Below are 70095 nucleotides of genomic sequence, written 5' to 3'. Positions count from 1 at the left end.
CCGGCTCTTGAGTTGGAATTTCGGTCGAAGTGCTCGGATAACGGGGCTGCTCAATTTGCCACTCTAGATAGTTCCCCACTGAAGGAAGAGTCGAGCAGGAGGAAGTCTGTCAAAGCTTCAGGATTCGGCACATGATGCATAGTAGAAAAGGATGGGCTCTCTCAACCATTGATGATTCTCGAATAGGGATTCGATCGCTTTTCGGTGACGAAAAAGGAGAACTTGGAACAGCTTCGGGACGCATTCCCCCCCTGGGTGAAGGATGAACGAGTTGCTCAGCTTCTGATCCTGTGCACGCTGGCCTCCGGAACTTTGATGCTATAGCCCCGATCCAATCTTCTCATGCGGGTCAGCTCCGTGAGATCATCCTCTTTTTCCCCAATCGGAGCTGAGAAGGCTGGAATCATGACAATGGAAGGTGGCACGATGGAACTCCTCCGGGAATAATCCCCTGTAGGCATCAAGGGCTAGGAGCCATACCGAAAGACTCAGGAGATCGATTGGCGATTGCGAGCAAGTCCAGAGTCTTCTCACTGTGCCCTTCGAATTTCATGAGCTTGCGTCAAAAGCGGTCTATTTTGCTAGTATATTGGAAGCTTTAAAGGAGCCCTCTCGAGGGTAGAGGTAGCGAAAGCCAGGGAAGGGCGGGACCATAGCATTCCCATGTCTGCGCTACAGCCTGCGTCTACGGAAGTCATCGCGAAAAAAGTTGATGCCAACGGAGGTCGTTGGAGATCCGACACGAGCAGGGCTGATGCATGAATGGGTTCCTATCCACCTCCCTAACAGTACGCACCAGCAGTATTAAGGATTCCTCCTGTAACATTCCGATTTTCAATCGACAAGGACCCAGATGGATCCGAACGTCCGATCATTCCCGCCGAGATGAGGTCTCTGACTCGGAGGTTCCAACGACGATCCGTCGCGTCGATGCTGAAGTCTATCGATATTTAGGAAAGCTGGACGAGGAAGTCGAGGTTGAGCAAGTGCTTCCGAGCCAAAGCTCGAGTTCCGCTGAACTGGCCACGCAATCTTTCTAATTGTCCATGTCGGCCTAGCTCATAGGTTTGTTGCGAATCGCGTTCTTTTGATTACGAAATCTAGTCTCTCCTCCTCTTCTAAGTCCGTTCACTTCCTGTGCTCAGAATTGGCGGCTCGTTAGTTAGTGACTCGAGTCTCCGCTGCCCCAAGAGCATCGAACGCTCCTTCGAACCGGAAGTCGATTCGCGCACCTCTCGGCTGCGGGGAAAAGAGCGTCTTGTGCGAACAAGTCTCAGACAAAGACTCCCTGGCTAGGATCCTGCCCAGCCTCTACCTTCGATCTTTAACACATTCGGAAATACCATCCGCGGAAATCTCGGTGTTCTGAGGCCGTTTCCGGCTGCCGACGACGTTGCGTTGGAGAGTGTGTGTGTCTGTGTACCAATCCGGCCAGTAGTGGGTGGCGATGTTTGATGGCGTCAGTTATAAAACTGTTATAAGAAGAAAGCGATCCTAAGGCTAGCCGGGCTAGCTGTAATTTATGGCCGCTTCTCGATTAAAACCACATTATAGGCATGAAATGTCCGTTCAGCTACTGTTGTAAAACGTCGTAATGCCTCACCGAATCGGCAGGCATCGGACTGGAGAAATTTGCGCTAACATCATCTCCATTATACGTAGAATGATTGTTAACAGCTCCGTCCTGATGCACGTTTCGGAGTTCTCCTAATTGCCTTCGGCTACCTTAAACGTTCGAGTTGTAAAACTTATTCGGGGGCCGTTATTAGCGCATAATCGTTGTATTTATGGGTCGAGCGAACGTTTTCGGGATTAGCAAAGCACTCAGTCAACCCCCAGAAGACACTTGCTCTTCGGACTCGGAGGGACCTGTCTTTGGTCTTCGTTTTATGCCTCTCCGAAGCTCGACCCCGACCTGGGAGCCCAGATTTCATTTTCTGAATTTTCGTGCTGACCGCGAGAACAAGAGACTTTCGGGTCGTTTTGGCTCCGAGTCACGGGACGATCATAATGATGATTGAAGAAGCTTCCGACAGCATTTAGCAAGAGTCGATATCGACTAAGACTCCGTGAACACTCGCACTGGATATTCGCGATACATAAGGGTCTTCGGGTGCCTCCCCAGGACGCTCGCCCAGGTTTTCTGCTGCGTAATCGATCGCATCATGCGCGGTATAGGACTCGAAACTCCAAGAGAGTCTGAGCTTTCGATCTGAAGACTGAGATCCTCTGAGACCCGCACGAGATGTCTCGAACAGAGAAATGGCGATCACGCGGCACTCACGGGAAGGTCAATTCATCGCTGGAAGTGCAAAGCAGGTGAGGGACTTTCTAAGTCAATCTGTGGTGGATCGAATGGTTCCGAAACGCAGAACTCACTGGTCATCTAGAGTAGCCACTTCACTTACTGCGGTTAGTAAATGTTGTAGTTATGAGAACAAGGAATGCTTGATGGAGGTCTTCGTTGAACGGCCAGTCCGCTTCGAGAAATTAGGGCTAACACCAAGGATCCAACCGAATCCCAAAAGACTCTCTGTCAGTCGAAGCTTCGCAGCTTCTCACGCTCAGTTTCTTGAACAGAAGACTTTCCATTCGGGCGATTCATGGTATGAAGCGTCGAGCGTCCGATAGGAATGGGAGCGGCTAGAATTGGTCGTGGAAAAAACTCCCTCTGTCCCTGTCTGTCCTGCTACGACGCCTCGACATGCGAGTAGAATCCGCAGATCACAGCGCCGAACACCGGAGCTGATTCGTCTTCGTCGATCGCTCTCCGACGCTTGCTTTGTTTTCTGCAGAGGAACCCTAATTAGGTCACGATCCCGAAACACTGGATCCGGAGCGGGCTCCGATCCGTGGGTGCGATACCTTTTCGAGAATCGAGTGGCTAACTTTCGTTATGGACTCCATTTGGGACATCCAAACCAGACTTGCTGATCCAACATTAGCCCGATCTCAAAATCAATGATCAAGATACAAACCCGGTTCTCAAGAGAAGCTCAACCCCTCTGTCTCACGAGACGGATTGCCCGCGAGGGCAGACGACTTGGATGTATTGAATCAATGTGCTTGCTGTCTGATTGTGAGCCCAGCGGCGTTGTCCACGAGACTTCCCCCGGAAGCTGCGGAATCGAGACTCCGAGACAAGTTGCCATCGATGCTTAGTAAGAAGGAATGCAGCAGAATTCGGGTCCAGAACTTCAGAGCCTCCGAAGCAATTTAGAGGAGAGATTCTTGAACGCACCCCCGGGATTCAATGCTTTCGACCTCTAAGTAACAGGCTCCTATATTCGGCGACGAAGCCTCCTGTATTCTCGATTCAACGTTCTCCACCCCGTGCCCCCACGACAAGAGCCGATCTTCGCAATCTTGAATTTAGGACATGCGTAGATTAGGTTCCAGATGGAAGACACTCATGGGGTACGCTTCCGACGAGTATCATAGATTCGATCGACTCCTCACTGTCTCCTCGCGACGAGAACCTCCACTCGATGCCCCACATCCGAATCACGCGAGGGATGCTCTTGGACCGCACTGAAAGAATGTCTCATTAGGAACCGACGAGTTCGAGTACGTAGCCTCGGCATACAAGCAGCTCATTGCTGGAGAGAAGCACCAGTGCACAGCTTTCAGCGAACCATTTCCCAGCGGAAATAGTTTTTCGGAGATATTGGTCTCAGGCCTGTAATCTAGCTCGAGAGAGAATTGGAGTTTCGGATCGTCACCGTGACGAATATGACGTGGCCGTTAACTCCGAAGTGTTCGTGTGCTCCCTGAAGGATTGAGTTCTTCAAAACCGAAACAAATCAGTACGGTCATCTAATGAGCCTCCTTCGAGGACCTTGCTTCGTTCCCTGGTCCAGACGGAGTTCTGCAAAGTTTATAAGAACTCAATTCCGCGGGGGTTGCTAATTCAGCTTCGAATAGAATAACAAACACTCACGGCCTGCGTTCTCCCGGTGAGATCCGGGGTCCGCGATTATGAGGATCACCTGTTCATAAAGCCGCGGATCTCTGCACTGCGCCGGGATGATCACCGAGCAGTCCGGGACGGGTGCGGCGAGAAATAATTATTCATTCGCCAAATAGCTCAAAGTACAGACTATGCCACCCTCTTCTGTGAGCCCTCGGGGAGTCGATGTTGGAACATTTTCTCAAACTAGATCAATCATCAGATTCCGCAATGATTGTGGAGTGTGAATCAGTTTTCGTTGAGAGAACGTTGAACAGGGCGCTAGAAAGCCCTCCTCGCTAACCCTCTATTGTATTGAAAAGACCGCAACCTCATGACCTCAGCAGAATAACATCGTGATGACGCCAGAATCGTCTGCGATTCTTGAAGCCAGATATCAATTAGTACAGCCAAAATGAATCTTTCAATGATCTCCGTCTCAAGCTCTAGCCCCTCGAGATGGTGCATTGCGAAATCCCAGGAGTCGAGAAAGAAATCGTAGTAGGATCCAGACGAGGGTCTCGCCCAGCTTAGTATCCGCTGTGAATTAAGGACGACTTCGCTCGGGGCCGGAAAATGATCAAGAGCACTCACTCGCGCACCAGCACAGTGTCTTAGGAGATCCTTGGAAATCGGAGCGAGTCCCGTCTTCTGGCGTCGGGAGCGAAATAGACGACCCGGTGGTTTGCGTCGCGTCGCTGAGCTCGAATCACAAGATTCCGAGCCTATATTCAAACTCGAATCTTAAAATTCAAATTCATGATGACTTCCGTGTACGGAGTTCTGCAAATATTGCTAATATCCTCCAGGTGAAGGTCTGGAATACAATCTCTCGCGGCTTGGAGAGGCTCCTGCTTATTATCAGACATGCGGCCGAAGGTTGAGACATCATTAGCTATTGTGGGACATAACCTCCCCTTCTAGGTACACTCTGGAAGCTCTCGGATTTTCAGCTCCTCTACATTTCGAGGTCATAGTCCAGGCTGTCACGCGGGAGGATATCGTTTTTCAAAGGAACACACACCTTGTCGTATTTCTCCCACCAATCCGAAATATCGTTCAACATCCAGAGCTTGCGTTCCCCATTTTTGAGCTTTCCCGTTCAGCGAGTTCACGCGGAAGGAATCTGAATGCGCTGACGCCCAATGAATTCTCTGCTCCAGGGATGTCTGTTGCTATCGGGGATTCCGAATATCCGCGAACTTCGCCGATATTCCCGATGTCGTCTCGATACTGGAGACATATTCAAGGACGGACTGTATTAGAGGATAATCGCAGACCAACCGCAATATCCTCGCGAGGTGGCTCCGTGACCACAGTTGAACGATTCCCCATCGATTTGTGATCCTAATTGAAGTTCCGTCTGCAGATGCCGCCTCAGACCTCTTATCGAAGCCCTGCCCCTCTCTCCCTGCGAGTGTCGCCTAGCCGAGCTCGAGTACGGCACGGGCATTGAGAGAACGAGCTGCTTTAGGAAGCCTCATGCCTTTGAAGTGCAGCCGAATCTAGAACACCGCTCATACTAATGAGAGATGCCCTGATGCGGCTTTCAGCTGGAGCTGAGCACTGCCTCTGGAGCCGTCCAAGTTTTCTGCCATCCCACTTTTATACCTCGGGCGTAGTAGCGACGACTGAGACCGTTTACTCAGAATACCTAACGAGCGAGCGAGCGCATCATCTCTGAGCGCTACGAGATGTGGGCGTATTCTTCTCTCTGCCCAGTTTAGAGTTCAACTCTTTGAAGTACCGCTTTGGTAACCGTCTCAAGTCAACGGTTTATATCCATCGAATGAGCCGATTCATGACTTTGCGTTCATCGTACAAGTCTCCAACGCGTCGGGTGCCTGACTCGTGAGCGTATGCATTCCGCAGCAAATGCTCATCTTTCTGATCGTCAAAGTTCAGGATTTCGGTATCCACCATTCCAGGACGCAAATGGTATCGCTTACACACGTCCGTAATAGTACGGACGTTTTCTATTTGATATTGCTACGAAGGATCAACGATCTACCACCTCGACGCGTTGCGTAGGTCGCCGACCAGGTACACGGAATGCGGCTCGAGAATTCTCTAGCGTTCAGGTGTTGTCCGACACCGAGGCGCGAGATCCCGCTAATTTCTCCTTAGAAAACGTCAGAACTACGTCTGTTAACGGTATGCGGTAGTTTTGGACCCCGACATCAATATCGATGGTCCGGGCGACTTCGCGGCAGAATCTCGAATGTTATCAAAATATTTGAAATCTGCTCTTCAACATAATAATAGCCGGCAATTTAGGACCGGACCACCCTGTCGGAGGCGCATAGTGTGGACGCAAGGGTGAGTGGGTGACGCGGGAAGACGACATGATTGCTATGTGATTGCTCTGGGTGACTTGTTGGCTGGTGGCCCTGTCGAGCGACGGCTGCTGGACCGGGGTGGTCCCAGCTGGGAGCTACGGGTGGCCTTCTCACGCTTGATATTCGAATAATGAGAGGAATGACCAAGAATCTCGTTCTGTCGTCGTCCTATGCCACCGATATTGCGTTTTGATTGATATATTGAATCTTGAGAAAGAGGGAAGCCTCGTAGACCTGGGAAGAACTTCGGCTGAGAAGGTGATCGTCCTGAATGTCTCTGGAGTAGGTTTTTGATGACGAGTTGAACGAGACCAATCAATTTGATCAGTTCCGACGCGAGGCTGATCGGGAGCCTAGTCTTCCGTTCCGCCAGTTCCTTCCGGACTCCTGCGCCCTCGAACGCCTTCTGCAGAGGAGAAGAACCTTCGTAGACCCGGAACGATGTTCCGGTCCTGATATCTATCCATTCTCAACAAGTCTACTCATCGACCGACTCGGAATGTGTCTCCCCTAACGCGAAGCTCGTTGACATCTGCGAAAAAACCGCTCTCGTCATGTGTCAACGCCAGGAGGAAGCGAAGTCATATTGGTTCCGTTAGCAGACACCCCACTCGTCACGCATTTCAGTCCGATCAACCCTTTAGTCTTGGAATTCCTCCGCTTGTCACAATATTTTGGTGTCCCTGATAAGCGTCAAATATCACCTATAATCGTGGAAGATCGGAAAGGATTCGTACGACGACGTCTCATGGAGATCCCCCGGGGACTAAATCCGAGAAATCCGAGTGCCAGTTGCAGCCGATGTCTATATATTTATGATGCAATTTGAGGTTCGAGAGCCTTCTGGTGGCGAAGCAGCCGCGGCGACAACGATCAGCGAATGACGATCCTCGCTCCCGACTGCGCTCTCCCTTCGATGCTGTAGGTCGTCGGGACCTATAATGTGTATGTGTGCGCTTCAAAGTGCCTGACATGTTGGAAGTCCTCGGGGGTGACGGGGAAGGCGGTTGCACGGTCGGACCCAGCGCTCGACCGCCGACGACGGACCAAGTAAACGACATATCGACGAGCTACGAAGCGGGCTACAAATTCAAAAGCCTCAAAGCACATCGGGCATTCTTGCATTGTGCAAGTGTAGCTGTACTCACGATGCCGATCTCTCCGGGCTCGCAGTGACCCTTGTTGCTGTGGGAGAGCCAGGGAGGAGGGAGGGAGAGAAGCAAGAAGAAAACACCAGGGAGTAAGAGAGCATCCTGCTCTTTTGTGGGCCAACTTGTTGATCTTGTTTTCTAAAGCTGAGCACCCACTGACCAGAATGAAAGCTGCCAAGATTCCTATCTCGAGTTCCAATTACTGCCGCCGGTCGAATTTTCGGACTCGGAGCCACAACAACGCCGAAAATCGCTTGCGGCTGCTGCTGCAACAAATAAAGCCAATAGATGCTGAAGATGCACTGGCTGAGAGTTTGCCACGGGGAGATTATCAGCCCACGGTCATCCCTTTGACGCGCAAATTTCGCTTCGGTTGTATGAATGTCGCTGGCTGGATCGGTGACCGATTGTCTGACTGCGCCATATGTCACTCGATCAATTGAAAACCATTCACCGCGTGTCTATGCGTACCGCTATCAGCTGCTAAGCGGTGATTATGATCTGGTACTCGAGCTCGGTTCAGCTATTGACCAACCGCAGAAAATCTCGGACTCCGAGTCACCGAGTAAGAACACCCAAAATATTCGATCGGACCCCAAGTCTGAAGCAGATAAGTCCCAGGGAATATCGATTGCTCTAGAGCCCGGAAAATCGATAGTATCCCGCGTATATCTGTTCCTTTCCGGTAGACCGACGTCGGTTTCATATCATTCGGAAGATCCTCTGCGGGTCCGGGTCGGCAGCTTGTCGTTCGTCTGTCCATCTGTCCCACTGTCCGCATGCAGGATACGACGAGATGATCCATCTCCATTGGAGACAGACGAACGATTCGATGCACTTCTCATCATGGGACATCGGACGCGAGAGACACGAGAGGAGGCGTTTATACGATCGAACGACCAAGAGAAATCGGTTCCTCTCTGAAACTGGACATCGCTCAAATGACTGTCCGTGGCTAATTCGACCCGTGGACGAAAACAATTCCTCGAGGATTTGCTCCACGCTCCCATCTCCCAAGACACGCGGAGATGTGTTTTATCAAAGCATTCCGAGATGGAGATCGCCAGAGATAAGATTTTGGAAGATCTCAGGCACCCAGAGATCCCATCGCTCTCCACGAGCTCATTCCAGGGTGGCGTGCTGTCTCAGTGGAGAGTACTTTAATTAATCGTTTCTCTGTAGGATATAGACACCGAGTCAGGCACAGATCGTGTCGGGTTTCGGATCACTCTTCTAGACCTTGTGCCGATCAGTCGAAAACTGCGTCCCATACGCGGCTAGCCCACAATGGAAGTCGAAATCGATTCGGAGTAAGAGTAGACACCAATAAGAATGTTCATGCTCTGGTTTGGAGCGGACAATAGCCGAAAAAATGCGCAGTGTGTACGAAATGTCCGCTGTTTCGATTTCTCTCGCTGAACGATTCGAATGAAAGTGTGTGCAGAACGTGTGAAAATAAAACCAGCACCCTGACCACCCAGCCCGAGCGAACGGATCCGAGCGCCAGTCTGACCAAACTCCTGCAATCTTCGGCGGTCTCACCCAGCAGGAACTTTCGAAAGTAATTGAAGTTCCAATAGGAGTCGTTTGCTCCGTTGTTCGATCGCCGTGGGTGGTGCAGAAGCCGCTGATCGCAGGTCGGGCGAGCGGGCCGAAGGGCTTGAGAGCTGACTCGAGGCTAAGTCTCTCGTGGACTGCTTTCTGCATACACAGTGGGCTGAAACCTCGGGCTCTGGGTGCGCCCGGCTCTCGGGTGGTCTTCGTCAGTGTTCGACAACAGCGAGCTGACTAGCCGGACAGTCGGCGTTCTCTCCGACTCTCATAAGTAGTTAAATTGATTCAACTGAGCGCCTGTTGGCCGCCCACTTGGCGAACAAACGAACGAAGAATCGATCGATCGATTGATCGCGAATAGGCAGAGGGGCTTATGGGCGGTCGCTATAAGTGTGTAACCACACAAATGTCGGGACAACGGTGGCCATAGCGTATACGATTTGAATTAGATGTATTCTGCTGTTGAGGCTATAACTCAATCTCTTATACGGAGACATCTTTATTCGTGATTCTGACCGGAGGTGGTGCAATCGAGCACCAAGGGATTACGTTGAAATCTGGCCTGATCCTTATTCTTTCCCGTCATTTACGCAAGTTTCTGAGGCCTATTTCATACGAATCACGGATTTGCTCGCAGAAAGCCACAAAAAACCGTTGTTCTGAAGTCGTAACCCGCCGACTGACGAATTCTCAGCCGAATCGGCTGGTGCTCGCCTGCACGGTTCCCTGTGAGTCACACAAATCTTCTCCGAGCGGTGATCGCTCTACTAACATTCGTTGGATCACCGATGAACCCCAGGAAGGTCGAGAAGACTCCGCAGGTTGCAGGTTGTGTCATCCGGAGATATAAATTCAGGGAGAACATGAAGATTTCGGAGCAATGGGATTTTCCGTCAACAATACTTGGCCGTAGGAGCTTCGATCGAATACAGGTTAAATCATTTGATATCGAGCAGCCGAGGGTTAGAGCCTCGCGATGTGACCACACCAGAGCTCTCGTGCACGTAAGAGGAGAGTTTTAGAGCTTCCCCGAACAAATCAGTTCAATTGCTCCGGAATGGGAGAGTAGTGACGATGAAAAACCTCAGAGGGAAGAAGAGTTGCCTTCCGATGGCCGATCCATACAGGTCAGTCGGCGTGGGTAGTTAGCTAAATTGGATAAATCTTGCAGCGAAGCAGGCCACAAACAGGAGGAAACCCTTCAGAAGACGACACCGTCAGACGTCAGAGGTTATAAAACCATGATTTGGAAGCGTCGTAAACTATTCGTCTCAGAGCTTGAATTCGTCAAAACGCCCGGACACGAGAGGGTGCATGCCTTGGAGAACAAAAGATTTTCAGCAACAGTCACAAAAGACGGACACCAGAGAGACAAAAGGCTTCAGGAATCCGATCAGAATACTGCCTGCGACTGTCCTGGAACTGTCTCAGGTTGTTTCCCCTGCCGCCAAAAAAAGCAATCGACCAAATGAGCAATAGCTCGGTCCAATTACGGGTTGGAGACAGTAACCCTTGAATGGATTGCTTTCGAGAAAGGTCGGCTCTTGTCGTCCTCAAACGAACGCTAACGAAAGGGGGAATTCCTCTAGATAGGGACATCTCCAGGGGCGAAATTTACTTCTGATGGCAACCCAATATGCGGCTCACATACGTCGTCGCGTCTGACAGTGGAGTCGCTCCCATCGCAACGTTGGAGGGCGGGAGATACTTATTTCCAGGGTATTATCCGATTCGAAGGATTCCAGCTACTTCGAACCCATTATGCCCCGAGATACATGGACACGGAAAGTTTAAGAAGATGATGAGTCCAACAATCCATTCCGAGACCTATGCACTTTCGGGGCACGTGAGTTTTCCGATCCTGCGAGGGAATAGTTGAAGAGCGCGAATGAAGGGGGACTCCCTCCACCCGGAAATGTCCAATGTCAACAGGGATCCTGAGGGACTCCGTAGGCTCGCCATCGAGCAAGTCCAGCGATGATTCTGCGCCACCATTGCGATGCGAGCTCATATTCATTTGTTAACTCCAGTTGTTCAATGGCATGGGCCTCGGAGCTTTCAAGACCCTGTGCACTGTTGATTCCGTTAATCGTCTGGTTTCTATCAGTCCGAGGGTCCCGCACAGGAGAGTGCAGATTTTACCCGTCCCTGAAGGGAATTGCGAGCATGTTCGCCCGGGGACTGGCCCGCCGTTCCACCTGTGGCGGTGCCCCACAATACAGCTGTACGCATTTCCGTAGAGGCGACATGAAAGTAAAACTGGAATCGGAGGAATCAATTGGTTCGGGCATCGATGCAGGAGAGACCACGCGTCAGCCATAACGTACAGCTAGGGCTGGGCATTCGGCGTGGTCTAGCCGGGAGCCGTGAATTCTTACAGCATGTTCAGGCGATCCTCTGAAGACAGTTTTTTTGGGCCGAGGAATGCCGTGAAATATTCCGGGACTTGCCTATGGTCGTGATGTTGATCGCAGGAGGGAGTATCTCTTCGATCTATTCACAATGATATTAATCGCAGCTCGGAGCTTGACTTCGAAGTCTCCGATCAGTAAAGTCGATTCCGTGCCGGATCCGTGGTCATGAGTACTTCATAGGCTCCTCGATTTTCACGTTCTTCATAACTGTAGGCTCCCAGCTCAAGTTTTCGCTCTGTGCTCCCCCGAAGAGTGCATGAGAGTTCATTAATAAGATGGCTTTTGAGCAAAGTTCGTCGGAGACATACAAAAAGAAAACAGATTACGAGGTGGTGGCGGTGGTCGTCGTCGACTCCGGCAGCCGCTGGTACGTTGAGCGAGTCGGTATTAGAGCAAAGAGATTGAGGTCGCCTCCACGACCAGAGCGAGCTGCAAGTCTACGTTTTTCGCCCTAAACCCTAAGACTCAGTCACCGCGGAAGCGTCGCCGGCGCTGCCTTTGAAAACGTCTCTGCTCTCACCAGCAGAGAGGGAACGAGAAAAAGAAACAAAGAATAGCCTCATTAGGACGAAAACCGAGGACTAATTTTACTACCGAGAAGATAGAACATGTTGCTGTTGTCGGCTCTGGCTCTGTCGCTCTGGTGCTTAAGGGTGTTGGGTGTGCTCACAGGCTTGTTCATCCAACCCTCCCCTCCCCCGCTTTAGCCAACTCCTCCCCTCTGTCGCTTCTCGAGTTCAAAAGGCTCCAAGCGCTTTAATGAGGAACAATGGCAGATGAACTCAGAGTTTGTTGAGCGACGAAGTAAACCGCACAAATGGAAACGCTCATCGATTCCCTCACATCACAGCCGAAAAACGAGCAGGGTCCCTCAGGGAACGCCATCATTGTCCCGAGGCCCAATGCACAGCCGGAATGACCTCTGAGTGGGGAAATTGCGTGCCTCGGAAGATTCTCGCATCGGACCGATCAAACCGAAATCGTAGATACTGTATTCGCGTTTTCTTTGTCGACAGTTTCGGGAGCGAGATCGAAGTTCCTTTTCTTCGTCGGGTCGAGTCACTTCTGAAGTTCCCAGGTATGCCCTGCTGTACTCATTCCAAAGGATGCGTTCCGATAGAATTGAAAAATCAAGAGTTGTCCTTGAAGCGAACGAATCAATTAGATCAAGTTCTGGGTGAGCTGAAAGCCCTCACGTCATGCTCTTTCTTTCGCATGAAGTTGGGAACGGATACAGCTTGAATCATTAGTGATTTTCTAGGCGGAACATCAGACGGCGGCGGAACCGATAGAAAGTGAAACGCCTCGGCCATCGAGGATCGCCGAGGGAGATCGTCGGCGATTTTCTTTCGGGTGCAGAGGGCGTTTCACACTTTGTCCTGTGAGTCTGACTTCGTCTGACTGTTTCGACCGCCGATGTCGAACGGAGAGCACGGGAGGTGCAGACCCGGTTGAATCTCCACTGAGGAACATCGAGACTCGCATCCAAGACATCGACAGCACCAAGCCGGGCTCATAATGAGTGGCTTTGGCTCTGAGGTCGATACTTCGCGGTAGATATCAGCGCTTCTACAAATCAGCCACGTTCAAAGGAACCCTTGCGCCCTCGCATCGCTCGCACAATGCTCGCAATGGCAGAAGCATTTCTTCCTTGACGTGGCTTCGTCAAAATTCGCCATGCAGCTCAACGTGTCAAGAGCCCTGTCGCGACAACCGTTTGAGACCGGACTACTTTGTAGAGGATTCGCGGACACTAGCAGCACGGGACGCGATTCTTTCTGGGGTTGTGACTCCGAGCAGAGAGACACTCGTGATTATATTCGCATGATTTTGCCGGGTCTGCGTAGAGTGTTCTTAACGAACGAGGAGGATAAAACTCGAATCGTCTGTCGTCGCGGTCGTGTCGTCGGCAGTGGAGTCTTTTGTGTTAAGTGCCGCACCATCTGTGTGAGGAGCTGCTTTTAAGTGAAGCAATATCATCAGCTGTACGAGCTGCGTAACTGTCTTCCTCAACTTCAACGAAGCGGGGCAAGCGTGGAATGTGGACTCAAACGACCGCCCGTCCGTTCGCTGACTCGCTTGCCCTTTCGCCCCGTTGCCCGACCAAGCGAACGTACCGTAGCGAGCGGGCGAAGTAAACGGCGCATTCGGAAACATCGGATTCGAGAATTACCTCGACAGCGGATTATTACCATCTTCCGGAATTGAGTAGACGCCGCGCATCGATCCTATTCCTGATCTTCCCTCCTCATGGTCCAGAGGCCGGAATAATCCTGTATCCTGTATCCTGTATGATCCATTCGCAGATTTACATGCACAGCCCCGTCGCCAAAAATCGATTGGACGGTTGCATGGTGTGGACGTGGGGATTCTGATTCGGAATCTTGGTCTGGGATCCAGGTTCCAGATCGATTGCATCGCGTCACAAACTTCCGTGGAAGTCCCCCACGACAATGTCGGCCGGAATGAGGGAATGCAGCCCACCGATATGTTTATGTTGACGTTTCTTACGACGGGCTGTTATCGACTTAGGGCCGGAAGCCTATGTGCTAGAAGTGGGGGAACCACTCCGGGACCGACCGCAATGATTTCTCGATTTCTCGAAATTGTGTAATGTTTAGAAAATGCTCGCATTCGAACAACTCTGCTATTCACGCTCGTGCGTAATTCGGCTGGAAGTTGCGGTGGCGAGCGGAAGCCGACGAAAGCCGAGCTCATTTGAGTAACGATAGGCACCGCCAACTTCTGGCCTGTTGCCTAAGAGCGGGCGTACGGTCGGGACTAGATGTGAGCCGGGCCTGTGCTTCATTAGACTCTCTATCCAAAGCTCCGATTGAAACCTGCCGCCAACTCTGTTATTAGACCCGATAGACACAAGGCATCCATCCCCATACAGCATCGCCTTTCGATCTTAAGTAAGCCTGGCCTCCATAAAGATGAAGCGTCGTGATGGAAGGCTGGCTTCGCGGCATCTTGGCTCAAATAAAAAACACGCTGCCGTTTCGTTTGCTAGTCGCTCAGAATCCTCGGACCTCTGAAAGCGGGCAACGACTCGTACGAAACTCAATCGCTCCGTCTGCTCGTTATTCGGCATCGTCGTTCGTCTGTCTGTCGGTGTCCCTGACGGCGACCGTTGAGAGAACCACAAATTAGGTTACGTATCGTCGGCCGCAGCAGTGCATTCGAGATCTCGTGGAAGTAGTAAAATGATTCAATTTTATGTCACTTTATCACCGGCGTCTTGGAGGACGACGACGCAACGAACGACGACGACGCTTTCCTGAGAAATCGCCCAAAGCCAGTTAGAGGCTTAGTCTCGTGAAGCGACTTTAGGCTCATCGTAAGCTGTTCGTCTTGTTCTACGAAGTGTTGACTCTGTCGTAAACTTATGTCACCTTTGCGGTTTTATTGGGCCTTATTCAACCTTACGCCTACTTCCCGTGCTCGAACGCGTGGCCAGCGACTGGACACTGGTTCCAATTAGACGATCAAATCTTGTAAGTGCGGAAGTTGACTTTTCCGCGTATCCGGGACAGAAAGATCGAGCGCGTCGGAATTGGTTGCCAAGGAATGCATCCGATATTGCGCCTCTATTCGCGTTGCATCGAGTTGCTGAGAAGAAAATTTTGACACTGCTCTCAAAGAGAAATTCGAAGTCACGAGTGAATCATCTGATCGGATCTGATTTGGATGCCTATCCGCAGAATCGGTGATCAAAGTTGACCAAGCGGCCACGTTGGGAGGCATTGCGATGGGCAAGAGAAGCATAGACCTGAGGGGGGATGGTGGGCCCATGGTCGGAGAGGGCGGTCCGCACTAGTCCATACGGGATCACGGAGCCTCAACGTATCAACTTCGCCGGCTCCAGCGTCATATCATCTTGCACCCGAAGCATAGTCCGGGCTGACCACCCCCCATCTGAGTCGAGTCAGCAATTTAAGCGCATTTGCATGGCCGATATCTTCATGTTATGGGAGCCTTTGTTCCTTCCCGGCGATCTGGTACGGAACGGATAGGTATGAAAATCCTTGATTGTGAAGTCCTTGGAGCGAGGACGTCGAGGCGTGCTTGCGAGACGCGTGGGTCAAATCTCGCTTGCCGCCGGTGAACTCCCCCACCGAGAGAGATTCACTCAAATCGTGCGTAATAAGGTGCGTTCAGACATCGTGAATTTTATCGAATACCACCCATCTCGTCCGTATCTCCTCATTCTTGTTCTGTTTTGCGGAGATCACTCCGTGGAACGATCCTCTATAGGAAAATAAACACTCCAGTGTTTCATCGATACTTCCTTCCCGGGATCCTGCGACCTCTTTTCGAACATCCCTCTTACAGGAGCACTGAATTCAAGGATGGAACTTTCCCGCTTTGAAGAGCATTTTCTCTAGGTTCGTGCTCTGTACGATCTTCTGGGGCGGACAAGAAACTACAGACCTCCTCCCTCAGCTCCTGTCGAAGGGCATTAGGAACTTCGGTTTGCCATTCTCGCGATTGCTTGTGCAGACGAGCTGATAAGTCTCGGATCCCCTCTCGTGCACAAGCGAGGGCTCCGATTTTGGACCTTTCGGAAAAGAATTGCAGAACTGCAAATCAAATACCCCGGAGTCGTATTGCTGGATGAGAAGTGGGAGCGTCAAGAGCCGCTCCAACCCGGCCGGGAGTTTGTATGCTCAGACTCTGTCGTCCGACGATATTGTCACGCCGGGAGGTGCCTCTCTGACTTCATTGAATGGAAGGTGTCTTCCGTTCAACACCCGCGGACCGTCCAGGACCCAGTTTTGCGCTTCAAAATGTCACGGAAATCGATGGATGAGCAGCATTATATGCATATAAGCTTTGAGCATAGACAATTGCTTGCCTTTGATTATGTAGTTTCTAGAGTTTCGCATCGTGTTTGTCGACAATCCATGAGATTCTTATAATACTACCACAGCGAACCAGGAGGCTAGACTCCTAGCAGTGTCAGATACACTCATGACAGGCAGAGTTCTTGCATCCGCGAGGTGACCCGACGAGACCCGATCGCGCGAACCTATCGCTCGAGCTCTTGGAGCTTGTTACAATGAGTACTCACGCGGCATATGTACAAATACGATAGATACGATGTGCATGTGAGGAGAACGCCCTCCATTATGCACTTCATATCGCTCTGAGCAGTTCCTGCAAACAAGATGTCCCCGAGCTGATTGATGCAAGAGAGCCGCTCCCGCCTCTTATGAATATCGCTCGCTTATGGGGCTAGCAGTGTACTTCAGTAAACTTCTCGACAAATTCCCTTTAAACTCATAAGACGTGGGCAACAGTGATGCCCGCAGCTTGATCGCTGAATGAAGTACATATTTAATGAAGTACTTTACTATACCGGACTGAAACCACAATCGCAAACTTGATGGCGGGAGTCATCGAAATCGAGACTCTCTCGCTGACAATGAATCCCTAATAACAATTATTACCATTATTTAGTCGTTTCTCGACACATTCTTGCGAAAGTTATCTCGCTGAGTGCACCACGCGTAGAAGGTAATCTGAATCGCTAGATCTTCGCTCCTGGGAGTTGGGAGAGCCTTAACCCCTGGGAGGAACTTCGATTGTGATATGGAAAGCTCCGGAAGGAAAATCTCAATCGGATTTCGAGAATAGATTCGTACGATGAGAAATCGGGATGAGATCAATTTCAGGCTCGCATCATACGAAGTATTTCTCAACCATTCACGCAATCTGTGCCTTTTTCATTCGAATGGTGCAATATCCCGCAGAGGTCTCCGCATTCAGAGTCTCCGATCGAAGCTATGAAACGAAATAAAGTGAGCCCAGCCAGAGCTCGACGGCTTGCACGACGATCAAGAACTAAAGTTCAGCTGCCGACGAAGACAGCTGGAATCCGACTTTGGAATCCGCTGTTGCTTCTGTCGCTTGAACTTTCCCTCTGCAAATCTTCGCGAACTCCGTCCACCCTGTACCTTTTCACCCCCTATCTCCGATCCGTGAGATCCAATTAATCTGAACAAGGAGGGAGGAGAGATTCGGGTGACAGGTTATTTTTATTATTCGTCACCAACCATAGTCTAATGGCGGTCGCCGAGTCCGCTACTCTTCCCAGATATCGTAAAGCGACCACTTCTGATTTGCGGTTTTATTAGTGTTCGATTGTCGGACGCCGGCCATTGTCGTCATTCCTGGCCGTGTTACGACACCACGCATTGGCACACGAGTTGCGCTCTCAACGTATTCTTATCTAACGAGTACCCGGAAGGCGGAGTCCAACAACTCCGAGTCGGGTGTCGACCAGGTCGCGAAACTGTACGCTGGGAGTATTCGGAAGTCCACCTTGCCGAAGAGAGTGACACCATAAATTCCGCGTCGTACAGCCACGATTGTTCGACGACGATACGGTGGTACGATCTCCTGCCACGTAGCATGCGTTGGAGCTATAAAACAATAGCCGGTCTCTAAATTCGGAATATAGGCGGCAGGAACTTCTGCCGTACCATCGTAGAGCGCCATGAGAATATAGAGAAAGATATTCGAGCCATATTTCACTCGACTAATTAACTTAAAAACCTTGTGAACAGGTGCCTCCTCGCCGGGAGCTTAGAGCCGAATTCGTTTCGAGCAATTCAAAGCTTGCATCGTCTAGTCATCGGATCATCCGAACAGCCCAACGACAAAGCGAGCAGATATCACTTAGTTTGTATGGCTCGCATGGTATGCGAGCACAGACCCCAGTTCCCTCCCCCCTGTAACAGATAGGGGGTGAAAGGCAAGGCTGTCGAGGGAGACATCGTGGGGATATTGGCTGCCTCCTAGAGAAACGATAGAGGATCAGAGGGCGGGGGGCGCAAGACAGGAATCATCCGTGTAATGGCTGCACGTGTTTCGCTGTAATAAAGAATTGAAATTTCGATTCGCTTCGCCGGCTCAGGGTTCAACAGGAGAACGACTCCTCCGGAGCATTTCAGGACATTCTATGAGCAGCCTCGTAGACTGTTCGTTCTTCCTCTGTTTGGCGTGTCACACTCGAAGAGTTTAGCTGCTTCGACTTTTTCGCGAGGGCCGCCTCAACAATTAAAGGAGTCGGATCCCGTGCTCGCGAAGCTAGATGTCGTCAGAAATTAGATGTTTTGAATTCGGTAGAATGAATCATGCGATCCCTCAATCGGGAAACCTCCGATCTCTGTATCAGACTTCGGACCACCAGATACGTTGCGTATTGGCGTCTCTCCGGATTTCGGCGATATGAAAGAGCTCGAGAACGCAAAACCATTGGAGGAAAGAGCAGGCGGTAGTGTACTGCCAGCGCCCGTGAAGCCATCGAGGCTAACGATCCTCATCCATTATGGCATCGTTCGCTCTTGTCCTGTTGTGTGTTGTGACCGAGGAGGTAGCTACCTCCTTTCCTCGTTATAACTCCCCGTCTTCTCCCCATCCTCCGCTCCCTCCCCGACCATCGTTCGCTTTTAACCTTCGGCTCGACATCAACACACTGGGCGTGAAGAATCGGGGCACAGCCGACTTGAATATCGCGCTTTTATATCGAGTGGCTTTCAATAGCTACGCCGGTCATGATGGACATCGAAGTTTTCATCAAGAGCCCTCTAGTAGAGGGATCGAGTGGAGATCATCCCATATCACTTATGTATCACCGACGGAGAAGCGGAGCGGTCGCACTGACCGCGAGCTCGAATCAATGGGGAATCGTGTTGTGTTTCATCACACCCGAAGGTACACAGAAGGAAGTCAATTCTTCGCGAGGCTTAAGATTCCCGCCGCTCCATTGTCTCACCTCGTGACGGATCTCAAACAATGTCGATCTCGTTTACGTTCAGATCAAGCAAGAATGAGATCCATCAAAGTCACTGAATCGCTCGTTTTCTTTTTCATTTGAGGAGTTTAGCAGTTTCAGGAAGAGGAATTTGATTCACGCATCGGCGATATGCAATCTGATTTTTTGGTTTTGCTGTGGTCCGATCAGCGATGAGGAATTTGTGTGAGAGACGCTTGATGGATACAAGACATGAAGATGAACGACTAGGAGTTTTTATCCGTTCGATTCGCTTTGAGCGGATTTTTCACCTCATCACTGAGTGAATTGTCAGTTGTGCTCACACTTCCACGAAGTCACCTTGCATCCGCCCGACCGAAGATGATCTCGTCAAGCCTTCGCGGCATCGCTTCGTAGAAGCTACGCATCTCATCCGTTAGCGCGACTGACGGTGGTCTCGAAGTTTAAGTCACAGGTCATTGTATTGAAACATTGCTGCGGCTTTATGAAGTTTTGAGATCAGTCATGTCGTTGGAAATTTGTCGTTTCCCCGAAAACGTCTCAGGTTCGCAGGGAGGTATTCGGAGAAATTGATTCAAGGAACGAAATTGTTTCCAGTGAACTCGATACGGGAGGAGGATGGAAAATCCGAAAGCTTCTTGCAACTTGATACAGGAGGTGAGCGCTTCAGAAATTTTGATTGGATCGGGTGGCCTCAGCTCCTCGTTGCCGCAAAACACGACTCTGAAGCGGGTCTCGATGCCACCGACACGATCCCCGTGACTGGGGACACGTGCGATATTCCCCACCGATCTCAAGTGGGAGCCAATTTGCAGGGATCAAAGTCTGATATGACTGCTCGTGCATTGAGTAGTATCCGACCTGCTCCAAGTTTGACTGTCTGACTGGCGCTTCCTGGGAGCTCGGTGATCCGTTCGGAGTGGAATACTAGCTCGAAACTGACTGCTCATAGCCATCGCACTCATCGATAAATCGATGGAGACGACGAGGGGACCTGATTGCGCGATGCAATGAATTGAAAATGGAATATTTAAGACGCGGAGAGAAAATCACGAGCGGTATATATGTACGAAGACGAACTCGTACTCGTATAAATAGGCATGAGCGGCTCCACCGTGACTGTTCGCTCGCCGTGGTCCGAGTTCATGCTCTCACGCATTGCCATGATGTGGATTTTTTGGTTCAACTTGTCTCCCACGCAGCTACTCTGCTCATCTCGACTCTAGTCTCTAAGCCTTTCCGCGAACAAGTTTGCTAAGGGTTCTGAACGGCTTGTCGATTTGAAAAAAAAAACGCTTGGCGTACTCGTGGGCTGCCTTCTCTCACATGATAGAGTAGACAATCTTCTTTCTACGAAACATGGTACCTACAGGTGTGGGATGATCTAAAAGCGTGTCTATCTCATTGAGAGAATTCAATGAGTGCCGCTTTCCGTGGCCCAGGGCTGTCATCCTGCGTATGCGGGTCACGGTAGGTCGCTTCGCTCTTCCTGGTGCTGGTGTATCCGGCGGGATGAGCCCGCGAGGACCTCCCCATCTTGTGGGCACCGTTGGCTGTGCTTGATTCGTCCCGCACGTCCGTGACGGAGCGCAAACGACCACGCGCCAATCCGGATTCGGTGAGCAAATCTCGATACGCGCAAAGCTAGGAGTACATGTGAAACTCGGTGGGAAATTACTTGCAGCAGCAGGTTTAAGCTTGAGGCAAGGTGACTTTGGCACAATGGGCTTGACGCTCTGCCTTAGACCAGCGTGATCTTCTAACATGTCCCTTCCGGTATGAACGGCTGATCGGGCGTGCGAACACGAACCCCTAATTGCGAACACGGAGCGTGGGTGTGCCGTCCCCGGTGAGGCTTGGCAATCTCCATAGCCGTGGACCTCAAGGAGATCCTGAGGGAAGGACAGCGCCGTATCGTGGTCCAAGCCGCGCGCCAATTGGAGAATGACGCTGAAGCGAATAAATTTTCCGTTTCTACCCACTGATGTGGACCTATTAACCTCATTGACGATCAGTATTACCACGTTGAAAATTTAAATAAGAGCCCCGAAGCAAAAAAGAACACGAGGATCTCCAGGATCTACGTAGGAGGAAATCATCAGGTCGTAATGACAGGGGCACGTCGTCGAGTTTCCCAGCTCAACCCGAGCAAGAGGAGAATGTCAAGAATGCGTTCCTCGAACGTCGCCTACCACAGTCTGGAGCCAAAGACCTCCAGATAAGCCACTACTTGTCAGTTACTCGGTGGCGGCGAGACATCCTCTCATCTCGGATGATTCTCTGGAACTCTCTCAGAGGCCATACGTACAAATAAGGAGGCACAACAAAACCTGTCGATGAATCGAATGACGGGTCAAAGACGACGTAAACCAGGGCAGCGAAAGGGCTTTCACCCCACCACCCACACGGAAGCTTCAAGATTCAGACTTGAAGCTCGAGGAGAAGAAATTGTTTTGTGCTCTGGACTAGGCAAAGAAATTCTCTAAATTATTTCATCGAGTCGCTGTCGTTGCCGCTGGGAATTTCGAAAGGGATCGAGGAGCAAGTCCGGCTTTTCGAAGAAATCCAATTTCACCTTCGATACAAGTTCAGCCGACTCGGCCGGTGATTTCATGAGCATCAAGACACGCGCCGCAAACCCTAAGAAAACTCGGGAGATTCGATGTCCGATTGAGAGATCATGTTTAGAATACACATCATCCACAGGAAGCCAATAAGAAGCAACAGAGCGAGTCTCGATCGCGACAAGGGAGTCGCTCCGTGGCGAGACTCGGATTAACACATCGGAACTTCCGTGACCCGTGCATACATGCCTCTCAAGTTGAATAGAATCAATCCACGCCATCCGCTATCGGAAGATCCATCTGAATGCGATTATTGCGGAATCCGCCGCGCCGTGTTGTGTACATTCTGGACACGGCCTGATCAAACGGACAAGGCGATACGAGTAGCATTTGTCATTCTTCGGCACCGGGTCTCGTTCCGGGGACGAGCGGCTGAGAACAACAATGGACAAATCGGAGTCGACCGATAGCGCATAGGAAGAGCATCCGAATGACTGCAGTCCTGATCGAGGGGCAATGTCACGTCCCCCTTCCTCCGCGAAAAGCTTCTGATGGTCGGGTTCGAGCCTTATTGGGGAGTCCCGTCCTCAGTCGTTCAACCATTGCTTCCCAGAACTTGGAAAGGCCCTCGCGAGAAAAAAAATGCGCTGCGAAAATCGTACGGCCTCGCCTCGGTTATCCACGATGTCAGTAAGATGCATATCGCGGATGCCGATCATGCCAAATGTCCAGCCCCGGAGTCCGATACTTCAGGGCACCTTCAGTCAGAAGTTCCTCCTGGGGACGGCGCGACGTTACGGCTGCCTTGTGACTTCGGAATGTGGATTGCGCATCCCTCGGATTCCCCCGAGGCCAGTGAGGCTGCATCCTGCGTCTCCATCATTCAACGAGGCTTCGCGATCCGGCACTCGGATGAAACGCGGGATTCCGCAATTTAGGGAGCGCCGATCTCATGGGAACACTGATGTTCAAAAATTTTATGTCATGGCCCGATCGTTAAAAGCCGAATAGGTGACGGGGCGAGTGGGTACCCATCCGTAAGAATGTGGACGGGTGAGTGTTTTCCAGCTGAGGAGCTCCGCTCGAACATCACAAACGAGTGTAGTGTAGCCTCCACTAAGCCAATTTGCGCGGGATTTCACTTCGACGAGATTGTGCCAAATTCGATGCTAATGAGCTCTATCCACAGAAACGATTCTCGCCAAGCCCCCTGGTTTTTCGGCACTCTCGTGATCATTAATTTTCTATTCACTCCATGTTGGTTTAATTCCCTCCTGACTTGTTGCCCTCCCCGCATTGGCGAGTTGTCGACGTCGATCTACGAAACCGGGAGACAAGCCTCCGATAGGGGAAATTTCAGAGGCTTCGGATTCTCCCGCAACAGGATCCCAGCTCGAGCGCCTCCGACATCGGGGTCGTTGTCATGGCGACTCTAATTTGGACATTATTGCGAGAATGTTGTCGTTGTCGTCTGTACCTTCCCTCCTCTTACCATCAGCGTCGTCTGCAGTCAGAGTGAGGGATGGTAGCGCCGCAAGGAGTCCACAAGCAGAGCCGTCGACTAAATTTGTCAAATTGGCTCTGTCTCGACCTCTGCGATCAAGTCTGGCTCCGCTGCGGTTCCTGGCACAGTATTTGGAGCTCATTTTCTGGAGAGAAATTCTAGGCATGGCGGAACCCGATGTCTCCCCCATTGACAGCCTTGATGACGGTGGGAAGGAAAATAAAGCTGGAATAGCTTCGACTCGGTGCCGGAGCGTGCATGTCGCGCTTTCGGCACGGCATGGCAAGAGATCTCCCGAGCTCACTGCGCTGTTCATGCTTTCCGACCTGGGATTCCTGAGATATCGGTCCGAGATCGGTGAATTGCAGTACCTATTTCCGGAGGGGCTCCCAGTTCAGGCGGGAGTGAAGCTCGGGATCGCGACGCCTGGCTAATCGATTCCCTTTGTTAGTTCCATCATAGTGTTCATGTCTTGCGTGAGAGGGATCTGTAAGTCGGCGTTTGAGGGTGCAATAATGTTTCAAAAGAGAGCGCCATTGCTTCATTTGTTGGAGCGGTCGTCGAGCTCGTCGTCCGGGAAACGCCGGTGTTGTTGTCGTCGAATGCATTGCGGATCTGATCTCTGAGTGAGCCGGAGCCCTCCTCCTGAGCCATGGAACCCATGGACCGGATCGAAAAAGCAGCACTAGTGCTCTACCTCAATCTTGGAGGAGAAATGATCTACGTTCTTCAACAGAGACTCAGTGCGCAAAAAGTTGCTCAGGATAAAAGTGGAAGGGTGTTGCAGGAGGTCATCGCGTGTCTCTTGTGTCCCAAACAGATGGGTAAATTTGAGTAGAGCTCAGATCTTGATGATCGCGTGGTCGAAATTCTGGATTCTTTCGTGGGAACCCGCCGGGAAAAAGTTGCATCAGGGAATCTGCCAGGCGCAAAGCCAGTACCTGCAGAAGGGATATACTCTCTTTTATTCGGTTCTTCGGGGTCTTGCCTAAGGAGAAGGAGTAGAGCCGAGCAAATATAGGAGAACTCGGGGCGCAGATTCCCAATGGGGCCCGAGAGCGATGCGTGAGTTTTGTGCAATTTTTCTTGGTCAAAGCAGTCTGATTGCTGCGGCGCCAATTATTATTGGTTCTTCCTCCGGGTCGTCTGGAGATTCTCAGGACTAGGACTAGGCTTGCACGAGGGGAATAGCTCGAAACATACGTCAATACAGTAAACGCTCGTTATAACGACCCCCATTACAACGAATTTCTCGGTACAACGAACAAGGAATTTCTCCTGCTTTGGCCAGCTCGCCATAGGGATAGTGTTGAGCGGCATTCGTTACAGCGAAAACTCGGTACAACGAACCAGTTTCGTCGGTCCCTTCGTGTTCGTAGTGACGAGCTTTTACTTAATCTGCGAAAAGTTTGAGGCGCGCTGAATGACCGCTCTCGGATCCTGACTGAGTACACTCAGTAGAATTATTACTGTTATTATGAGAGGAGGAGTATTGATGAGTACCGGAGGAGTCATCCGCTTCAATGGGGTCGCTCCGAAGTCAAGAACTTGGACCGGTATCGGAGTTCTCTCAGCAACAGGAGCTCAGAGTTCGGATCCAGCTGACGATTCGAACCTTCAACAAGTCGTTCTGCGGAGCGAACCGGGAGATATATCTCTTGTGTAGCGTACTATGGACATGACTTCCCGAAGCCGTCAATATCGCTCATCAAACTCTGGAGACTTCCGTATATGATGATGGTTTCGTTTCAGCGGAGCTCACGAAACTGGAATGTCTCTCCTTGACCTACGCCAAATTCATCAAATGCGTGTTCGAAAGGATCGTTCAATCTTCCATCATGAGGCTGAATCGGGAATCGATGGACAAGCTCTACGATCTGATGACAATGGTCTTCAAATATCAGGTCCTCATGGTGCCTTCACCGCGACAGATAGTCGCAATAACTCTCAACCATCTTGACACGATCGAAGGATATGTCAAGGAAAATCTGGAGGCAAGACAGCCGATGGATCATTCCGCGACCGATTTCTCAAATATAAATGTGCTGGTGCTGATGAAAGACTCAAGGGAAATCCTCATCCACAGCTTTGCGAGCGGATAGCGTTCGTCAAGGACACTCTGGTGGAGATATTTTTTTCGACGTCTCTGGCGGAATTCCAGACGATTCGATATCAGCTCCTGACTTTTCTGCAGGACTTGCATGTTCGCATCTCGATGTTCCTGAAAACGGGCGTACAAAAACAGACGGGTGAGTGTAGCGACCGGAAGCGCAGCGATTCGAAGTCCTCCCCACTGCGCTTTCGGGCTCGAATCAGCTACAGTCAGGTCGATCAGGGGGTGTGATGTGCACTAGTGGTGAGTTGGCGCTAGTTCCTCGGTCTTAAATGTCAGCGAGCGTGAGCCACAGCCAGTGGACCACCAGAAGCGGCAAAACGCGTGGATACCGCCTCGGAAATCTTTCGCATGAATTATTGAACGTAATTATTCATCTGATCAGCGAGCCCACTACGTGAAGGCTGAAACAACGAGGAGGTCCCGCCGGGGCAGGACTTGTCTGTGCATACGTCATAAGTATTTCTCGTGATCATGTTCCTCCCTGATGAACAGTACGTAATTTCTAGGGGGTTTGATATATTGGTCATTCCAGGTGTTTTTTCGATGCCTTTATTTGGCTACGTAACCGAAGGTTTTGAAGTGAACGGGACTATTCGTGAGTTTGGAACGGACGAAACGCTTCTCAAAGAATCCACCTACGTAACCGCGTCGCATTTCAGCGCTTACAAAGTTCCCTACGGCAGCCGAAGGGGCACTGTTCTTGGGACGAATATGTACACAACCGCTTACCAGGTCAGTGGGAGATACTTCGAGAGATATTTTCTCATACCGAATGAAGGTGAGGGCCACGATTTCAATGTCCTCGAACCTCTTCCTCTATTCCAGTCGAAATCGTCCTCGCCGGATGTTTCGGCGGCGACGAGTAAGAGCAAGAAAGGCAATCCAGCCAACGAGCTCTCGCTTTTGATGCAACTTGTGAACCCCACGGTATCCAAGTCCAAAGGTCAAGATTGCGTAGCTTTGAATTTATTGGGCGACTTGACGTCTCCTTCTGATTTGCGCGGAGAGGTTCTGAACTCGTCGGGCCAGGAGGAAGGTCTCAAGGTGAGAGAGTCGCCGCATCGCGAACTCCAATTTTCGCGTAGAATCAATCGATCAGAGACATTTAATTACTACGGGAGCACGACGGCGAAGTATCCTCCCTTCCAGATCATCGACCTGACCCTCGAAAGACGACGGAATTCCGCTCACGAAGTCCACGAAGAAATTGAGTGCAAAGCCTTCACGCCTGAGGATACGCTGCTAGATATGATCGATGCCACTGACGCCAGTTGAGCTCGCCCGTGGGGACTATTTTTGAACATCATAGTTTCGAGCAAAGGTCGTCACCTTGGCCAGGAGTCGGCAGCCTAGAGGTCGATCCCCATGGCCATTGCAGGGAGCCACGAAAAACGCGATTAAGCAACATTTGTCGTTGGAACGGAAGGGGTACGACCTCAAGCTCGTTTGAACCCGTTGGGTTCTCCATTGTTGCCTTCTTCGATTGGGGGTAGGATTCCTTCTGGGATGAATATGTTCTGAGTTCACGCGCGCAACGGAGCGACGGTGGGAAAGATACAGTAGTTCAGCCTACAGCTGATTACGATGACGAGGCTCCGTTCACGACAAGAGAGTACCGGGCATGACCGGGAACCAAAAAAGGGCCCGTCAACTTCTCCCGGGATCGACCTAGAAGTTCTGTTCTTCTCGAGTTTGCAGAAGGACATCAGCTCCCTTTGTATGCCCGTTCGACGGGACGGGTAGATAGGAAGGAGATCATCGAAACAATAAAGCCGAATCGAGACAAGTCTCGTTGTTTTTGAGAGCAGCTCCAGAGAGGGCATGGAACGGGTCCGACATGGGAGGGAAGATATCCTGGAGCGAACTATATCGCTTGCGCGAGTCAATGTTCTATCGCTCGGTTCCCTCCTCTCAGGAGGCTCAGGCTGTGCTTATTCTGGTGACATGAGGTCGATTCAATGGGACCGGACAAATGGAAAAGACAACTCATGGCGAAAAAATAGCTCGCCCCCGGTGGGACTTGAACCCACAGTCTTTGGCTCCGGAGGCCAACGCCTTATCCATTAGGCCACGGGAGCATCACTTTATTGGGTGCTCTAGTTGCTTTTAAATAATGCGGAGCGAGCTCTGTGATGTATGACATGTCGTCCCGATCGGGTCGAGACTTGAGACGACGAGATTCCGCGTACGTAGGCGATGTGGATGTTTGTTATGCACATTCTCAAGAAACGTTCATGTCGAGAAGTTCGACAGCTTAATTCGAATCGACCGCGCTTCAAATTGCCGCAGGTCGTCTGCTCGGTGTAATAGCGACGTGAAGACGAAAAAGTTCTAGAGTGCTGAACAGCCCTTAGCCGCCGGAAAAATCTCAGTCAGTGATAGTTCGAAGGAACAAAAAGCTGAAGATGTTCGGTTTAAAGTTTGCTCAGCGATCCGCTCAATGTGAGTTCGTTGAACTTGGGTCTGGATGATGATTTCCGAATATCTCGATCGGCTACGAAGACCCGAGAATTGCATGACTTCCCTCCGTACAGCAAGGACGCGTGGAGGAAGTCTGTTTACTTAGAGATTCTTCCCTGGGAACCTTCCCTTGGAATTTCCGTAGAGCTCTGGTACGGCAATTGATTCGGTTCCCAGTTTGAGAATTCTCAATCGTGTTTCTGTTGTTCGATGATTGGAACGCGTTCAGCGGATGTCAATACGAGAAGCTAGAGTTTCCTATCGCCGACACTTTCGATAGTCCAAAGGTCATACGAATGGGAAGCAACGTTTCTCACTCGGGGAGCTCCAAGGTGTCTCGTTGACATTGAGGCTTGAAGCTTAACCGCCTTTGGTCCCTGGCGGTCTTCCAACCTGTTCGCTCTGGTGAACTCGTCGATCACAGAGAAGCGGTGGGTTGTTAGATCGCGCTCTCGCGACCGCGTTCAACAGATTTGTAGATTGCCGTGAGGAAACGATGGTCAATCAATGCAAAGCAGTACATTCTGGGCGTAATTTATCCCGTCCTCTCTTCCAACTGTTCTGAACTCTCTTCCTGCATCGAAGGGGGAACGCCGGCTCATTTCCACTGTCTTCTCGGGGCCGCGTTCGAATGGGAGGAAAATATTTCCGCATGATGGGACCGTCGGCGATCATCTGTCATGGAAGTCCTTCTGGACCGTGCGACGCTGTAAAATGACAGATCATCAGCGAAATATGACGCAGAAACGTCGAAGGTGGTAGGATCGATTCCGGCATGCCCTGCTTCCCTGAGCGCATGTGACAAGCCATGTCAGATCGTAAACGGAGTTTCAGGCGATGAATCCTCGTAGACTTCTTGTCCGCATTCTTGCGAGATTTTCGCCCTGTGATCTGATGGACCTCTACGGAATGCTATAATACTACGGAAGTCCTCGAGATGCATGTATCAGGATATAGTCTTTGGTGCTTATCAGCAAAGCCCTTAACGATCCCATGCGCAGAAGAGGCTGGGAGTGTCTATTGCCGTCAACTATTCAGACCGGCCTGGGGCGAAAAATTCTCAGTGGAGGAGTTCTTAAAACTCAATTCACTCCCCAACGGATCCGAGCGCAGATACCATCAGGCTGCGTCGAGCGAATGTCAGGGAGCCGTCAGCGATTCATAGTCACTTGGGCCTAATTTTATTCCTCTTCGATCCCACAGTCACGGGTCTGCGACAGTATACCACTACGCGCGAGGCGCTGAAGATTGGAAAGCACACGAAGCTCATCTGCCAGGGGTTCACCGGGAAACAGGGAACTTTCCACTCAAAACAATCCATCGAGTATGGAACGAATTTCGTCGGTGGTGTGTCGCCCGGAAAAGGCGGACAAACCCACCTTGGCAAACCAGTCTTCAATTCCGTGAAAGAGGCTGTTGAGAAAACTGGCGCCACTGCATCTGTTATCTTCGTCCCACCTCCCGTTGCCGCGAAAGCCATCGAGGAAGCGATGGATGCTGAAATCTCCCTCGCTGTCTGCATCACCGAGGGCATCCCTCAGCACGATATGGTCAAAGTGAAGAATCGTCTTCTCTCCCAAAATAAAACCCGGCTCGTCGGTCCGAATTGTCCCGGAATCATCAAGGTAATCGAGCGTTCTGTTTTCGTGTCGTGCAATGTGAACCGCGATATGACTTGGGGATCGCCTCTCGTACTCTCCATGAAGCCTGCCGAGAATCACCGTCCGATTTATTCCGTTCTTGCAGCCCGAAGAGTGCAAAATCGGAATCATGCCAGGTCACATTCACCAGAAAGGGAAAATCGGAATCGTTTCTCGATCCGGCACCCTCACGTATGAAGCTGTCCATCAGACCACTCACGTTGGTTTGGGCCAATCGCTTTGCGTCGGAATCGGAGGAGATCCTTTCAACGGCACGAACTTCATCGACTGTCTCGACATCTTCCTTCGTGACCCAGAGACGAAAGGTGACTCGACTTCAGAATCTGATCCCAGCTCTTGCCATCTCCGATAATTAATGGACTCGATGCATGGACTTCGGAGGAATGTTAATGAATTCGATTTTCAGGGATCATTCTCATCGGAGAAATTGGAGGGAGTGACGAAGAGAACGCGGCTGCCTTCCTTAAGGAGAACAACAAAGGAGCGAACGCCAAGCCTGTCGTGTCGTTCATCGCCGGATTAACGGCGCCGCCCGGACGAAGAATGGGTCACGCCGGTGCTATCATCGCCGGTGGCAAAGGAGGAGCTCAAGAGAAAATCGAAGCTCTCAAAGAGGCTGGAGTGCACGTCACCAAGAGTCCGGCTCAGATGGGAGCCACAATGATCCAGGTTAGTAGAACTCGTCGAGAGACCGAGAGATTCTCGGGGTGGCGGGCGAGGCCATTCGGCTAGTATCCCCATCCCATATATGAATTCCCCCATGAAGATCAACAGAGCTTATATTCCATTATCATAATCAGATCGGAGCGATATCGCGCGCCACGGACTAACGCTGGGTCACAACATTACAGGAAATGACGAAACGCGGACTTGCGTAAATCTCTAACGACCTCCGCCTTGTCAGTCCTGTGCAATCGATCCATTGAGTCCTCGATTTTTCTGTTTTCCGAAAGCACTGCTCTGGTATGTCAGTTGGGAAGTGCGGATTAGCGACATCAATAACGAAGTCTCATGTCTCGACAATGCCATGACAGTCACAGTCTCTCGGCGGGGTACGTGGGTCCGGAGAAGTTTTACGAAAAAAAGTTTGAGCCATGAGAAGAAAATATGTGAACGAGTTTCTGATCGGCGTCTCTAGGCTTGCGTTCAAGCCCGGTGAATTATTCCATGTTCCCCATGACTCATGCTTGTGTCTTCCTCCCTGCTCCCACCCGATTGAATAATTCCTGTCAAAACTGACTCTATCCTCTACGATCCAGCTGACAGCATGGTGAGATTTTCGAAATGTTGATAACAGCAGCCAAAACGACTCCGAGAGCACAAATGAAACAAAGAGGGAGTTTCCGGATGGACCGAGCTACGGAGTGTTGGGCGAAAAACAGAAGTGAGAGCGTGAATGCGGAGAAACAAATGAATAAATGTTTTTTAAAATACCTGGAATAAGCACGCCTCGTATTTCATGGGTTCAAGACAGCGAGAAGCGTCAAAGGTTCTGATTCATTGAGAGACTACCGACGCGATTCCTGGTGTTATATAGGTATTCTCCCGAGAAATTATACTTTTCTCTCTCCTCGGCACACTACTCCGCTCCCTTTCGGAATTTCTCCGAACTGGCTCGTTTCTGTCCAAGTCTCGCGGACAAGACTCGGAAAGAGCACACAGTGAGTCGTTGTGGATCCGTGGAACTGTGTACAGTTTATTCTTAAATAAAATACATTTATGGTAATAGGCTAAAGGTATATATTATTACCAGATGAACCGTTTGCGAGCATAATTTACCAAAGCTAGGTACCGGATCTCATAGGTCCTCAAGGTTGTCGCGCATCATCGAAGCCGAATGGGATTCCCGACTTTGATTGGGACAGAGCTCTGTATCAATTAGGAAATTCGCGCTACTCCAAGCCTGCTCTCCGAGGGACATATCAATGAAGCAATCAATCCATCGAGATGTCCAGCCTGAGAGAGAATGAGCTCTCTGACACAATTTCTATACTGAGGAATATTCTAAAAACCGAAATGGCACGTCGATACAGCTTACCACGCATTCACAGAACGAAACGCTGAACTTCGTGTTTCAATTGGTTAGTCACATAAATACAACGGAAAATGAGTTGATATAAAGATCATGCGCCTATTGAGCCCAAAGAAAATCGACAAAAGGGAGGGTACAATATTTCCTAGGGACCCAGGTAGACAAAAGACTTTCGTGTCCAGAGGAATAGCCCTCGGCGTCCAAAACTAGCGGTATGTACATTCAAGGAGAGAATACAGGAGTCGACCCATAATCATGGAAGAAATGGTAAGCAATAGAGCGCGCTCGATTAGTCGGTCAGTATCTCGGTCTTTCGGACGACGAGCCGATCCGCTAGATTAACCAATCTTTGTGCTCATCCGCACAGGACCACGACACCGGGGACCCCGAGTTCAATCGGCATCAGACAGGAATCGAAGCACAGACATGCTACAAACGCTCTGGAATACCAACGCTGGAGCATCTGATACACAGGAATCGAGATTCGTTCATTACAACAGTCGTAAACGAAAGCTTGAGGTCGACCGATGACTGAATTCTCTCACAGGCGAATATTCTCAGGGCTTGGCCCGATGCCTGGATATCGCTCCCGACACGTTTGGAAAGTGGATCCGGGCTGGCGGCCCCGCTCGCTCGGCCGAGGAGTCTGCCGATCGAAAGAATTTCACCGTGACGCGATTCGAGGGCATCGGAAACCTACGAGGATAACTCGAAGCACGTGTGTAAGGATTCCCAAGGGAACGACTGAGCTCGCCAAGGAATACGAGCAGACCGGGTGCCGACTTCCAAGGAAAAAAGCTCTGGAGCCATCCATATTCGATACTGGCCATCCTTGGTTTCGTGGACGTATGGCTTTCATCAGAAACTTTCCGAATCCGATTCCTGTCAGTCAGCATTCCAGTGTCCCTCGGAGAATACGTCTGTTGACATCGTTTCGAACTCTGACTCTTCTGCATAGGCAGCTCCGTCTTCTCAGTAGCTCGACTAACGCAGGTTTTCTGAAGGAAGGAACCGGGTCGCTTCGGGTTTACGTGACGTTGTCGACCGCATAAGTAGTCGGGCTTGAACATTGATCGGGGTCGAAGACTGATAAATGTGGGGGTAGACCGCAGCCAGCGCACAGAAATCAAATCATATGAACACGTTGGACGTTGAAGCTGCACTGTCTGCCACTAGTCGACAGCCAGCTCGTCAGTAGGTCAATATTCTATCTTAATGTAGTTCTTTCTGGTAAATGTCCGCTAAGGTTATCCCACTATTAGCTTTGCCGATCCAATTGATCTCTCTGTTCCGTTTCCCTGTTCTAATCAAGGGGCTATGAGCGGGACAGCGGCACCCCTATGGCTTTCCAAGCTGAAGAATAGCAACGCCCAAGCCATGCCAGGGACCGATTCTCCGACGCGTCGCTCACTGTGGATTTCACTTGGATTCGTGTCAAGCGAGAGAGCATTCTTCATTTACGATCGAGTCCGGTGTCGCCACCGCCGCTGAAGCCGAAACCTGCAAAAAGGCGTGAGATCAGCTTATTGTTAGGATGGGCTCGAGTACTTGAGAATCGTGAGGTGTTCCCAGGGAGCTCAACCGAGATCCTCGGAGTCGAAGGTAGAGATCGTGTTTTTTCCCGAGCGAGAATAATCAAAAGCAGCTAACGAGTGATGGCTCGAGGCTCGATACTCACTCTCCGAGTCTTGAACTCCGCTGCTTGCCGTCGCAGCCTGCATGTCGGTGACTTGCGCCGTCGCGACCATATTGTCCGAGGACGTATTCTCTGAGAGGTTCTCCCTCGGTTCCGGAACCACTTGGAATACCTCTTGGCTCGCGTGGGATTCCTCGCAATTGCTCTCCTTGAGGAGTTGTTCGCCGGACAGTTCCATTGGGGACGTAGGGATACACCGGCTCTCTAGAAGACGGGAAAAAGGATCCTTTTACTTTGGGAGCTGCATAACCATGGGTCAGGAATGTGCCCGTTCCCGACCGGAATCCAAGTCTTCCGAGGGCAACGATTCGGGTTCCTCCAGATTCTAATTACTCACGAGGTCTCAGTGTGAGGAGAGCTTCGGCAGCTTGAGTGGCTGTTGTATCGGCGTCATCCTTGAAGTCCGAGGGTTTCGTGTTGTCCAGAGAGGGATCTTTAACGTCCATCACGCTGAGTTGGACTGAGTTGCCGCCGTGCAAGCCGACTTTCAGTGATGCATCTCCAGATGCCGCATTCTGCATCTGCTGAGACATGACGAGCTGCTGATGTTGCTGCTGTTGCTCCTGATCATTGGCAGGTGCGGTCGCGGGATTCTCGACGGACGCCATTAATTGCTGCTGCTGCTGTTGGTGATGCTCTTCTTGTTGCTTCGACGGTTCCTGTTGCTGCTGCTGCTGCTGTTCGGGCAAGATCGCACCTTCCATCGCTGAGTTCATCTCGATATGCGAGTTGGCGAAATCGGCATGTTCGACTTGTTCCGTGAAAGTGGAATTCTCATAGACGACTTGGCAGCTCTCGCCATTTTGACTCTGGACGATCAGCTGGCCATCCTGCAGGATCAGCTGGGCCCCGTCGAACTGATTGAATGCCTCCGGCGGCACGATAATGCAATTCTGCTCGCCAATATTGAGGACGTCTGACGTGTTGACGACTTGCAGCGTCTGATAATCATCTTGAGAATGGTATTCGGCTTGACCTAACTGATGATGGGATGACTGTGGCATGTTTTGTACAAGTTGACTAGAATCCTCGACGAACGACGTCGACGGCTGGTTGAGGCCGATTATCGAGGAGCTTGGGTTGGAGTTGAAAAAACTGTCGATAACCTCTTGCCGCACCTGTGGCTTATCCGAGAGAGTATGGGTCTGTAGGAATCGTTGGCCCTGATCGAGGGACGCCGATACTTGTACGAGGCCCATCGGAGGGTTGGGAGGGAACACTTGTTTACGACTCCGCGCGGGTTTCTTCATGAGATTCGCGGGACCGCTAGGACAGGGGAAAGGTCGCGGATTCGGAACTACAACTTGGTGCGAGGGTATCGGCTGCTCCTGCGCCTCGTTAATGGCCACCACATAGACGGGTTGCTGCTGATTCTGTTTTCGCTTCTTCTTCTTCTTCATGGGCTGCCCACTCTGGCCTAGACTCGACTGAACGATAGCATCCATGAACTGAGGATCTCTGAAAATCGATTGCGCTGCGTTCGGTTCGGCCGGGTTGGACCGCATGATGACCTGCACGAAGCGGACGTCTGGTCCTTGAGGCTGTGGAGTGAGATGGACAAGGAAAAAAATATTAACCATGGAAAGGAAGAGCCTGGAGCGGGACTCGAACTCGAATTCGTCAGAGGAGGAAACCGTGACTTATTCAAATCAGACAGGTTCTGGGTCTCTCACCGGTCTTGGTCTTTTTCGGACCGGTGGCACCGTTTTGAGATCAGGCTCCGGCATTTTCTTGATCATGTTGGAAATGTACTGCGGGTCGTCTTCGGCACTGTCGATTGGTTCGCTCTTGATCTTCAGAGGTCCGGAAAGGAGCGTATCGTCCATCATTGAGTTTTCGTCGAGATCGTCGAAACTGAACGGTTTCGGTTTGAGATTTATGTCGAGATTCATCATGACCGCCGGCAGCTGCAACGGGTCCTCCTGCTCCCCTTTAGGTAGGTTGCGGAGAGGGAAACGCACTACCCCTTCGAGCTCTTCACAATCGATGAGTTCTTCTTGGTTCCGAGAGTAGGCGACATTCCTCCGGCGAGATTCGATTACCACATCGGGGGGAGGCGTAGGGGGTATGGCAAGAATTTCAGGCGGGTCTCGGAACCTGCACGCAAAGCTTCGCATGAGTAAAAAGACTTCCATCGAGTGTCGCCTACCGCTTTCATCGCATTATCATCCCTTCATGAGTCCCTATTCGGTAACTCGCATACTTACTTTTTGACTTTTGACACGGATTCCGACTTGACTACAACTTGCTCATCTGTTTTGGACATGGACATTAGTCTCTCCGAGCGATGCTCCTCCGCCATGTGGATCTCCAGGGCGAGACTCTGAGACAGAAACTGCTCTCCACAGAACTCGCAACGGACGATCCCCGACTCGTTTAGACCGGTGCAGAACTGGTAATGGTTCTGTATGCCTTGCAGTGTTGAGAACACCATCGTACAGCCCGGTACAGGGCACAGGATCTGAGAATGAACAAGCATCCGTTCATTTGCGGGCCACACGGATTCGAGCCCTGACTCTCGAATGATGCAGGTACCTCTCGATAACAGTAATTCCAAGCTAATCCGTCGAACACCGAATCTCTCACCTGTTTGGTGAGGAGCATCTCGTCGAGCCAGAGTTTCTTCAAGGCCGTCCGAATATTCCGTGGTTTTATCCGCCGCTGAGGGGTGCGCTCCCTCGCCTGCGGCATCGGAACATGGATTTCCGAGGTGCCTTCGGCTTCGGGAATGACGCCGAATTGGGCATCCACATTATCAGCCAGACTGTTCGCGGGATTTATGAGGAGAGGATGTATCGACGACATTCTCGTTGAGTTCTAGACGGGCGCTTAGAGAGCTGCAATGTCAAGAGAGGCAAATTATTAGCGTCAGCGTTCAAAAGAGTCGTCAACTCGGAGCTCACGGTAGGTGCGAACTGGGGGCTAATCTCCAGGATCAGCCGGAACTCCATCCCAAAGGAGGATCCGGCTGAATCAGACATCCTCATCACGGCTGATCACTCCGGTCATTCTACGTGTGTATTAAGCTTTGTTCCCGCCCCAGGGCTATCCACCATGTCCATGGATAACGCATTCTCAGCCGACCATTCCCGTTTTCACGAAGTATGAGATCCTTTTCCAAATGGGAGGGATCTCCCTCTGCGGAATCACCGAAAGCCGCTGTCAATGTTTTTTTTTTCGATCTTGACCAAAACGTGGGTCCCTCTCTCGGACAAACAGCCGAACACAGAGGAAAGCATTCCCTTTCGGACCCCAGTTGGATCTCCGACCGCTGACTTCTAAGAACGGCAACTCGGACAGCTGTTCTATGGACGTGATTCTTAGTGACGGTTCATCTGGAGAGCGGAGGCATAAACACGAAACGAGGACTGCATGCTTCGCGAGTCCGCTCCAACAGGCCACCCGCCTCCGTTTCCCGAAGCTCGACGGCATAACTCGACGACAGACTGAATCGAGATTCAACTCTCCTCAGCATCCAGTTCCGAATCCTTTCTCGAGCGAGCCAGGGTTAAAACCAGGAGGGAGTTGTTGCCGTCGCCCTAAGTGGCCTAATGATGCTTTTTACCTGGAATGCGCCCAGGTGAGCCGGTCCGGTTTGCCATTAGCTGCCTTCGGCCCTATCCTAGCTCTGACGAGGGCCTCACTGCATGGAATTAGTGAAATTCGAATGTGAACACAAAGCTTGAATCTTCCCGTTGCTGCTTAGTTTACCTAGCAACCGCCAGATGGCGGCCTCAATGGGCGAAGTGTTGTTACGAGAAGCTTTCGGTCGGATCGCGCATAGAAGCTTCACTGAGATGACGCCCGACCGGCATTGGGTCGAGCTACTACCTCTGACAGTTGGACATCATCGTTCGTTCATGAATCTGCTTCGGAGGCGGAGGACTGAGAGGACTAGACTCCCATCATGAACAGACCGTGATCGGAAGTCCCATCCGAAGCGCGAATCCAGAAACCTGAATGCGCGGAGGATCGCTTGTTACTCCGTACTGTTCGAAGGCTCCCTTTGTCGAGGGAGCGGGCCGGCTGTGGCTCAACTCCATGGTGGAACATCATCTAGCTCGAGCTGGCAAGGTTGCCACAGCCGGCGAATCCGACAATGATGAATCCGAGACCCCTTTTCGATTGTTTGCACGCATCGACTTGCATGCGGAACTCGTCGAGTCAAATGGCACCTTCCTCAGTCGTGTTCTCCTCACGACTCGAGCTCTTTGGTGGCATCCGTTCTCTTGATTCGGGAAATTTTTACCATGCAACGAACGTGTAAATTCCGATACGTCAGCGGTATGTCTCACGAGAATCCGAACGCCGTTTCTGTCTTGTGGAAGCTCAAGACAGTTTTCCCATCGACAGATTGGCGCAATAGATATGGCTGCAATATGCATTCCAACTCCAACGCTGTACCGGACATGTGCTCGCTCAGCGACGACCGTTCTCATCTTATCTTTTGTCAAGCAGACTCCCGAATAATGTGGAGCCCTCATTCTAGGGGCCTTTCTCGAGTCAAGACCCAACGCCGCGCGCGAAATGATAGTCGAGAATGAGCTGATCAGTCTCGCTTGAAAGGAACGCTCACTCGCGACTCTTCTGAACCGACTCGGATCATTCCTTGCCACATTTAGGGGTCTAAAGTCTGGCGTCAATTATTTCATCTAAATTGAGGAATCCATATTTATCTCCGTGGTCGATTTTATTCATTCATCATTCAGTTTCGTTGCAATGACTTGGCGGAGGCACTAGTTGTCGTATGCATTCGATGCATCTCAACCCTTCCTGACCAACCTGTGCGGTTCTGGGGCTCTTCGCTAACTTGCTGATTCCATCGTCGAGCGCTAACTGAAGCCAGGGGTCAGAAAGCCGCTCTTCAGTCAGGCTCACCATGATCCGTTTCAGAGGCTCATTCTCTGAATCTTCTGTGAAGAAAATTCAGAGAGTTAATATCCCGGAAGGAAAATCGTGTACTCATAACTCTCTGGGTGGGGTGAATATTTAGCGGAAACGAAATAAGATCCAAATCTTCTCGAGCGTGAGAATTCCGGGAGGCTGGATCGTCCTTACCGAGCAAACAATCGCTGTTGGTCTTCCACCAATCATCAAGACATGTCACTGCAGATTTCACGTGTTGTTCTTGATCGGCGTGGACTGTACCCATAGAGAGAAGGATGCAGACGGTAGCGAAAATGCGGAACGCCATCACTGGAAGTAGCCCGGTGGGTGGAAGAGCGGTGTATCAGGAGCCGAAGAGGGAAAACTGCTCCCTGATATATCTCCGAGTCGTCTTAAATAAGCAGTAGGGAAGGTTAACGAGAGAGTACCCCAGACTTTCCACTTGGGAAACATGCCGTCTAATCCTTCCGCGGTAATGGTTCGTGGGAACGGGTCCATTACCTCCTTCCTGACGAGGCAGTCGTCGAACATGGAGTGGTGAGCGACTCGTGGTTCGCGTTGCGGAATGACATTGATGAAACTTTTTGTTTCCAGGTGTTCTTCTGCCTGAGACATCCGAACGGGAGATTTTCGTTTGGCCCAGATCCGCACAACAGAGCTTGTGGGAACATTTTATCATCCTCTCCGCTTTCCACAGCGCTTCTGGCGCACGCTTTGACGTCAAAAAGTGACCATTGCGAATCCCAGGATTCCCGATAAGCCGCACGGGTGAAGCAGCGACTCCGAGTCGCTAGATCGTGATACCCACTTATCTATGAATGCTTTGTCAGGATTCGAAGCCCGTTCCCAGGAGTGAAGCGATCGGAAATCCCATCAGACGTATAAACTGAATTCTGTAACTCGAGTCGGGGAGCACATCTCTCGCTAACAGATGAAGCCCAGATGATGCCCATAGGCGGGGAGCTCGCAAGAGTATCGCGCTGATGATTCGAACGGTTTCATGAGTCCGGAGGTCAATCTCAAGTTTCTCTTAATCCTCTAAATAGGGATATTTCCGGTCACAAATAGAACGGAAACGTTTTGAGACCGGACTTCGATGGTGGTGATCCCCGATTGATGACCGCAAAGTTCAAAGTCACGGGCATCGATCGCTGAATCCAATTGCTCAAGAGAATTTTTTCCTGTATTCTATGTCGATAGACTGTTCCTCCGTCGAGCGCGGGTCGAGACAGATTCTCGCCGAAAATATTGGCTCGTGAGCGTATGAATCAGTCCCATGCTGTTAAGGAGCCGTAATTGGTTATGGTCAGGGGCGAAACGCTCGCAATCGGTCCGTCAACCAGACGATTCCGTAGAACAGGAACCGGTCGAGATTGTCCCGTCGCTGACGCGCGCATCGCTGCGGGATTACTTTTTCCCATGAAACAGTCAAGCGTATCTGGCATACCCGTTGGACGGCAATCCACGGTGTAGGATAAAAGGGAAAGAGCGCAAATTATTCCTTCTGGGATACTATCGTTCTGCTCCGGGTGTGGTATTGTCCATGTAAAGATCTACTACATTTTTCAGTGATGCTAGCGGAAGTTTAGCTTATCGTGATGACTTTCCAGTGGAAGTCCCTCCAGTCTATCTACGAACGGGTCTCCAGAGTTTGTCACTCTGGTTTTCGTATGGCAGGCGATTCGAGACCTATGCTGCTCTCACAAGGGAGAAGTTGACCATAATTTGAGTTCTTCTTCGATATTCTTTTAGGCTTCTAGCTTTGTACGCTCGTTCTGCGCTGGTCTGTCTGAAGAAACCCAGTACAGGCCTCCGGATTCTGTTGTTCGAAGTGCCCCGGCATGAGACTCAGGACCGCACATAGCCATTTCCGAAATCTAGGCCCCCCTAATCCGCTCGCCCTCCCCCTCCCGCGAAGAAGTTTGTACGGTCCTGCAGTGTTGCACCGTACCAGCTCGCTCCAGGATCGCTCTCGGAGTTTCGCCGACGGCGGCGAAACTGTCAGGCGGAGAATTATGAGATCTCCCACGTGGATCTCAGGAAGATCAGACCGAGCTTTCCTTCATACATACTATCTCGAATCTCCCATGATGATGGGCATACGAAAGCAAGCGATCATTCGCAATCAGCTGATGAGCCTGCCGCATCCTCAACCATCACTTCGGATGAGACGATGAATTACGACTTAACCAGAATGTCGCAGCTCATGAATGAGATCGGCTCACCTCATGGTCGAGAATTCTGTCAGCTTCTCCATGTAATTCAGTCCGTTTCATTCATTCATGACAACTCGCAGTTCCTTCCGGGGTTGTTGGGTGCTTGATCACTCCTCCCTGAATGGCATACGAGACGAGAGCAGTCTGCATGCTCGGAAACTTCCTGGTTTTCTTTCTATGGATGTGGATATTTTTTTAATTTGCACCGCAGAGGTGATCGAATCCGCCGGAGACGAAGATGATTACCTACCTCGATTTGCAAGCAATGAGAGTCCCAGTTGACATCAAAGAAGGCGTCCTGCCTCAGACGTCGGTTAGGTCATTGACAGCACAGAGCTCCTGCCCATCGCGTTCCGATTCCGGATAGCGATAAGACAATGTGAGATTCCACGAGTTGATTTACGCGGCCTCCCTCGGACGCTTCAAACGGGGGTGACTCCTCGCTCAAGCCCTTCTAACTTCTACTGAGCCTGCACCCGAAATCATAGGACTTCATACATCGTCAGCGATGATCCGTCCGCTATCAACCGTAGCCGACGCGGCCCGCGGGGGGCTCGAAGATCCGCTCTACCAATTATGGCAATATTCTGAAGCGATATCTCGAGTCTCCCTGATGTCTACGTTTCACTCCCTGTGTTCTCCTATACGGAACGTGACACGATTGTTTTCAACCGACGCGTTATCCACCGCCGTCTTTCCTCCCTGAGAAAAGTGTCCCCGTTCACCTGAGATGAATGAAGTTGACGTCCCGACGATTGAGACGATCCGTCATTGAAGAGTTTTTTCCTCTTGAACAAGACGAAAATTGAGCGCTCCGAAAGAACCGAAAGCACCAAAGTTTGATTCGGACGATGGGGAGATGAAGTCGACACCGAACGGCGGTCGGCAGCCGCAGAGGCGAAGAGGAAAAAACGAAAGTCAAAAAATGTTTGGTTAGCGGTCTGCTTGAAGGCGTCGAAGATAGCTGTCACATGCATGAAGTGACGTCGGCTTTTTAAGATAGGTCTCACGAGCGCCACCAATGAGGCACAAGGCTTGGTAAGCTTCGGTGGGAAAAACCACATCCTAGGAAGCAGAAGAAGAGGTCTTCTTCCTCCCTCCCTTCGTATGTTTACCAAAGCGGCAAGCGTATCCAGAAAATCGCCCCGAGGGTATTGAACGATCCGCGTTGTTCAGGTTTCCTCCCGAGCCACGGGGTGAATCATCCGGGTAGACTTCGTAACGAATTCGGTGCTCTGCTCGACTCTGGTGACGTAATTATCATAGAAGACACACATTCGGAAATCTGCTGGATACGAATGAATCTTCGGGTTAGGCCTCGTTGTCGAACTCATAAGCGACAATTGACCCGGTCGACCTCAAAGGAGTTCTCGTGGAGCGCGCGCTTAATCGGTGAATCGACAGAAACAGCATTTTGTTGCCGGTGTGGTTTTCTCTTCTCTCTTATCGGCTCATGTCGGTTTATCTAATCTTCTCGATGCGATAATTCGTATTCGGCTCTGGGTGGGCCACTCCGGCCGAAAACTGTTTGGGCTGTTTTCTGCCTCAGCTCTTCTGTGGAGACCGGATCCCCGCATTTCACTAATTTCCTCGACAACGGCGGCAGCGAGAGGTATGTACTATGGTGGGAACTCAGAAAGCCGCGTATCTGTGAAGATACGGGAGTTCGACTGGTTCTGCTTACGGAGTCGGCTCTTTGCAAATCCGGATCCAATGAGGGGAACGAGGCTAGGGCCTCCAGCCATGGTCGAGCTCTCTCGATGCTGACGAAGATCCAGCGATGACGATTTCCGATCCGCAAATCCACGAATGATCGACATCAATGAATTTCATGATCGAAGAGCAGCGTCCCGATGGGTCCTGCCGTTCGGTATATTTTAGGCTTCCATTCGGCATGCGGAGCGGCTCTGCTCAGAATTCGGATAGTTTCCAGCTGAACACCCCAGAAAACGTCGAACGCCCGGCTCAACCCGTCGCCGTGCCACCGTGGTCGTAGATGACACCATACTCCTACAGGTTATCACCGCCACCGACACGCTGCAGCGGCTGTGAAGAATTCGATGCATTTGAATTACTTAGCGACGGCGGCGCGGCAGCAGCAACAGAAGCGATTAGATACGATCGGTACGCGAAGTACTTCACCAATCGGTGCGACCAGAGCGGTACTATGGATTGAGCGAAGAACCGATTAATGTTGTGCTTAAATGCCTCGGAGCAAAGCTGAGATACCAGGAACGATTCCCGATCCTATGCGCGATGAGGATCTGAATTCGATCGGGCATTTCATCAGAATGGTATCACGTATCGGGATTTGTGGTGGTCGTGTCCCTATTCAGACTTCTCGGCCAACGGAATACGAGCCCGGGACTCGGGTCAGGCAGTCTCTCATACATGCCGCCTTCGATAAAACTCTCGCGAACGGACCACCAAGAGAATGTTTGTCCTCCGAGACGGGGGGACACATTCGCTTAAGCAGAAGAAATGGGGGATTATATAACCATGTCCCAATAAAAAAACTTTATCTCCTCCTCTTCGTCTCGTCTTCCTCGTTAATCGTCTTCTCGCTCGTCATCTTTCCTTTGATAGGGAATCAATTACTTTGGAAGGCGACTGAAGAACATCGGCGGCCAAGATAAAAGCGAACAGCCCGCATTAATTGAATTTCACGTAAACAACATTTGATTGCCGCCTGGGAAGGCAGGAACGTCGATTTTACGCCGTCTGATTCGGACAGCTCGAGAAGCCTACCTGCATATCTCCTTTACACGAACTTTGACACGGCTCCGAGCGCCCGCTGTTGTTCGAACGATGTCCAGCTTATAGGAGACGGGCCGGCTCGGGTACAGATTGAGCGGTGGAACGAGTCAGAGCTCGATTTGCGATGAGCGATGAAGACTCGACTCAATGCACAGATTATAGTCGGAAAGACAGACTTATCGAGCGACTTATTGTTCCGACCCTGAGTGACACCCACAAGAGTTCTCCCCGACACGAGTCCATCTATGTTTTCATTGAGCACAGCCCCGAAGCCGATGCTGAATGACTGAAGAATTTCGGTGAGTTAGTGAATGAATGGAAACCCGATTCCGGCGCCATTTCCCATGATCTCTCCCGTGAGAGAGGGATGAGTCGAGCATTTCCTCGATATGGGTTCCTTCAGCAGAGATGCGAAATTTCAGAACTGACAGAGATTATCGCCGGGACGGACAGAGGAATAATTTTCCAGGAAGAAATCGTACGACAGAAACGATCAATAGGAAAACAAGATAACAATGAACATGCGTGACTCCATCGGAACGCGCGCGGAAATTGATTCTCCTTTCAATAACACTGAGCACGACAGTGAACGCCCGCGATTCGCTCCCAATGTTAAACACCCACATCCGTACAGTTTTAGATGTCCCGTCATGTAAGCCAGTCAGAACATATAATAATAGTGAGGATAATGATAGAAGAGAATGAAGAGACCCACCAGCCAGACGAGCCCGAGAGACGAAAATACGAAACGCTGGGAGGAGTCTCGATCCACGCCCTCATTGAAGATTGAATCTATAAGCGCGCATTTGATTTCATTGAAGAGGGTAAGGAATCTTCTCTGAGTGAAACAGACAATGAGGAAGCGTGAAGGAGGCGCCCGCATGCCCATCAGATTTCAGAAAGTCACGGTTCGCGATCAGATGAGGTCGCGGAATCGCGATTCCATTAGTTCGAGACGCGATTTGGGGTCCGGGGGTCTGAGTGATCGGCTCGGAAGCTAAGGATCTCCTTGAAGATTAGAGGGAGCAAGGGAGGAGCTAGTGCAATAATTAAGAGACAGGAGTGCTGCCAAAAACTGGAACAACACTCTTCCAGAATAGATACAGAACTCGGTCGTGTTCTGGATACACGGTCGTAGTTTCCGTCGAAGCTCTGGCAGCTGCCGCTAAAAGATTCCAGACATTCCGTCGAACATAAAACTGATAGAGTGTAGCTGGAATAGAAACGAACAAAAGCGAACCGCCGGACAGCGCCAGAGAACTCTCCGAGGATGATTTAGGGAAACTGGAGATCATAATCTGGGAAGAACGTGGAAGGGAATGGCAGAGGCGGCATCGGGAAATCAGCGTCTGATGCTTCTAGAGCCGAGAACAAGGCAGGGTGCGTCGGCAGCGCGAACAAACAATACCGAAACAGAGATCGCTTTAGTGTGATGACTGGCTCGCGCTTTCCGTGAGTATCTGAATTTTTCATCGGATCAACATACTGACTGACTGAGTCTACCGCGTAGTGTAAACCGTGCGTCTGGCTTTCGCCTGGAGGCGGGCTCTCGACCCATTCCCCCGGGAGCGAACTCCCGAATTGAATTGACTCAGACTCAGATAGATGCGTAGTCTTTGTGTAATTCTGGGGCGACTACGATTCTCTTCGAGAAGCTCCGTAGTCTCGACGAGTTCCGGAAAGTGGCACCGATGGCAGCTTGCGCCCACCGCGCAACGCGGACGTCGGAAGCTCTGTCTCGATCCGGAACTATTTCCCTCCGGTCTTCAGTCTCCCACAAACGAGTTGATCCCTAGATCGACTCCGACGAGTTACGAATATTGATGAGTTCAGAACGCTTTTGAGCTTTCGGAAACACCGACGTATGACTCGTTTTTGCAAGAACTCCGTTCTCTCGGCTCATAGTTTTTAGGGACCTCAGAATACGGAGCAGGTACGAGCGGGATGGAAGAAAGTAGAGATGAACAGAACTTGAGAAAGACGAGTTGTATGTGTTTGCAGTGACTCGGATCGTGGTGTTAATCTCAGTTGGGAGCAAGGTGTACTTGACTGTAGCAACAGATCAAATCTATCCGATTCTGGGTTTCACTTGTCAATGAGATTCTGAGTATCGTGACCGAGGACGCCCCAGTAAACAACTTCGCACAATGGCAGCTGAGCCTGCTGCGACTGGTAGAGTAGATACGATTACGGAGACAATCTTGGCTTGACTTTGTTTTTGTAGAGCTCCGAGCGCTGACGATACACTGAAGAGAATCCGTGCTGATCGGATTCATTGCTCGCGTGCAGCGGAGCCGTATGTCGTGCGTTGTACGTCGAGTACCTGGTGCGCGTGAATCACGCATGTCCATACACAAAGTTTAATCGGGGATGTGAATGCATCTGGGAACGAGAGGAAACGATGAAAGAAGATCACAGCGCACGTAAATCACGCGCATAGATGAAAGAGGCACTCAAGGATCATTCTGTGACTGGCTTATTTTCTGGGTCTCGCTGATCCAGATAAGCAATCTCAATCTTTATAACGAAACGTAAACGTAACGTAAAGAGTGACGAAAATAGCATCGCATCCAGAGCTCTGAGCAGCATAGCGTTTGAGTTCCTCCTCTGCTTGGTTGCAGCCGGGAGGGCATATTAAACAGGAAATGAATCCACTGCTTCTCGAGAGGGATCAACCTCAGCCGATTCCGAAGTCGATCCTTCTAGCGAGATATGTAGATGCGATGTCTCCACAGAGCGACCGGAACTCTTAGCCGACGCTTTTGGAGGGTCGGCGAAGTAACGGAATGATATTGATTATCAGCTACATCCTCAATAAATCCTCGTTTCAAAAACTGACTAGGTAGAATTCAGTCGCCACGATAGAGATCAAATGCATCTCTCGCATATCAACAAGCAAGCTCAACATAAAGATGTTGATGTTCGGACGGTGTCTGGCATGCTTCTCCTAAGACGGACTTAGTCACAGCCCCATCGCTGTGAAATCTTAGATATTCTCACAGCCTGGACTCTGACTGTTTACGGACTTCTTCGAGTCCATCCTGAGATAACTATCGTGGCACCGAGCAGGAATAAAAATTACCCATCCGCCGAATTACCTACGAATATTGTTCCATCGCCGAATTTGGTCCCTGACGTGGAGTGTCCGTTTTTTTTGGGTCAAGAGCACCCCTTTGCTTCCAAAACTGAATATGAACGAGAAAAGGAGTCGCCCTAATGAAACAGGCAGCGTTAATGGAAGAAGCAAAGGCGAGTCAGATATAATATACACAGTGAAACCAGGAGAACGGAATCAGCCGGAGAGCGCGAGTTTGCAAGCAAGGTGAATGTATGTGCGACCCGCGAGTGAATGCGCGAGCGACAAACCGAGCGTGCGCGAACGAGCCATAAATCTAAATGAAATTAAAATCGTTTTACCCCTCGTTGTCGCTGCGGAATAATCAAGCTATGAAGTGGGACCTGGTGGAGTGATTGAGTAAAGCGTCTCGCCATATCTTCCGACAACAAAACTCCAACAAGGACCATGTTCTAACCTGATTTGTCAAACAGCTCCTCCCCTCGTTGTTCTCTTCGTCCCCTTTATGGGCCCTCAATTTACCTCATTCTGCCGTCGGTACCCCCAACCCATCCCCTCTGAGCAGAGCTGTACGAGTGGCCAGCGATACCCTCCCGATGGGGTGCCACAGGACAACGATCCAATACGAGCCAGTCGCATTTTCGGGAAGTTTACTGAGGAGAACTGAGAATCGCAGAATGTTGGAAGCCTCGATAAATGCTGTGGACTCGAAGAGATATTGGGGAGTCGGTAGAAGGATGTACACGAGCCCTATCCTGTTGTAAAAACTCAAATTTTCCATTCCAGGGTGGTCAACCCAGGATATGGAAGGCTTAGCCTCGGAAAAGTACAAAAAGGGAACCACTCGAGGATCTTGGGAAGGAATTCTCTTAGGGACGAGGGACCTGCTGCTAGCTAGAGCGTAGTCAGTGTACCCGCCGAGCTCCGAAGATGAACGGTGAATTATTTTGCACCTCTCGGCAAATCTCGCCACCCTCTCCCGAGTGGCTCAGACAGGTGTAGACCCTGTGCAATGAGAAAATTGAATTACACTGAACAAGGAGTGACTCCGGAGTCAGCGCGATAGAGAGCGAGATACATTTAGTGGCCAAGTGATAACATCCCCCGCCTCTACCCCCTGCAAGTTTCCCGACTTCATCTGATGTGATGCGAGTGAGTATGTGATCACTCTATCTGGGACTCACAGCAGCACTCACCAATGAAGTGCCTCTTGCGGAAAACTGAGTTTTTTTGCTTCGGCTTGCTCATGAGCTCACTCGTTGGAAGAACGTTCGCTCCGGACACCAATCGACGTCCCCGTCCTTCGCTAAAACCACTATCTTCGAAAACTACTCTCCTGATTTCTAAAACTCGGTTGGCGTTTATAGTTTCAGCTCTAGCAGGGAATTGATTTGCGCATTGCCGAAGCTCCATAACGCCTTCCTATTCCTTGTGTGGAAGCAAGCTCAGAACGATCTAAAATGGTCTATGGGGAGATAACTCAGCCACCATGCGCAGCAATGCTCGAATTATCTCCCGCTCGAGGACTGTGCGGAGGAGAATTCCTCATCCTGGAGTTCCGCACCAGATGGCCGTTCTTCAGCGCCATTTCTATGCCGTCACGTCTAAGAAGTTCCGTTCGACTCCTGACGAGCGAGAACATCGAAGATTCATCGGGACGAGAGCCTCTTGTCCCCTCTATCCGGAGCGCGATGGTGGTTCCGTTCAAGACTACGGAAAATTTCGACCTGCTTCCCGGAACGGGGCAGAAATCAAAATACCGGAGACTCGTTATCGGTCGATCACCGCCATTTTCTTCATCCGGGAGATCGAACTCTTCCCAAGTGGCCAGATTTGACAACCTAATTGATTGCGTTTGCACTACACAATCGACTGTAATTAGAGGAGAAACTGATTGTTCTACGGTATGCCTTCGAACATCGCGAGAACAGATGTTAACGCAGCGCAGGTTGTTTCTTTGTCTTAAGCCACGCACGCGCCTCTCACCTGCGCGCGTCGTGCACGGGGCGTGTTCCCCTATCTCCATGGGGGACGCGGGGTCCAGCGGACAAAGTCCTTGTAAAGCTTCTCTGAAGTAACCCAATAGTCTTGGGAAAGCGATGCAATATATTTGAGGACTGTGTCCCAGTGGAGTGCCTTATCGGTCGCTGCGTACGCGTGCGCACTCATTCAAACGAGAAAAGCTGCCAGCGAGGCAACCAGCCGACCCGCCGTCGATCGAGAGAGCGTGTGAACAGTGTCCTCTTCGTTGATGGCAATAATTTTATAACATCTGACAGGTGCTCAGGGGACAGCTCGGGGAGGCGCCGTAAGGAACAAGGGATGAGGGTTCGCTTTTTTGGGGGCGCGAGCCCTGTCGTAATTGTCGATGAGGCTCGAGCTCCCGGAGCGGCAGGACCGCGGGCATAAGCGGGTAGGGCAACCCAAGTTTGGAGTCAAATGCGGTGGAAAGTTTCACAGTGCTTGTACTCGTCGATACTCTTGTGGTCGAGTTTTATTTTTGCTTTAATATTCGTCGTATTTCTGTTCTCATCCAACCTTAACATGGAAATGGCATTCCTCCGACACCATGAATGCTTCTCCTCCGGAGAACGGGCAGAAAAAAAGTTCAACGGTTGTCTGTTTTGAATGCGAAATGTTTCTGCTCGATTTCGATGCGAAAGTATATCTCAGTGAAGAGGAACGAGATGGAATACGAGTCGGAGGGCCCAGAGAGTTACGGCGTGAGCCGTGCCGCGCGTCGTCGACTTGACACACCGCTTCGATCGTTAAAGATTTTTTCTCGCTCGAGTTCTTCTGAAAACGACTTCATTTCGGAGAAATCAAAAACGGAATTGAACGAAGACTACGATGGCGGGGCCGAGCATGATATCAGATGTCGCATCACAGACCGACTGAGACGAGGCAGGAAATTCTCTGCATAGATTCGTGGACGTGAATATAGCAGGAAAAGGAAAGCCTCGGATAACCTTTCGAAATCACTCACAGAAATGGAATCGAATCCGAAGAGACATAGGGCCCCCTTCTTATTTTCGAGGAACATTATGCGCATTCGCAGCAATTATTGCCAATCGTTAGTCCGCCGTCGTTTAGCGTCGTCGGGTAGACTGATAGGCCTCCATTGAACTCCGCCTTCTCTCCGGCCGTGTACAAGAACATGGCAACTAGCTTCTAACTGCTACGAGGGTCGACTGAATCCTGCATCTCCTCCTCCAATGCTTGTTGATGATCGTCTCACGACCGAGCATCTGATTACTTACAGAGAAACAAAGACACTGCTCAATGACATGGGGGCCTCAACGCCTTCGCCTCTCCCTCGCTCAGTCAGCCGCGCGGATCAACGGCCATGATCGGATAATGCTCAACGTCATATTCATGCCATATGTTTCAGGAAATAATTCATGCAGATGGCGATTTTCGGGATCTTCTCGAATCTTTCAAACGCCGGGATGTGACATTCCTGTAACATTCATAGCTCAGAATCGCACTTCTGCGGTCCGATACTGGGTTGACGGACAAGGCTATGAGAATCCCGCCAATCAACTCCGTGAGTCGAGTATGTTTGTATGATTTGTCTGGTTTCGTGTATGACTTCGAATGGCGGCTTCTCTTTTTCTGTTATTCTTCACAGCCCGTATGGCCACTCGGTCCGCGTACGATCTTATCGGGACAAGGAAGCAGAAAATTTCGTGTCACTGACGAGATTCGGTCGGCGAGCGTGAAGTTTTCGATTCTTCGGGTCGTGCGGCTAGTTGTTCTCTCGCTGGACATAATTTGATTTAGTCAACGAAAGGGGGTGCGCGCTCCTGTCTCTCTCCCTCCCGCTGCCTCGACTGTCGTCGATTTGGGCTCCGGCTGCCTTCGCTCGTCGCTGAAGATTTTTATCATCCTCGTACACGCCTTGTGGGAAAACTAGTGGTTAACTTAAATTGTTCCTCTTAATTCAAATGGCAGATCTCACAGATTGCTTACCTCATGCACCAGCAGCCCGCTTGACGGAACACCTAAGCATTAGTAGATATTCGAGCATCTGTCGTTCTTGTACGCCGGTCGCAGAGACCGTTATTCGAGTCGCTCGAGATCACCAGATTTGATGCGAAAAGAAAATGAAACAAGAGTATAAGAAGCGAGCACTCTGAGGGATCGGATGCCCACCGACGATCGTTCCGCTCAGCATAAGCCTCCAACAGGAAGGAAAGTCAGAGCTCAATCCTACGTGCTCGACCGTTCGTCGAGTTCTTCTATGAGCTCCGTTAATTCTCCGAAAACTTCCCCCGCTTACGCAATTCAAGTGCTTCAGACGCCTGCTCTTTGTCGCCAGATCGATTTGGCAACGCGGAGCCGGCTCGGGAGAAAACGAAACATGTCTACTTCATAAACGCTCGCTCGTTCACACACTTTCCCAGACACAGACAGAGATACATACGAAGATTCAGATACGCGAATGTAGATACAGCGAGTCGCGCGGGTCTTTTCACGGTACATCTCAAAGGCGTTCGGCTTTTGAAGTTGGTTCCTTTTTCTGCACCCGCATCGTTCCGCGACGCAGTCAGCTCGCCGGTCGATGCCGACCGAGAAAAAAACTAGTTGGCCGCCACGCTGGAATCAAACACAAATTAAATCAGCCGGTGACCGTCGTCTTAACGACACGAGCGTTGGCGGACGGCGGAGCGTCGGCAACTTCATTTTGAGGGAGATCAGGCGAGCCGTCGAATACCCGCACACAGTCTGAATCCACAGTCGAGTAATCTCCATAATGAGAAATTGTTCTGATCGGACAACGCGAAAAAGTCGACGAGACAGTAGTTAAACAACAGCGATTCTCTCGGCGCTTCATCTCCTTTTCGATGTAAATTGCTCTCAACTCGCTGACGAACCCTGTCATTTCTGAGGCATTCGTGTCGTCGTCCTTCTCGTCATTCCCCTCGGTCTCTGTCGTCGTCGAAGGACCCGATGAAGTGGGGTACTGAACACGTTCGACTCGGCAATCGTCATCGTTGTTGTCGCCGCCGCCAGCATTTCGGGGGTTTGCTGAGAGCTGCGTCGGTCGTATTTAGACCAGATGTCGTCGTTGTTGTCGCTCCGAAACATTAGATAACAGCGACACGAATCGCTCGTTACGATGATGGACCCTTACGAAGATTCGGGGGTTTGGTTACTCCTCTTAAAGCGACGCTGTGGCATAAAGCGTAGCTGTTTTCGAGTACCTCGACTGCGAGGTACAGTCAGTCATTCCTTTTTGAACTTTCCCTTACAGGACAATCAAATCGATAGCTAGAATCGTCTCAAATCGTGACTGCTACCTACCCATCATCAACGTAAGTTCATGTACTTAGGAGCACTCTAACCATCCATTTGCATGTTGAGCATGCTTGGGACGTTCCCTCAATTGCATCGGTGGCTTAACCTCTCGTTTTTCTGGCTTCGAATCGATATTCCGCCAAATTTTCGTCGCAGAGATTGCTCTGAGACTCTGAATGGTCCGCAGTCGTCCCGGCTGTGACGGGTCGCCGATGGTGGAACGTTGAGGCGACGGTATGATCATTTCAATCAGAGCCTATTTCAAGCGATCGTCTCTAGCTAATGGCGTGCGCACTGGAAGCTCAGCGGAAGACGAGTCATGCCGGGCCGATGAAACAAGGTCGACAAGTAGATCGGAGAGTACCGAGCAGGAGAAAATCGATCGCGGAGATGGGGCTGAGTAGCCTGTTTCTCCGTAGAAAACTCCGATTTCCACCCTTCGAATCGTGTGTAGAAGATTCTTCCGCTGTCCCAGATTGAGACTTGGAGTCAAAACTCGAGACCTCCGGAAGCACTTCAGATCGGCGTGGCGAAGAAGCGTCGCGGGGATGCGACAGGTGATGGGTCAATTCGGATTTCGCTCCGAGAACTTTTCAGACCGAGCATCTCCTTGCGCACCTTCGTGATACTCAGTCAGATCCTTGAAGCACCTCTATCCTATTCCCGTGCGTTGAGGATTGCGGGGGCGCATATCAGTGAGAGCAGAGTCCATCCGGAACGGAATGGCAATAAATGTGGAGGAGCTATTTTCCAACTATTGGGAAGAAGAGTATCTGAAGAGATTCCCTGGATGGATAACCTTTGATGGAAGCTCCCGATCGATCGGAGGCATGAATTTCGGCATTCAGGACATGGTTCGGGTGCTCCCTCTCCCACTGCTGCCCTGACTCTTCCAAACAGCGAGCAGTGATTGACATAGTAATTGCCCATCGAAAGCTCCTGTTTACCTTCAATCTCTTCTTCCTCGAGGGCTCCGAAGAGTAGATTACTGCGTAATCGCTTCGGAGCTTTCCCCCCCCCCCCTAGGAGCCAAGTCTGATGTAAGACCGACGAAGCGCAGTGCGTTCCGGCGAGAAACGGGGAAGAGCTTTTGTCGACCTCTTAATGGGAGACTCGAAGCAGGAAACATCGTCGAGCTCGTGGCCAACTTGACCCAAGCCGTAGAATCTCGATGAGGAATGCATCCAGAGTAGATTCCGTAGTGAGCGATCCGAACTTACAGAGAATCCCTGACACATCGATGAAGCTTCTTTCATCGACTATTGATGCGTGCATTGATATTGGATGGGAGCGAGATGCCGCCCGCGTTCAAAAGATTATGAAGAGTTCGGTGAGCACGGTTGGAATCACCTGTCTCGTTTGCTGGCATAGATTAGGTGGTTAGATTGAGAATATCTATGAGTCTATGAGGCGTCTCTTAATTCGCATGGGACAACCGAGCGCCGGCTAATTGTGCCGGGCGAGCTGGGTAAATATTCACACAGATCTACTCTCTAAGTGGGTGAGCTTGTAAGTAGGCGAGTCGGTCTAGAGGTACTCAGGGAACTCAGCTCATTTGCTCGTTCCGCGATGGAGGTCGAGGGGCCCTAAGCGTCGCGATTTCGTGGCGTATCATGACACTATTCTCCCGGACGATCGTTACGTTTCGGATTCCGTCTCCAGGGGGATCTTTTCAATAGGTGACGGAGTATGACTCGACGCTCAATTCGACCTGCTCACTGGAGCGCAGGCATGGGTGCTCACCATACTCGATGAATAAATCCGTCATATTCCGAGCCGACGGTCCATCTGTCGGAAATCTGCGTCATTGCAATCGTGTAGGTTTTCGGAAATATAGCTGCGAGTGGCAGCGACCAATTCGAAAGAACCATTAGAGCCAATCAGCAAGCCCGCGGCGCGATCGAAGCGATCATCGAGACCATCGAGCTCACGCTGAAAAACTCAGTTTTTTACTGATCTCTGATCAGTAGCCGAGAGACTTCAGAAAAACGCTGCTCTTCGGGATCCTGCCTTCGCTCTGCGGGGGGTCTGTCGCTCGCCCTTGCTTGCGACTGAAAGTGTTGCGAGTAGATTCAATAAATCACCGCGTGTGCAAATGAACGTGGAAATGTTTGACTGATGCCTCTGCTGTTCCTGTTTTGGTGGACTCGAGAGCCATTACTCCGTTCATTCGGGGAGCAGGCATCAACAAACAACACCAGGATAAAAATTCACCGCTGAGATCGAGGCGGCGAACAGGGAACCGGCTCAAAAAACGGCGGCCACCGTTCGGGATGTTGCTTTCATTCGCAGAAAGAAGATCTCATGCCGCGAGAGCGGGGCAAACCGTCAGTGTACTTCGATGGTAGAACGAAATTATGGACCGACCTTGAAAAGCTTCAAGGCCCATATGTCCATCAGGGTATCTTTCCGGACGATGCGGGCAGCGAATCTCGCCAAAGCTCGACTTATGGTGTCGAAAAACGCGTATCGTTCCCGCGGAACTAACGGGTGTCTGGCGCGGGAAGAAACTAGCACCGAAGAATCCGAAATGAAAAATCTCCAAATTAACAAGCGAGCGCTCCCGCATGCTTGGTCGCCAGACGATTCAGTTTTTGAGTCGCTTTTTCCGAGAGAGAAACTCCGCAAGCGAGCAAGGAAGAGAGAAAAAGAGCAAAGAGAACGCCATCCGAAGCACGGGACGGACGAGTCGGCATAATTGAATTGAAAAAAAAACACATGGCCTGCCTTGTTGCCTTGCCTCGAGACTCGAGACACTAGTTGCCTTGCGAGCAGGCCAGCCAGCCAGAGAAAGAGGCGGTCGCTTTCGCTTGCGTCCGCTGTATGCGAGTGAGTGAGTGGCCATGCGAGTGTGGTTCCCGTCAAAAAGGCAACTCTGCCAACAAGATGGATGAATTGTCGAGAGCCCGAATATCCACACCACCGCGACTACCTCCGCTACTGCCATAGTCTCCGCTCTCATCCTTCGCCGAATGAGAGAAAAACATTGCCTCCGAGGAGAGACACTCAGAATAAGTCGCTCCTGCCTACCCCCGTCTCCAAGTCTCTCGATGTCCGGTAGAGATCCCATGCTTCACGGCGATTCCGATGCTCGTATCACCGATAGCTCTTGCGACGAGAAGCAACGAGTTCCTCGTCTAAGGATCCTTCGTCATACGGAGCGAAACTTCTGCCAATACATAGATTGATAGCTATCCTGCAAACGATGGACGCCGCTCTCGCCGCGCAGGCAGCAGAATTCCCTCCTAAAATATTCAACGGCAGCGACAGCACCGAAAACATCAACAATAACCGCCTAGACAAGCACTTCAATTTTCGACCAGAGGAAATGCGCGGAGCGAAGTGGAAAGATGAGAACACAAAGTTTCAGAACGATCTCGCGCACGATACGCGTAATATATTCACGAGGAGATAAGCCGCTCGGCGGAAGAGTCCGCACTGGAATGGTAGGACATAGCGAGAAGATTGAAGAACTCCGGACGTTGGCTTCAGTCATCTGCTTGAGCTTCTCCAGGATAATGTGCGCCTCACACGGAAGCGAAGACGGACCCAGATCAAGAGCAGGTAGCGCCTATCCCTCAATGGCAACGAGAAAAGCTTGGGTGAGTGAGGATTCCGAAGATTTCCGCCCGATGACGGTATAGCTTCCCCAAGTAGCTTCGAGGCGAAAGATAAAGATGAAGCGCAGGATGGGGCCGCACCTATGTTTCCCTCGTCGATGCCGAAATTTTTCGGGGAATCCACTCCTTCAGAATTCTCGAAGAAGGGTTCTCGAAAAACGTTCGCATCGAATGGAACAAGTCCGTCGGATGCGTAATAGAATTTTACTGCTGACAGTACCATCTGAACGTGGAGCTTCGAGTCTCCCGACTTGGCAACTCGTGCCAGCGGTCGGAGCGAAGCGCACTTATGGCCCCACGGGACGGCATGGGTGAACCGTAGACGCTTGGCCTCTCCTCCGAGAAGGAAATTTTCGTCAATACCTCGGCAACGATGGCGAACATCAGACGTGCTCGAAACAGACTCACGTTCCAACATATGTCTACAGGTTTTGGGGTGGTTCAGCACCGTCTCGGTAAATGAACACACCTGATTTTTCCTTCGAGAGTCTATCGCTCTCCTCCAGCACCGCCCCTAATCTCGAGAATCCCTCTCCGCAGCCGCATACCCTATCCGCGGACCTCATGAAAGAACCGGTGGGCCTGATACATATACAGTGAACGAGGAGGATCGGGGGGAGGGACGCGCGGGTGTCAAACCGTTCCGACTCCGTATTGATCGACTGCCATTAAGTGAGGAGAAATAAATAATAGAGATCGCTCAGACCGCTCAATGAAGCCAATCCGAGCAGCAAGTGAGCGGCCGAGCAGGCATCAGACTTACGAGGCAATCTCTTGCAAGCATTCGACTTATAAATGGTCGCGCATTAAAACTCTAGGAACGAGCCCCAGCTCCAACATGGAAGAAGGAGTTTCGGGATGAAGATCGGGATGAGAAGTAGAGGGAGATCGCTCCCACTGGCGAACATGTCCGGACAACCACATTCAGAATAAATTGGCGGCCCGTTAACTAGGCGGCCGGGCTCCTGCATCCTCTTCCTCGCGCTTCGCCGATCACTCCTGCAACCAACATCGGACTGCGAGTCTTCCGGATACATCGTGTCGGACACCCCCCGCGTTCGCTGAAACTCGTAAGCGATTTCCGCTCCTCGACTTAACATAAGTCTCACAATGAGGAGCTGTATTGGGTCTTGCAGGGAAAATTTGATCCATGCAATAGTGGTCCTACTCGAACGATTTCCGAAATGGTCCGTCTCTGTCTAGCTCCGAGGTTGCATAGGATGAAACAATCCAGAGTTCCTACAGTCGTCACGTTCGCGCCAGCAGATTCAGCTTTTTGCTCGAGTGAAAAATTTCGAACTTACGTGCCTCAGTCATTCACATACTTCCTGAGTCGGCGTTGAGCACATCCGAGCACTTTGCCCCCCGCACTCCCGTTTCCTCTTGCTCCTCTGAGTCCTGCAACAGTCATGCATGACAGGCTCGTTTTTGAAATAATGGATCATAACGATCTACCGAATGTGATTCGATCCCATTAGGAGGTGAATCAGGAGCCTCAAAAACCATCTATAGCAGAAGTGGGCTCCAGAACAGGGACGGGCATCGAGACGAGACGTGAGCCCCGACAACCGTTCAAGCTAATGTGCAGTGTCGCTGAAAGTCGTCGAAAGTTTAGAGACCTGCTCCTTCTCTTGGTCCTACGAGGATCCCGTGCGCGGTCCGCCCTCCGTGTCTTCCTCCGTCGGATCCGCTTCGTAGTAATTTAACGCAAGTCCTGAAGTGGCTGTAAAGCAAGCTGATGTTCGTAGAGTTAGAACCGGTGATAGAGGCGAAAACACGTACCAATTTATTAGCCGGCGAGCCAGCAAACCTGCGAGCTCTTCAAGCGCTTCAGTCGACGAGGTAGGCTCCGTGCTCCGGGAGCTTGCGATCGAGTGAATTGATGGAGAGAGGAGAGCATGAAGTCAATGAATGAGCAAGTGAGCGGATGGCATAGAACGGGAGGGGGGGCGGGGGACAGAGAAAGTAAGAGAGGCAGAGGACCAGTCGGTTGACTGCAAAAAGACGCAGTAGAGTTGGAAAAAAATCCCATAAAAGCGGCAAGCGCATTTCCCTTACTGACGTACAATTAGCCGCCGTCCGGGGTGAGCTTTCCACGACTGCTTAGCTATAAAAGGGCGTTAGCGCACCGAGAGCAGTGCCGACAACCAGAGGAAGTCGACGCTGTCAGCTTCCGGATCCCTGTGGGCATCGAATTCCTCATTGCTTCGTTCCCGAATTGGATCTCAGGGAGCTGTCGATGCTCCTGAGGATCGCGAGTACTCAGCGGAACTCCGCGTAAGAGACCGCCGCCCACGAACCTTTGGCGACGCCGACCACCAGTGATTGGACCCTCTGTTCAGGGTCGGTTCGGTGACCTCCGAGTCAGGGATTCGTAGCACGTGGGTCATATTACCGCGGTTCATCATATCCTTGGGAAACAGTGACATTCTCACAGCCGCGATCGCACAACTGACTATTTTCCGTTCCTGGATTACCTCCGTGAATTCCTAGCGTAGTGATGACCGATTAAGTCGAGTGATTGGTCGCCAAGAGGAAGCGACATAATTTTTGTTTAGGGAGCATATTAGCGCAGCATAGCGCTTTTTGCGGATTCGAGCTTCAAGGCATGGTGCTTCCGAGCTCCTGTGGAATGGCCATGCAAACTCGATCATCTGCGTGAACCCACTAGTGTCAGGGCATACGAGGAAGCGCGCGCGACATAGGGTATGGAAACAGACCTGAAAAGCTCATCCTCGCACATTGTCACCCATCATTCGACGCCACAGAAGATATTTGATTGCGCGGAGAATCGCCTGTGGAATCTAGTTCTTCCGAGAATTCAAATACAGTTCTGAGAATCGACTCGATTCTTTCGTATCTTCATCGTTCGTTTAGAGAAATTCCTCATGTTTTCCGCTCGGAGAGGAGGACCTCCTTACACCGGAAATCAAGGGACGGAATTTACTCCTCTAATCAACACCTCATTATTTCGAGCTCAATGCGAGTTGATATTTGTTTGCGGGATCAGTCGTGACACTCTCATCAATGAGGTGGCAATCATCGGTCGCTACGCATATGATGAGAGTTGAAAACAGAAAGCTTGGTGGCTGAGGCTTAGAATCTAAGTGTTAGTCACACGTAGCCCATTCGTCAGCGGACTCGTAGAATTTCTTTACTTTTAGATCTCCTCGCACGTGAATCCTCTGCTCCTCGCACATCGGCGATGAGCTCCTGACGCACCGTCTGGGTCTATTAGAGATATCGGATGAATATCCGGCCCGTGCGAGTCCAGCGACGATGGATGCCCTCCAGTTCCGGCAGAGGTATTACTTCAGGGTACATAGTCGATTCGTCGATTTTCGGAAGAGCGGACTCGAAGCGAAGAGTAAGGGAAGGGAGCAAAGCGAATAGTCGGAAGCAAGTTTAATAGAATCACACGACACACTGGTGTTTCGAAGCCGACCTTGCGCTTGCCGGGCCGTATCGTCGAGTACCATGAGTTTGGTGGAACGAGGAATACAGCGAAGCGCATAGCAACGATATAGCAATGTTCCTTCTCATGCATCTCGGACAGCTGCCTTCGCCTTAGAGCGAATAGTCTGATATGAAACGTCGGATGGATCCCCGGCTCCTAGTAGTCCTCTACCGGCTACGAGACACCGCTATGGGGTCTTAATTCTGGTGAGGCTCGAGAATCATACTTGAGAATCAGTCAGAGAGATTGTTCAGCAGCGTGCATGTACGCTGAGAATCGCCCTGAGGGCGAGCGCGTATTTTTTAACTGTCGACGGAACATTTTCCAGAGATGTGCCATCGCGCACATCTCTTCGTTTTGATGAGAATGGGTAATTTCGTAGTCGATTTCATCATTCCAGATTTGACGTACAGAAAGCATGCAATGGATACAGATGAAGCACTCACAAGGGACGTCAGTGTGATTATGCGTCAGTAATTAGAATTCATGATGAGCAGAGTGATTCGGATGGGAACGTTGACAACATGGGAGACCGCCATTCAGCGTGGCGGAATCAAAAGAAAGAAGATTGTAAAATGAATCGGACGAGATACACTGAGAAGCGCTCTTGACGGACAAAGGATTCATTTCAGACTCAAAAGAAATAGTGCATGGGGCTCTCCGCCCACGATGTATCAGGAATAGGCTCTGGAACTGTTGAAAGATTGGAAGGATGGGTTTTGCGAGCATAACGGTTGTCCCCCGAGAGAGCTTCAGTGCGAAGCAGTCTCGATCCAAAATTCCTCCTCCGTTACCTCACCCCCTATATAACTGCGAGAGTACTCGAGAGCCCGGATCGTGTGGGTGGGATACCGAAGTTGAGACAGCCGTTGTCCGCGGCGTTTACTCCGATCTATGCGCAAGAGGCGCAACCCTCCTCGAGGCAGTCGGCTGACGGATTGCGGCCAGCGACCTCTCGCCGGATTCCGGACCTATGTGTTGAGCGCAAATCAGCATCTGAGGTGCTGTTAAGTCATTCCACTTAGGGGGCCTATGGACTCCGTCGATTACGGTCCTGACTTCGTGGGAAAATCCTATTATACGAGATAAAATTCTCCGGGAAAAAATCACCGATATCGGTCAGGCTCGTTCAGATCGCGCGAACGACGATATCCATGGGGAAAATACCAAGGTCTCCCCTTGAAGGCTGAACAAGAATTCCCAGAATCTCCGCAGAATCCGGGTTCTAAACCGTGATCGCTCCTTCCCCTAGGAGACTATTCCTGAGCTTTAGATAGCCACCGGTCCCCTCGGCGAAAGGAGGGTCATCCTTGAGCTCTGACGGCTTCAGGGTCTGGAAGCGTCCAATCTCAAAGAAGTAGCTAAAGACTGTACTCCGGAACAATGAGAGCGCACGAATCCATTAGCCGTCTCGGCTTCTCCCGAGGAAATCGATACACCAGTTTTGCATATCAAAGGAATGAGCCGGGAGATTCGTCGAGAGATCCAGGATCGAGAGTCCATAAGAGAGCTCCATGACTGAGTTGGATGTTTGACCATTTTTCGGATTTTAAAAGCGGGCCCACATCAATCCTCGCTCTGTTTAGTTCAGATGCTCATCCATGGCTGCAGTGGTATCCTCATCCTCGTGGTCGTCGGCTCATCATTAGACATTCTGCGCGTCATTCACGTTCAACATTACTCTGCACTATAACAAGGGAACCATCATAAGATAATTATAACGACTAACAATGATCAAGCACGATGATGACAATTATCGTCGCAGCTCGGATTGAGATAGATTAGAGCGCTCATTACAGGCTCGGGTCTGAACATTGCGGAGAACTTGGACGGACGATTCACTTTCTCTTCCATCATCTTATGTCTAGTTTCGGATCCGCTCCTTCGCACGTAGTCCTCAGCGAGATTCCATAGGTCAACCCAAGGGATCGGTTTCCGAGATATGATTCGGATAATCCTTAAATTACGAATCGCGACTTCGTTCAGAGAGAATAGTATCCCGACAGGGCTTCCTCTGCAGTAAGATCTACCGTTAGGTGGCACTCCGCCTAACTCCCTCTGCTCATTGGTGGAGCGGCTTCATCACAATATTCCAGTTTATGCAACGTCGTCTTCGAGCCATCTCGTCTAGGACATGATCGGACAAGGATGTATTTTTCGCTCGTCGCTCTTGATGGGGCCAAGTCATTTCATCTCCCTTTTGTTGGATTTGATTACCGAGTCCGTGGTCATCACTGGCGTTCTCCGGCCAGCTTTCCAATTATTGTTGTTAATTCTTGCGAATGTTACCTCGGAAGCAGCGGCAGCACTTGTGGATTCACATAGCTCCAATTGTTCTCGCGACAAGAGCATTCGTCTTGTCGCCGAGGGTGTTCCCTCGCTTTGCGTTCCAGGCGCTCCAACAGATTGATCTGACTGAGTGTGAGTCGTCGCTTTTTCTGACCGACGGAGATTGTGATCGAGTCGTAATCACGTTTGCTCAAAGACATGCTAATGAGGTGCTGTCGCCGACGAATGCTGCTCTGCGAGCTAGCGAGCTGAAATCTCTGTTGTATTACGTAAATGGTGAATGCTCTGTGCGAATTGGAAAAACTGTTCGGAGTCCAACAAATTGTCTCGAGCGCAGCCCGACTGAGAGTCACGATGTTGCCTATTTCTGGATTGAGTATTTCGAATGAGCGTTTAGCGCAACAGGGAATACTTTCTTTTTCTTGGTGGAATCAAATAATTGGAGGAAATAATTCATTCGGCTAACGAGCGAGACGGCTCAAGGAACATGGAAACGAGGCGAGTGCCAACTTCGCTGTCGTTGCTGCGAGCGTAATGAACAGGACGAGATGTCGATATAGGTGCCGGAGCTTGCATTGAAACTGAAAACATCTGACATCATGAACTGCGGAACAACAGATGGGCAGACATGCGGAGAGAGGGGACGGAATAGGGAAAATAAGAACACTGCGTTTGTTCAACTCGACCGGATGACGAATATCGTTGCTTAGGAATGAATGGAGCTCTCTACTCAGGCACGCCTGAAAACCGCGAGTGAACATCGTCGATCCATTTGTTATTTCGAATAACTGTCCAATTCTTTGAAATCGAAAGGGAAAGCGTAGATGTTCCTGATCCGCGAGTCCAATTGGACCCATAGTCGAAAATGGTCAATTTAGTCCACTCGACTTCCTGCTGATCGTGATTTACGGATGGAATCTGGTCAGGCTCCTCCAGCCGCGGGAATCTGTGATCATTCCTCTCTCGGATGATTTGAGCATCCACGCCTTTCGGTGTTCCTCATGGGAGACATGCCTCGATCGCTTGAGTTCAGGATATAAGCATCCGCGAATCTTCGAAGTTGATATACTTGTCTCGGATGGATAGCTTATTGCAAACGAGATGTCTGAATTTCCTCCGTTTCCTCGAGCGGGAATTCTACGGATCCTCGCCAAAGTTCCTGGCGTCTTTTTCTGTTCAGCGTCCGCATGGAGTTCTGTCAAGACATCAATCCATCTCAGCACTTCGTCTATCAGTCGATCGACTCGTGTGCGCGACACGGTAACTATCACAAATCACAAGCGATCCATGAGCAGGGATTTTTGTAGGAAGACAAGCTGGATCGCCGGAGATATTGATCTTGTCGTCATTATTGTCTCGTCTATTAAGATAATGTTAAAACACATTCCTAGAGCTAGCGTTTTCGCTCGTGACGGTAAATCGACAAAACCGTTTCCGCAACCAAAGAAAATACTGAATCGGAGAACTCGATCGAGACACGCTATGACGGTAGCGTATGAGGGGAGGAAGGAGGAATATCCTTCGAGTTTCTCGATGTTCTCTCAGATCTACTCGAACAGTATCCTTTGCCCAACAGTCCGGTTCGCTCTGGTTATCGTCAGCAATGTTGCTCCGTACCGCCGAGTGAAGCATCTCGACAGCTACCCCTCTGCATGCGCGTTTTATTCCACCTCGCTCGGAACCCCCATCATTCGGATACCGCCCGTCATATCGACTGACATCAGCATTTCGAACAGAGATCTCATCTCCACAGAGAGCGACATCCCAATTCTGGAAGGCTTGATGTCCCACTCCGCTGGAATCTCAAGAGGAAAAAATCCTCCCGGCAGAGAAAACACCAAAGGACCGTTTCGCATGATCTGAGCGAGGAAATATCCTAGAATCCGACACCTCCCGAAGATATTCTCGGAGATCCACACATGTCTTTCCGCCTTTCGACTGGCGCTCCCGTCGTCCGACAAGTCCTTGAGCTGTCGGACAAAGTAGGTAAGCTTCTCCAATTAAGATTTCGTCTCCATTCGATGTTATTGTTGTTGGTGTCGTCGTTCTTCTCAATCCGTGGGTCGTTCTCGCCTCGTCGTACCCTCATCCGAAAGCGGAGTGGTGGTGGCGGCGGCGGCGGCGGCGGTCCTCCAAGTGTCAGCCGTCGTACGGCTTGCTGACGACTGGTGTCCGACCGGCAGACAGCCAGCCAGCCTGCCTGCCTGGGGAGCCAGTCAAATAGAGCAGCGTCGAACGAAGAGTGGGCGTTCACTTGTCAGACGGTAGCGCCTCCTTCGCGCCGCCCAGCTTTTAGCGCTGGGCCAATCGCGCACGCCGTTCGCTCCGCTGGACGACGACGATCTGTGAACGAACACTTTCTTGTTGTTTGTAGAGCGGTGATCATATCGTTTTGGCAAATTTAGTGGCAGTTTGATTCTCGCCTAGTGAACACACATCGGAGCTAGAGGGCCAGCAAGGCAGCTCGCCAACCGACCGAGCAACTAGCTAGCCTCTCCGCGAACTCAGTCTGCGGTCCGGACCAGCCTTCCCGGCTATCCGTTCGGATATCAGGAGAGACCTCTCAGCTGACTGAGCGCTCCCCGAACGGACAGACTCCACGCCCGGCCATCTCCGCGAGCATCGCCCCGACTCTTGCGTCTCACGCAGTGAAATCAACAGTTGGTCTCGCTCTCGTGTTCCGCCGAGGAATTGACTTCACCAACGAAGAGTGACTTTCATCGAGTTTCCTGCGATAGTTTTTGGATTGAGTGCGTGTGCGCGCGGAAACCAGTGTCCGCGAGACAGTGAATCGTCTTGAGGTTCTTCGGTCGCCCGTGAACGATTAAAGAGTCTTTCGGAGACTCGCACCGTGGAGAAATTTCTGGAAATCCACCGACAGCGCCCGTCGAATGAAAATGTCCTCCACACCGGAACCTGTTGAAGCGAAGTCCGAGCGGAGCACTTCGCCGGCAGAGAGCGACCGCTCTGTCCAACGATCGTCACCCATGCTCCAACTCACAGACAAACCGCCGAGGCTCTCGTTTTCGATCTCGGCGCTCATAGGCTCCTCGAATCATGACAGCAGATCGTTCTCATCGTTGCCGATGGCCACAGCCATGGCGAATACTCCGACCGCGATGTTGATGAATGCCATCAAGCACGACAATGAAAATAAGCTCGGTATCGATGGTGATTCGGCTATGATCGACGATGATGTCGATGAAGGCTCAGACATCGATGTCGAATCGGAAAGCGGAGAAGAACGGGAATCGAGAACGCCGCACAGCGACGCCGGACACAGTCCTCTGCCTTTGCAGTTGGGTGCCAATGGGACCGTCATCCGCGTACCCGCGCAACGACCTCCGACCTCGGAGGGGTCCCCGTTTCCATCGGGAGCTTCCTTCCCGTGGGCAGCTGCGAACCCTGCCCTCATCAAGGATCATCGTTTGCAAGGTGAGCATCGTTATCGCTTCAACGACCACAATCTACTCAAAGGTAACTATTTCCCTTGCCGACAAAGATCTCGAGGTATAAACTATCGCTCGGAATATCCCCGACGATCGACAATCACTCGAGGGAAACTCGCTCAGAGAAAAATATTCCTCTGGAAGCCTCAATAATTTTCTGGTAATTAACTCTCGAAAAACTCTTAGCGCTTTGATACAATTCCTCTCGGGTTCCGAGTCACCGGTTCTCACTCACCGGCGATTCGAGGTCCTCCGAGTTTCGCTCGAAGAATTATCACGATGCTGTGGGCAAAACAAAACGGAGTGAAGCAACGAACGGGGATATGAAATGATTGTTGAAAGTGTTGAGGATAATTGGGCGAACCCCGCCGACGCTGACGTTTCGAGTTCTTCTGCTGCTCAGCGTTGTTCCTTAATGTCGCTTTAATGTTCTGCTGAGAACTTTCGTTTTGCCCCCTTCAGTCTCCCGCGGCAGAATCTTTCTCCGGCGTCGTCGTCTTTCCTCTCGTCTTTGCACTCTTTTGGAACACCACACAACGAGTGTCATAAACAGACGGTAGGACATCGCCCTTCTCGAATCTTTCCGGAGCTCCACTCTGCATTCGGTCCGGATCGTTAGGAGCCTAATTATCTCACTGTAGCCGCTGACCTCGAGGCAGTCATGGGAAGTCGTCTACAGTGTCGAATCAGAAGTGCAGCTGTCGTGTAAATAGCATGGAATGATCCTCCATCATTTTTTCGAAAAACCTCAACGGCCTGGACGTCCAGCTCAACTTATGCAAAAATATTTGAGGAACATATCTTATCAGTCATATCCTCCGGAAAGTTCTGTGGATACTCGTCAAGGGGCTCGAATCTCCGGTATGATCACATTCCTGTGCGATATGCGTTTCCGCAGACGATTCGCGTCACGTGCGTTGGGCACGTTTTCTTACGGCCTCACTGCGGCGCTCCGTCTTCGGCGGTCATGCAACCTGCACGCATCGAGGGCTCTTTGTTGCCGGTATCGATATGGAGCCGTTTCCCCGCGGATAGAGACTTCCGGACACGCAGGTGTTTCACTTGTCATTCCGGGTGGCAACAAATGATGAGATCGATATCGGCGATATATAGGCTCAGCTCGTCGTCCTTCAGAAAGAAATCCTGCTCCAGCCCTCATGTGATGCCTGATTGACTGCGTCACCAGTCACGATTGCGCACGCTCAAAAGCTTCCGGTTCCTCGGGAATCCATCTCAATCCGTTCCAAGGACTGAGATTTCGCTAGGTCCTTCCACAAAATGTGCGTGAGGAGCAAATCTGTCCCTTTGAAGTTCATGGCCGCTCATACGTTTTTGCCACGGCGAGGATCGTGAATGGATAGCTCACATTCTGATATCGAGAGCGTCCTTGCATGCGGTGAGCAGGCAAACAAGTCATCGAGAGGCCTCGACATGATTCTATGACGGTCTATGTCGTAGGCCCGCAAAATCAAGGCTCATGAGTCATGAGCCTTGACACACGAGTGATGAGGCCACCAACACGAAAACATATGTACAAGGAACATGTGTCGACATTTCACGAGACTGAGCTCTGCGAAGAACTCAGGTGATTAGCGAGGGCATATCGTGAGCCAGCTCCCTACTTTGCTCTACCGATGACTGTCCTTCCGCTTTGGCATCCGTCGTCACCGAGCGGATGCCACCTTTCAGGACACAATCAATTACGGAAGAGGTTCTGATTCTGAGCTTCTTCTCGATTCCCGAATTTTTGATGCGGGAGAGACTCAAGAAATCGTTTCGGAGAATACCCTCAGAGTGTTCAGGATCCCCTCTCGCTGCAAATACGGCCGCCTGGCTCGTTCGTTGTCCGGGTGCAGGGCTGACACCGTCGCTCAATGTAGCAGACCAAATATGGTACTAGCGCGGTATTTGACGCGTGCTACCGAGCCATCGAGAATAATAATCGAACTCGTTTGAGAGACGAGCCGATGCTGATTTGTCCCTCGGGACCATGGAGGAGAGGGCTCCTATGTCGTCCGATGGGTTCGTTCAATTTTCGCATCACTCAGAAGCGACAAAAAAATGAACTACATCATCAATTTGCCCCGACTCGCTAACTGGCTATTCAGCCTCGGATCGACCTAGCTTCGAGGGCGAGCGGGAAAGACGTTTCGACGTGACGTTGGTGGGGAATCCGACCCTGTGAATCGGTGGATCCACTTCAAATTACCATTTGAGATAAATGTGTCGAGCAGCGGCCTACGTACCAGCATCGAGACCTGCGGGTCACTGCGTCCTTCTAAAAATCGTGCAAACGTGCAATCGATGTTCTGCTTGCACGATGCTGTTCTATAAAAATCATCCGAACGAACAATTAGAGCCGAACACACAGAGGGCAGCGTGAAACAAAAGCCGTGTCTGCGCGAATCGTTGACGATTTGTTGTTGTTCTTGGGAAGAATGGGATAAAAACGTGCTGAGAGGCATCCGCGCGTCCATTCTCTGAGGTTATCGACGTGACCAAGCAGCAACCTGATCGTCGTTGACGTAAAGCAAAGACAACTTATTTCCCTCTTTTTCACTCCGTTTGAGTTTTGCCTCACTCTCCCGCTTTTTTTTGTGCCGAGCCGCTGACTGCGACGGCACCCCACCACATCCACAAAAACTATGAAAGAATCACAGAGGAAAACGAGCTGCGCGCACTTCGAATCGCGTCAACTAGTGCCAAGTAGATGATTTCACGCTACGAGGCTTCCGAACTCCCTTAAAACTCCTCGGCATCCTCTCGATCGCGATCACGATTCGGTGATGGAGACACCTTCCCTCATCGCAGAAGGTCTCATTCAATCCTCTCCGATCCGGGGAGGCGGTCTCCGAATCGAGTCGCTTCGATCGATTTTGTGAGACAAGAAAAGGCGGGCGCCGTGATTTCCTTCTTGGGGCTTCACGAGAACCTTCGATCAAGTCGCTTCCAAAACCTGAGCTTGACACTTTCGCCGGACGGGCGACCTGTGCGAATCAGCTGATCGTTTCAACGGGCATCAGCCTTGACTTCGACCGTCCGTTGACACAAATTCACGTTTGTTCCGGGGTCCCCCAATAAGCAGCGCTAATATCGAGACCGCCACGAGGAAGATCGTAGAGTCGAGCAGTAGAAGCGGTGAGAGGAATCCGTTTGCGAGCGCCTGGGCGATGTTGGCGCGTCATTCGAAGTTGTTTCTGTATCTCGCTTCTGTAACTTTTCCCTCCTTCTTCGTCTTGCTGCTGTTGTTGTTGTTGATGCCGCTGCCGACGTTGCCGCGTTCGTTGTCGGAAGATGCGGGCACAGATTTAGGAAGCCGAACTGGCTGACTGACTGCCTGGCCAACAGACGGGTAGGCAAACGAGAGATAGCGAGTTGGGAGGCAGTCACAGTTTAGTCTGAGCGGCTCCATTACGGGGTACCAGGTAGCAGCAACAGCCGAAGACTTCTGTTCAAGTTTGTCGACAAAACAGATCTCCCATTGCATTAATTCGGAGATATAAATTTTACGCTTCACTATGTGCACCCAGCCGCACCAACCAGACGGCGCACAGCACTGTGTACAGACAGACACTCACAGTCGAACGGAGGAGCCAACAAACATACGAAAAGAAAACAAACCAAAACAACGAGCGGACGGACTGGGAGGAACAACAAAAAGTACGGAGCTGTCACGCAAGCATTTCGGTATAAGGATCAGCCGAGACCGTTCTGAGCGTCGATCGCATCTGATTGCCAATTTGTGTCATTGCGAAAATGACACTACAATCATAATTTGGTCCGACGGAGCAGCTTCCGCCGAGCTATGATGTGGCGACTGCTCTCGCGACCATAGGAAAAAGTTGTCGGGAAATTTCGAAACACCAGTGGAGCTCGTTCGGCGCTTTTTTCAACGCCGAATTCCTTCTGTCGGTCTTCCATCATTTTATTCTCCTGTATTATCGAGCAATTTGCTAGCTAATGCTAAAATGATTCGGAGGCGCGCTTCAATATATTCATCGACGGCGATATTCGGAGTCGATCAGCATATTCCTCCCGAGAGCAGTCTCACCGCAAGAGCCATCGTGCGCATCACTCTGACAAATTTATGACACCTGAATGTGTTCGAAATCACCACCCCGAGATCTGCACGAAGCAAAATAAACGAAATAACAGAACGGTTTCCACCGCACCAGTCCACATACATATGTATGTATGCAGAATCCGCTCATGGCGGGAGGGCATCGGGAAGTTCGAAGAACGTGCGAAGGGGCAGAAACCCAAGCCCAGAACGGAATCACTCCGGACAAGATGCGATCGGAATTCACGCGGGAACTCTCGAGCTCTCTTCTCCGAGCAATACAGTGGAATGATGAGCAGTCAAGAATCCTGACATCGGAAAAAAGCTCGAGCTCCTTTAGAGTCATCCTGTTGATTGCTTGCGCTATTTTCCTTCGAAAATGGAACCAGACGATTCCTCCCTCTACGTTGACGGAAGGGAGTCTCCCTTTATTGGGGAAGCTCGCTTTTTCTTAGCCTCTCTTTTCGCCTCCTCATATTTCGTTTCAAATTCTTTTCTCAACGAAAAGTAGCAAATCTCGTCATTTGTAGCCGATTTCAGAATGCATTTGATGTGCTGATGCGACCGCCACTGTTGCCCGCATTTGAACGGAGCTTGAGGGAGTTGCTTTTGATAATACTGATGATGTTTCTGCTCAGCTTTGATGCTCTGTCATCTATGTGTGGGTCTGCTTCCTTTCTGTGCATGTATTTCGCTTAGGGATAATGACTTTTTCAGTAAGCTTCTTTGTTAACTGGCGATCGCCCCACTGGATGCCAGCCGCTAGCTTCCTCCCGGTCGAAGGCCTGGCTTCGACAAACTCGAGCCAGATCTATCAAAGGACGTTTGCTCGTGATTTGGACCTCGCCATTATTTCAGTACGTAGTTTTGCGCCGACTGAAAGCCGACGCGGGTCGCGAGCGCGAGACCGTCATGCACTTAGGGACTTGAATGCATTTAAGGATCACTCTGGAAAAGTGGATCTCGATTCTTACGCTTCGTTCGCCTGATAGATCGTGCATGAATAGTCGAGCGGCTTCATTTTCTCGGCGCCTCGCTCATTTGTAATACTTTGAATATTATACGCGAAAATTCAGCGAGAATACCGGGACTCCAGAATGAGATAACGATAATATGCGCACATCAGCTCACCCCTGAGCGCCCGCTTGGAACATTTGAGGGGCTGACGATTCTCAATTTATATTCATTTTGATCGAATCGATCTGGGGCAATTTCTCCTCGGAAACTTGCTATCGCTCCGATGTCTGGTCGTCGCCTGGCATGACTTCAATTAGCCTGACAGCATACCAGAGCATTTGATGCCGATGGAGAAATCGGAATACATTCCCTCTCTTGCTTCTCGATTGGCGATTTTCTTGTCTTGACAGCCTAATTATTGGGACTCTCCGGATTACTCGCCTGCCCAAGTCCAATGAACATGAGGAGAGGAAGCGTGAAGGGAAAAGGAATCGATGGATTCCTCCTGCTTGTATGCGGACACGATAGGGCTACCGGGAATGGATGGTCTCAGCAAGCCCATCGAGCGAATCAACGGCGGAAGAAACCATTCATCCTCTTATGATCTATCGGAATCTTATTGCGGCTGATCCGACCGATACGACCTACGACGGACGGTGCGCTCTCCGACCTGATGTTAACGTTCTCTGAACCCAAGCCCGTCATCAGGGAATCGATCCCATATCCCTTGTAGGGACCAGGGTCGGATCTCCGATGAACGAGAAGCATTCCCTGACTCAAATTAATTCGGAGTAGGGAGTATG

The 70095-nt window shown here is 50.8% G+C and overlaps 5 protein-coding genes and 1 non-coding gene across 6 annotated transcripts in view; 3 read left to right on the top strand and 3 right to left on the bottom strand.

The window, feature by feature from the left end:
• Positions 1–23910: 23910 nt before the first annotated feature.
• On the top strand, positions 23911–26649 carry OSCP1 (Organic solute carrier partner 1). The gene is made up of 6 exons (XM_029112848.1): positions 23911–24082; positions 25011–25252; positions 25345–25507; positions 25907–26106; positions 26200–26418; positions 26524–26649. The coding sequence occupies exons 1-6, from the start codon at positions 23911–23913 to the stop codon at positions 26647–26649; spliced, it is 1122 nt and encodes a 373-aa protein (XP_028968681.1).
• A 730-nt stretch (positions 26650–27379) lies between these two features.
• TRNAR-CCG (transfer RNA arginine (anticodon CCG)) lies at positions 27380–27452 on the bottom strand. The gene has a single exon. It is a non-coding gene; the product is annotated as a tRNA-Arg (tRNA).
• A 204-nt stretch (positions 27453–27656) lies between these two features.
• LOC100899057 (succinate--CoA ligase [ADP/GDP-forming] subunit alpha, mitochondrial) lies at positions 27657–30938 on the top strand. The gene is made up of 5 exons (XM_003748261.1): positions 27657–27816; positions 29038–29459; positions 29581–29800; positions 29902–30164; positions 30347–30938. The coding sequence occupies exons 1-5, from the start codon at positions 27780–27782 to the stop codon at positions 30371–30373; spliced, it is 969 nt and encodes a 322-aa protein (XP_003748309.1). The 5' UTR covers positions 27657–27779; the 3' UTR covers positions 30374–30938.
• A 2042-nt stretch (positions 30939–32980) lies between these two features.
• On the bottom strand, positions 32981–36028 carry LOC100899441 (auxin response factor 7). Its single transcript, XM_003748343.1, has 6 exons — positions 35810–36028; positions 35431–35684; positions 34897–35320; positions 33561–34764; positions 33206–33427; positions 32981–33027 (listed from the first exon to the last, which is right to left on the bottom strand). Exons 1-6 carry the CDS (start codon positions 36026–36028, stop codon positions 32981–32983), a joined length of 2370 nt encoding a protein of 789 aa, XP_003748391.1.
• Positions 36029–37904: 1876 nt separating this feature from the next.
• On the bottom strand, positions 37905–38477 carry LOC100898911 (uncharacterized). The gene is made up of 2 exons (XM_003748260.2): positions 38282–38477; positions 37905–38136 (listed from the first exon to the last, which is right to left on the bottom strand). The coding sequence occupies exons 1-2, from the start codon at positions 38415–38417 to the stop codon at positions 37925–37927; spliced, it is 348 nt and encodes a 115-aa protein (XP_003748308.1). The 5' UTR covers positions 38418–38477; the 3' UTR covers positions 37905–37924.
• A 25246-nt stretch (positions 38478–63723) lies between these two features.
• Positions 63724–70095, top strand: part of LOC100899298 (T-cell leukemia homeobox protein 3-like) — a 27133-nt gene continuing 20761 nt past the window's right edge. Inside the window, exon 1 of the mRNA XM_018641352.2 lies at positions 63724–64261. Coding sequence (XP_018496868.2) covers positions 63724–64261 — 538 coding nt within the window. The remainder of the gene's footprint in view (positions 64262–70095) is intronic.

The sequence above is a fragment of the Galendromus occidentalis genome, unplaced genomic scaffold (genome assembly GCF_000255335.2).
Source record: "Galendromus occidentalis unplaced genomic scaffold, Mocc_1.1 scf7180000077530, whole genome shotgun sequence".
NCBI lineage: Eukaryota > Metazoa > Arthropoda > Arachnida > Mesostigmata > Phytoseiidae > Galendromus > Galendromus occidentalis.
This window is presented reverse-complemented; position numbering and strand designations above follow the sequence as displayed.

What these genes read in the sequence shown, in the direction of transcription:
- LOC100898911 (XM_003748260.2), bottom strand. Translation starts at nt 38,417, where the DNA reads ATGGCGTTCCGCATTTTCGCTACCGTCTGCATCCTTCTCTCTATGGGT. An exon ending in CAACAGCGATTGTTTGCTCG is followed by an intron (nt 38,137 to 38,281) that starts GTAAGGACGATC and finishes TTTTCTTCACAG; the next exon opens with AAGATTCAGAGAATGAGCCT.
- LOC100899057 (XM_003748261.1), top strand. Translation starts at nt 27,780, where the DNA reads ATGTTCGGTTTAAAGTTTGCTCAGCGATCCGCTCAAT. An exon ending in TGCTCAGCGATCCGCTCAAT is followed by an intron (nt 27,817 to 29,037) that starts GTGAGTTCGTTG and finishes TCGATCCCACAG; the next exon opens with TCACGGGTCTGCGACAGTAT. An exon ending in TGGGAGCCACAATGATCCAG is followed by an intron (nt 30,165 to 30,346) that starts GTTAGTAGAACT and finishes ACAACATTACAG; the next exon opens with GAAATGACGAAACGCGGACT.
- OSCP1 (XM_029112848.1), top strand. Translation starts at nt 23,911, where the DNA reads ATGGAACCCATGGACCGGATCGAAAAAGCAGCACTAGTGCTCTACCTC. An exon ending in CTTGTGTCCCAAACAGATGG is followed by an intron (nt 24,083 to 25,010) that starts GTAAATTTGAGT and finishes GTTTCGTTTCAG; the next exon opens with CGGAGCTCACGAAACTGGAA. An exon ending in TGTACACAACCGCTTACCAG is followed by an intron (nt 26,107 to 26,199) that starts GTCAGTGGGAGA and finishes CCTCTATTCCAG; the next exon opens with TCGAAATCGTCCTCGCCGGA.
- LOC100899441 (XM_003748343.1), bottom strand. Translation starts at nt 36,028, where the DNA reads ATGTCGTCGATACATCCTCTCCTCATAAATCCCGCGAACAGTCTGGCT. An exon ending in TCCGAAAAAGACCAAGACCG is followed by an intron (nt 34,765 to 34,896) that starts GTGAGAGACCCA and finishes CTCACTCCACAG; the next exon opens with CCTCAAGGACCAGACGTCCG. An exon ending in TCTCCTCACACTGAGACCTC is followed by an intron (nt 33,428 to 33,560) that starts GTGAGTAATTAG and finishes CCCGTCTTCTAG; the next exon opens with AGAGCCGGTGTATCCCTACG.